This window comes from Phocoena sinus, chromosome 5, assembly GCF_008692025.1.
Source record: "Phocoena sinus isolate mPhoSin1 chromosome 5, mPhoSin1.pri, whole genome shotgun sequence".
NCBI lineage: Eukaryota > Metazoa > Chordata > Mammalia > Artiodactyla > Phocoenidae > Phocoena > Phocoena sinus.
In genome coordinates this window covers 11,260,651-11,332,739 of record NC_045767.1, presented here as the reverse complement: position 1 = coordinate 11,332,739, position 72,089 = coordinate 11,260,651, and positions in this window count along the sequence as shown.

Sequence of the window (72,089 nt, the reverse complement as noted above, 5' to 3'; positions counted from 1 at the left end):
ACACAGCTTCAGAAAATAAGTAAAGGGTAGAATGTGGAAGAATTACAAAGAGGAGTACAATAGGGCTTCCCTGGTGGTGCAGTGATGGAGAGTCCGCCTGCCGATGCAGGGGACACGGGTTTGTGCCCCGGTCCGGGAAGATCCCACATGCCGTGTAGCGGCTGGGCCCGTGAACCATGGCCGCTGAGCCTGCGCGTCCGGAGCCTGTGTCCCGCAACGGGAGAGGCCACAACAGTGAAAGGCCCGCGTACCGCAAAACAAAAACAAAGAGGAGTACAATAGTAGAAATATATAGTGACAAGGACAGTGAAGATTATGAAAGAAGAGTATATTACAAATAATGGAGTGAAAGTAAAAGAACAACCAAAAACTGAGAGGCAAATAGAAAGGTGATTAGTAAGTTCTAAACTATCAAAACACCTTACTCTTGACATATCTTTTTCTTAATTAAACTCTATGTTTTAGTATAATTTCACACTGCATTTTCATAAATGAATTATTTAAATAACCTCTATTCACAGCTCTTTAAATTGCTAACTCTTAAATCATTAAGACAGCATTTTGCAAATGTGTTTTGTGAAAGCTTAGGTTTCCTCAGAAATGCTTCAATGCCATAATGTTTGATGCTAATTCAATTTAATTTGAAATATTTTAAAGCATCAATAACAAACACGCATAGTTAAATACATCATGTATAAATGTGTAACCCACTGGAGTCTTCAGGTTCTGCAGCTGGATTAACTGCCTGATGTTGTTTTGTTTTTGTTACAGGCATCAGAATAAAATTTCTCCTGCCATTTCTGCTTAAATAAATTGTGTTTTAAAAGTATAGAACATAATGTTAGGAAAACATTTCTGGTTCAAACTATCCATCTGAGTGAATCAGATTATCTCATACTCCATGGATTCAAAAAAAGAACAAAAGAAAGGGAAGGCCAATTCACTGGTTACATTAGCACGGACACAACTGACTTTTAAAGTATAAAAGAATATTGATTTTTAAAATATAAAATAATGTGTCATCCATAGTAACCTAAGTTTTCAGGAAGATTTCACTTTGAAAAACAAAAAACAAACAAAACCAAACCAGCAGAGCACTTTTAAGCGCTTAAACCTTTAGCCACAGAATAGGGGTGTTGATGTTTTTCTACCTTTCTGTAAGGAAGGACATTTCAGTTTTCCTCAGATTTTCATTTTAGTATCCAGAAAATAGAAAACTTATTTAAAAATAGATATATAAATAAATAAACAAACAAAAACAGCTTATCATATTGCTTCCCCAAGGAAGCTATGAGTTAGATGGCAAATTAAGAGTGAGTGCAAGGTCCTTGCGGTTATTCCTTTCAACATGCAAAACAATTTTCCCTTTTAAAATGAGTTTAGCTAATGTTCCTTTGAGATGATTCATAGTTCACCGACAGCTGTTTACCTTCAAGCCCACCTCAGATAATTTACCCTTCTCTCTGGTCGCATTTGAATTCTACATAAATATGCTCAGTAAATTCTCCTGGTAACAAGTTAAAGGTTAGATTGTCTTTTGGCAATGGAATTCCAACCAGGTGGAAAACAGAAAAAGAAGTGGCAGAAACTTGTAAGAGCACAATTAAAGACACCAAATTTTAATTTGCCTCCAGGTGTGACTATTGTTATTGGCTAAACTCTAATTAAGTGGTGTAAATTACATGTCATTAGTTCCTAAAATTATGCAATTTTTCCTTTCTCTATTTTCTATAATTTTCTAGATCATCATTGATCTATTAAAATATGCAGTGTAATATAAAGAACTAATTACTGATGTAATTCACATATTTAATATTTTTGATATGGACACAAATCAAAAAAGTTTCAAAAATATTTTTTAAAAAACTCAGAAATTATGCCTGTTTTTAAGGTCATGCTAAAACTGTAGTGTAGAATATATTACAACAGATATTCATCTTTTTTATCCTTATAGTGGTGGATTAAATGTAATAGATCACATATTACAGTTTAGAAAATATTTTGTGTATAAAAATATTCTATTCTCTCAACACTCTATAACATAGATCATACAAACTTTATTATTCCCAATTTAGAGTAAAAGACACTCTGATGCTCAGAAGTTCTGTGACTTGGCCTTTGTTCTACTAGTAGTAAAATTAAAACCAGAAACTGTACACACGTATTTCAAAACTTTTAAACAATACTGCTTTTACAAGATATTTTATTCTGCTTTCAAATGCCCAAGGAAAGACATACATTTTTGTTTTATTTCTCCCAGGTCTAAAATACATGTTTGTTTATTTTGAATTTCTATCCAAGATATACGTTGGTGAAGATTTGTTTCTCAAAGGATCTCTTTTTTTTATAATTTGGTTTGCCAGGTTACTGTCATTTGAGGATCTTAATTTACCTCCTCTTTTTAAATCTTCGGTGAGGTCGAGTGTTGGGTGGGTTGGAGGAGGTAGTGGGGTAATTATAAAGTAAAGAAAACTCATTTTCTTTGAACTCATTAAATACTTTGTCGTAAGACCACATTGACACAGTTCTGAGTTTGTTTTGACTGCTGTATGGTTGAGATTAATAAAAGTGACTCTCAGTTATCTCTGTGTTCGGGGACCCTCACAGAAAAGGTGGCTACTAGAAGAAATCTATTATTACTGTTAGAAAATATTAATTTAATTCTAACTGGTTGGGATTAATGCCAAACATGGCTTTTAGCAGCATGGTGTACAGATTCTTAACCCTGGCATCCCCTGCTGAGACTGTACTTCAGTTTCTTGGTTAGGGTGCTGATATTCCTGTTTATCGGCTTCCAAGAGAGTCTAGGATGTTGCCAACGGTTGCTATCCAATGGTGGAATTGATGTTAGTTTTGGGGTCTGAAAAACCTAGGCTTTTTCTCATTAAAGACAGGTGGGTGGGGACATGCTATTAAACCTTCAGTTTTTTTAAAGCATTTGAATTTTTTCCCTGTAAAAGGAGGTTATTAAGCCTTAATTTGCAGTATTTCTCTGAAGATGAAGTTATCAATACTTTCCAATTCTGTGTACCATCATGAGCTGGATTTTCTTTCTTACTAATTATTATATCAATGATATACATCTAAATAAAATTTTGAAAAAAGAATCAAGGTTTCTAAGGAATGCCTTAGAATGGGGTGGAAGTGAATTATTTCACACAACCAACAGCAATATTTCTTAAAAACCTGTTTTAGATACTGCTCTTCCTAAGTCACACTTTCCACGGCAGCTTCATCATCAAACCCCTTCCCTCTTTGCTAAATGTGCTCCCAGGGCTCTTTCTCTCTCCGCCTTCCCTTATTGCTTTTCCCTCCCACCAAATTTCACACTTTATATTTTCTCTACCAAAAAAAGTTGATCTCCTTTTTTTGTTTATGTCGATCAGCTTAGCCTCTCCCAGGTTCTTTTTTTCCTCATATTAATCTATTATTCACTATAAAGGCTTATAAACAAAAGCATTTAGGAAAAAATTAAAAAGCTCTTTCACAGAATAAATTTCAAACCATAATGTTGCAACATATAATTAAGGGCACTTGTAAAGTAAACAATTTTCAGTGAACTCCTACATATGGTAGCTAGAATGTATTTATATATGAAAAAAAGATGAATAAGATACAGAAACTAAAAATTAATATTCTAAAAGAAACTTCAAAATATCTAGAAAAAATGAAGGTCCATGATGTTCTGAGGCAGTTACTAAGAGGTCCAGTTACGAGCCTTTTATTATAGTCTCTAGGCAACATATCAATCTAAATTTGTGGGGCATGGTTCTTAACACACATTGATGTTTGACTTTTTGAGCAAGTTTTTTTTTAAATTTTGAACTTTTACTTGAAAAGCAAGGTCAATTATACAAACAGTCTGGACTGTCATTACCATGTGGGCCTTATAGAACAGTGCTTCTCAAAATTTGATCTGCATATGAAACACCTGGGGATGTTGTTAATTGGAAAATTATGATTCACTCATTCTGGAGTGAGATGCAAAATTCTGCATTTCTAAGAAACCCCAGATTATGCCCATGATGCTTAACGTGCGTGTTGTGGGTCTGTGAACCACACTTTGAGTAGCAGAGACCTAGAGGCTATTGTTATACCCAAGACAAAACAAAAACAAAAAAAAACCCTGAGGCTTCAATGATTAAATAGGTGTTTCTGTTTATAATAGCTTGGGCCCAAAATGGTATTACTTAACTGTAACAGCCTAATGAAAAAAGATCAGAAGTATACTCAGTACATCTCACGGCCCAATAACATCCCTGTTAAAAGTCTATATAAACTTTCACAGGAATTTAGTTAAAAAAGGATGGAGTGTTAATATAAGGTAACATAAGGGATATGGTCATGTATTTGGCAAGTTAAAAAAAAAAAACAGCATAGAACAATCAGTATCATACACATCTTAAAGAGGTCATTTATTTTAAGTGATAAACACATCATCTATTTTGTTTAAACATTTTTATTTAAATATCAGAGGTTTTATAATAGAGTTTGTAGATACTTGAACTTTGGTTTTATAATTGGATAGAAGTTATAATAATGGGCACTTTATATCCAGTAATAGGTTTATGGATATTTAAGCACCATCATAAAAAAAATATTTTAATTCAACATTATGGATATGAGAAAAATATTCACATAAAAATCCAAAAAGAAAAAGTGAATCTGCTTTACTTGTATGCTGGGATTGAACAAATAAGTAAAGGGTAAATGATAGTAGGAACGAGGTTTCTGAGGAAGACATTATTATGTAAGGAGGAAAGCTAGAAAAAGCCCTGTTGTACTAAATTAGAATCATGTAAATCAAACAAACATCATGTTTAGCTTAAAATATATACAGATACAAATTTACTGATTGATACAGAAGTAATTAGAGATAATATATATAATAAGTTGGTATATGCATATATTTCTGAGATCTGTCTACTGGGAAATCTAGAAGCAGTAACCAAATTAGGAAAGAACACACCTATCACTCAGATCTTGTTTTCTAAATACCCTTCTCCAATAACAGGATCCAGAGTTCACTTAACCCAAAAAAGTTCCCAATGACTAGAGCTGGAACAATTTGAGTAGCAAAATAGTGTGCCACTGAGTCACAATTCAAGATAAAAAATAAATATATATAAGTTCATACTGATATAAATAAAAGTTTGAATGACAAGAAATTAGGTTATCTTTTTCATTTTCGATAATACCCATCCTAACAGGTGTGAGGTGGTACCTCACTGTAGATTTTTTGTTTTCTTTTTTTTGTTACTAGAGACATTTGATAATGATAAAAATGTTGATTATAAACATACATGCATAAAACAACAAGGCTCCAAAATACAAGAAGCAAAATCTGACGGAATTGAAGAGAGAAATAGACAAACAATAATAGTTTAAGACTCTGGTATACATCATTTAACAATGGCTAAAAAAACTAAATATAAAATAGAAGAAATAGCATTCAACAAACCAAGTAGACCTCACAGATATCTAGAGAACATTCCACCTAATAGCAGCAGAATATGTATTCTTCTTTTTTTTCTTTTTTTTTAAACATCTTTATTGGAATATAATTGATTTACTTTGTTGTGTTGGTTGCTGCTGTATAACAAAGTGAATCAGCTATACGTATACATATATCCCCATATCCCCTCCCTCTTGCGTATCCCTCCCACCCTCCCTATCCCACCCCTCTAGGTGGTCACAGAGCATGGAGCTGATCTCCCTGTGCTATGCGGCTGCTTCCCACTATTTTATATTTGGTAGTGTATATATGTCAGTGCTACTCTCTCACTGCATCCCACCTTACACATCCCCCTCCCCATGTCCTCAAGTCCATTCTCTATGTCTGCATCTTTATTCCTGTCCTGCCCCTAGGTTCTTCATGACTTTTTTTATTTTCAAGATTCCATATATATGTGTTAGCATACAGTATTTATTTTTCTCTTTCTGACTTACTTCACTCTGTATGACAGACTCTAGGTCCATCCACCTCACTACAAATAACTCAATTTCATTGCCTTTTATGGCTGAGTAATATTCCATTGTATATATGTGCCACATCTTCTTTATCCATTCATCTGTTGATGGACATTTAGGTTGCTTCCATGTCCTGGCTATTGTAAATAGAGCTACAATAAACATTGTGGTACCTGACTCTTTTTGAATTATGGTTTTCTCAGGGTATATGCCCAGTAGTGGGATTGCTGGGTTGTATGGTATTTCTATTTTTAGTTTTTTAAGGAACCTCCATACTATTCTCCATAGTGGCTGTATCAATTTACATTCCCACCAACAGTGCAAGAGGGTTCCCTTTCCTCCACACCCTCTCCAGCATTTATTGTTTGTAGATTTTTTGATGATGGCTATTGTGACTTGTGTGAGGTTATACCTCATTGTAGTTTTGATTTGCATTTCTCTAATGATTAGTGATGTAGAGCATCCTTTCATGTGTTTGTTGGCAAACTGTATATCTTCTTTGGACAAATGTCTATTTAGGTCTCCTGCCCATTTTTGGATTGGGTTGTTTGTTTTTTTGATATTGAGCTGTATGAGCTGCTTGTAAATTTTGGAGATTAATCCTTTGTCAGTAGCTTTGTTTTCAAATATTTTCTCCCATTTTGAGGGTTGGCTTTTCATCTTGTTTATGGTTTCTTTGCTGTGCAAAACCTTTTAAGTTTCTTTAGGTAGCATTTGTTTATTTTTGTTTTTACTTCCCTTTCTGTAGGAGGTGGGTCAAAAAGGATCTTGCTGTGATTTATATCATAGAGTGTTAAGCCTATGTTTTCCTCTAAGAGTTTTATAGTGTCTGGTATTGCATTTAGGTCTTTAATCCATTTTGAGTTTATTTTTGTGTATGGTGTTAGGGAGTGTTCTAAGTTCATTCTTTTACATGTAGCTGTCCAGTTTTCCCAGCACTGCTTTTTGAAGAGGCTGTCTTTTCTCCATTGTATATTCTTACCTACTTTATGAAACATAAGGTGACCATATGTGTGTGGGTTTATCTCTGGGCTTTCTATTCTGTTCCATTGATCTATATTTCTGCTTTTGTGCCAGTACCATACTGTCTTGATTACTGTAACTTTGTAGTATAGTCTGAAGTCAGGGAGCTAGATTGCTCCAGCTCCGTTTTTCTTTCTCAAGATTGCTTTGGCCATCTGGGGTCTTTTGTGTTTTCATACAAATTGTGATATTTTTTGTTCTAGTTCTGTGAAAAATGCCATTGGTAGTGTGATAGGGATTGCACTGAACTTGTAGATTGCTTTGTGTAGTATAGTCATTTTTACAATGTTGATTCTTCCAATCCAAGAACATGGTATATCTCTCCATCTGTTTGTATCATCTTTAATTTCTTTCATCAGTGTCTTATAGTTTTCTGCATACAGGTGTTTTGTCTCCTTAGGTAGGTATATTACCAGGTGATTTATTCTTTTTGTTGCAATGTGAAATGTGAGTGTTTCCTTAATTTCTCTTTCAGATTTTTCAACATTAGTGTATAGGAATGCAAGAGATTTCTGTGCATTAATTTTGTATCTTGCTACATTACTAAATTCATTGATTAGATCTAGTAATTTTCTGGTAGCATCTTTAGGATTCTCTATGTACAGTATCATGTCATCTGCAAAAAGTGACAGTGTTACTTCTTTTCTGATTTGGATTTCTTTTATTTCTTTTTCTTCTCTGATTGCCATGGCTAAAACTTCCAAAACCATGTTTGAGTAATAGGGGTGAGAGTGGGCAACCTTGTCTTGTTCCTGATCTTAGAGGAAATGGTTTCAGTTTTTCACCATTGAGAATGATGTTGGCTGTGGATTTGTCATACATGGCCTTTATTATGTTCAGGTAAGTTCCCCCTATGCCTACTTTTGGAGAGTTTTTATCATAAATGGGTGTTGAATTTTGTCAAAAGCTTTTTCTGAATCTATTGAGATTATCATATGGTTTTTATCTTTCAATTTATTAATATGGTGTATCACATTGATTGATTTGCATATACTGAAGAGTCCTTGTTTTCCAGGGATAAACCCTACTTGATCATGGTATGATCCTTTTAATGTGCTGTTGGATTCTGTTTGCCAGTATTTTGTTGAGGGTTTTTGCATCTATGTTCATCAGTGATATTGGCCTGCAGTTTTCTTTTTTTTGTGACATCTATGTCTGTTTTCATATCAGGGTGATGGTGGCCTTGTAGAATGAGTTTGGGAGGGTTCCTCCCTCTGCTATATTTTGGAAGAGTTTGAGAAGGATAGGTGTTAGCTCTTCTCTAAATGTTTGATAGAATTTGCCTGTGAAGCCATCTGCTCTTGCGCTTTTGTTTGTTGGAAGATTTTTAATCACAGTTTTAATTTCAGTGCTTGTGGTTGGTCTGTTTATATTTTCTATTTGTTTCTGGTTCAGTCTCGGAAGGCTGTGCTTTTCTAAGAATTTGTCCATTTCTTCCAGGTTGTCCATTTTATTGGCATATAGTTACTGGTAGTAATCTCTCATGATCCTTTGTATTTCTGCAATATCAGTTGTTACTTCTCCTTTTTCATTTCTAATTCTGTTGATTTGAGTCTTCTCCCTTTTTTTCTTGATGAGTCTGGCTAATGGTTTATCAATTTGTTTACCTTCTCAAAGAACCAGCTTTTAGTTTTATTGATCTTTTCTATTATTTCCTTCATTTCTTTTTCATTTATTTCTGATCTGATCTTTATGATTTCTTTCCTTCTGCTAACTTTGGGGCTTTTGTTCTTCTTTCTCTAATTGCTTTAGGTGCAAGGTTATGTTGTTTATTTGAGATATTTCTTGTTTCTTGAGGTAGGATTGTATTGCTATAAACTTCCCTCTTAGAACGGCTTTTGCTGTATCCCATAAGTTTTGGGCTGTCGTGTTTTCATTTTCATTTGTTTCTAGGTATTTTTTGATTTCCCCTTTGATTTCTTCAGTGATCTCTTGGTTATTTAGTGGCGTATTGTTTAGCCTCTGTATGTTTGTATTTTTTACATATTTTTTCCTGTAACTGATATTTAGTCTCATAGCATTGTGGTCAGAAAAGTTGCTTGATATGATTTCAGTTTTCTTAAATTTACCAAGGCTTGATTTCTGACCCAAGATATGATCTATCCTGGAGAATATTCCTTGAGCACTTGAGAAGAAAGTGTATTCTGTTATTTTTGCATGGAATGTCCTATAAATATCAAATAAATCCCTATTGTTTAATGTGTCGTTTAAAGGTTGTGTTTCCTTATTTACTCTCATTTTGGATGATCTGTCCATTGCTGAAAGTGGGGTGTTAAAGTCCCCTAATAGTATTGTGTTACTGTCGATTTCCCCTTTTATGGCTGTTAGCATTTGCCTTATGTATTGAGGTGCTCCTATGTTGGGTGCATAAATATTAACAATTGTTATACCTTCTTCTTGGAATGATCCCTTGATCATTATGTAGTGTCCTTCTTTGTCTCTTGTAATAGTCTTTATTTTAAAGTCTATTTTATCTGATATGAGAATTGCTAACCCAGCTTTCTTTTGATTTCCATTTGCATGGAATATCTTTTTCCATCCCCTCACTTTCAGTCTGTATGTGTCCCTGGGTCTGAAGTCGGTCTCTTGTAGACAGCATATATATGGGTCTTGTTTATGTATCCATTCATCCACTCTATATCTTTTGGTTGGAGCATTTAATTCATTTACATTTAAGGTACTTATCAATATGTATGTTCCTATTACCATTTTCTTAATTGTTTGGGGTTTGTTTTTGTGCGTCTTTTTATTCTCTTGTGTTTCCTGCTAGAGAAGTTCCTTTAGCATTTGTTGTAAAGCTGGTTTGGTAGTGCTGAATTCTCTTAGCTTTTGCTTGTCTGTAAAGGTTTTACCTTTTCTGTTGAATCTGATTGAGATCCTTGCTAGGTAGAGTAATCTTGGTTGTAGGTTTTTTTCCCCTTCATCACTTTAAGTATGTCCTGCCACAGCCTTCTGGCTTGCAGAGTTTTTGCTGAAAGATCAGCTGTTAACCTTATGGGGATTCCATTGTATGTTATTTGTTTATTTTCCCTTGCTACTTTTAATATTTTTTCTTTGTATTTAATTTTTGATAGTTTAATTAACATGTGTCTTGGTGTGTTTCTCCTTCAATTTATCTTGTATGGGACTCTCTGTGCTTCCTGGACTTGATTGACTATTTCCTTTCTCATATTAGGGAAATTTTCTACTACAATCTCCTCAAATATTTTCTCAGTCCCTTTCTTTTTCTCTTCTTGTTTTAGGACCCCTATAATTCGAATGTTGGTGCATTCAATGTTGTCTCAGAGGTCTCTGAGGCTGCCCTCAATTTTCATTCTTTTTTCTTTATTCTGTTCTGTGGTAGTTATTTCCACTATATTCTCTTCCAGGTCACTTACCCATTCTTCTGCCTCAGTTATTCTCTTATTGGTTCCTTGTAGAGACTTTTAAATTCCATTTATTGTGTTGTTCATCATTGTTTGATTCCTCTTTAATCCTTCTAGGTCCTTGTTAAACATGTCTTGTATTTTCTCCACTCTATTTCCAAGATTTTGGATCATCTTTACTATCGTTTCTCTGAATTCTTTTGCAGGTAGACTGCCTTTTATTCTTAATTTGTTTGGTCTGGTGGGTTTTTACCTTGCTCCTTTATCTGCTGTGTATTTCTCTGTCTTCTCATTTTGCTTAACTTACTGTGTTTGGGGTCCCCTTTTCCCAGGCTGCAGGTTTGTAGTTCCCATTGTTTTTGGTGTCTGCCCCCAGTGAGTAAGGTTGGTTCAGTGGGTTGTGTAGGCTTCCTGGTGGAGGGGACTGATGCCTATGTTCTGGTGGATGAGGCTGGATCTTGTCTTTCTGGTTGGCAGGACCGTGTCCGGTGGTGTGTTTTGGGGTGTCTGTGAAATTTTTGTGATTTTAGGCTTCCTCTCTGCTAATGGATGGAGTTGTGTTCCTGTCTTGCTAGTTGTTTGACATGGGGTGTCCAGCACTGGAGCTTGCTGGTTGTTGAGTGGAGCTGGGTATTAGCGTTGAGATGGATATCTCTGGGAGAGTTCCTGCTGATTGATATTACGAGGGCCCAGGAAGTCTCTGGTGGTCCCATGTTCTGAATTTGGCTCTCCCACCTCAGAGGCTCAGGCCAGCGACCTGGCCAGAGCACCAAGACTCTGTCAGCCACACAGCTCAGAAGAAAAGGGAGGAAAGAAAAGAAAAGAACAGAAAAGAAAAGGAAAGGAAAGGAAAAAGAAAAGAAAGAAGAAAGAAGGAAAGAAAGAAGGAAGGAAGGAAAGAAAGAAAGAAAGAAAAACTAAAGTTATTAAAATGAAAAATTTTTTAAATTATTAAAATAAAAAATTAAAAAGTAATAAAAAAAGAAAAAAAAAGAAAGGAGAGCAATCAAAGCAATAAAGAAATCCACCAATGAAAACAAGCGCTAAAAGCTAAACTACGATAGGCATGTAAATCAGACACTAGTCAGTCGCATACAACAACCCCCAAGTCTACAGTTGCTCCCAAAGTCCACCAGCTCAATTTTGGGATGATTTGTTGTCTACTTAGGTATTCCACAGATACAGCGTACATCAAGTTGATTGTGGAGATTTAATCCACTGCTCCTGAGGCTGTTGGGAGAGATTTCCCTTTCTCTTCTTTGTTCACACAGCTCCTGGGGTTCAGTTTTGGATTTGGCCCCGCCTCTGCATGTAGGTATCTGAGGGTGTTTGTTCTTCACTCAGACAGGAGGGGGTTAAAGAAGCGACTGATTAGGGGGCTCTAGCTCACTCAGGCCGGCGGGAGGGAGGGGTATGGAATGCGGGGTGAGCCTGTGGTGGCAGAGGCCAGCGTGACGTTGCACCAGCCTGAGGCCCACTGTGCGTTCTCCCGGGGAAGTTGTTCCTGGATCACGGGACCCTGGCAGTGGCAGGCTGCACAGGCTCCTGGGAGGGGAGGTGTGGAGAGTGACCTGTGCTTGCACACAGGATGCTTGGTGGTTGTAGCAGCAGCGTTAGCGTTTCATGCCTGTCTTTGGTGTCCGTGCTGATAACCGTGGCTCCCGCCCATCTCTGAAGCTCGTTTAGGTGGTGGTCTGATTCCCCTCTCATCGCGCACCCCAAAATAATTGTCTCTTGCCTCTTCGGCAGGTCCAGACTTTTTCCCGGACTCCCTCCCAGCTAGCTGTGGTGCACAAGCCCCTTCAGGCTGTGTTCACACTGCCAACCCCAGTCCTCTCCCTGCATCTGATTGAAGCCCAAGCCTCAGCTCCCAGCCCTGCCCTCCCCGGCGGGTGAGCAGACAAGCCTCTCAGCCTGGTGAGTGCTGGCTGGCACCGATCCTCTGTGCGGGAATCTCTCCACTTTGCCCTCTGCACCCCTGTTGCTGTGCTCTCCTCCATGGCTCTGAAGCTTCCTCCCCACCCACCCCCAGTTTTCACCAGTGAAGGGTCTTCCTAGTGTGTGGAAACCTTTCCTCCTTCACAGCTCCCTCCCAGAGGGGCAGGTCCCATCCCTATCCTTTTGTCTCTGTTTTTTTCTTTTTCCCTTTGCCCTACCCAGGTATGTGGGGAGTTTCTTCACTTTTGGGACATCGGTGGTCTTCTGCCAGCATTCAGTAAGTGTTCTGTAGGAGTTGTTCCACATGTAGCTGTATTTTTTATGTATTTGTGGGGAGGAAGGTGATCTCCACATCTTACTCCTCTGCCATCTTGAAGGTCCCCCCTCTCACTGTAGTTTTGAGTCACATTTCACTGATAATATACCTGTTGGCCATTTGTATGTATTCTGTGAGAAATGCCTGTTCAAGTCCTGTACCCATTTTTAATTGGGTCATTTCCTTTTGAGTCATGTGAGTATTTTATATTTAGGGGGAATTAACTTCTTATCACATATATGGTTTACAAATAAATATTTTTTCTCATTCAGTAGGTTGCCTCCTATGTTGTACAGAAGCTTTTTAGTTTGATGTAGTGCCACTTGTCTATTTTTGCTTTTGTCACTTATGTTTTTGGTGTCATATTTTAAAAGTAATTTCTAAGACTAAAGTGAAGGAGCTTTACTTCTATGTATTCTTGTAGGTTTTCACAGTTCCATGTCATATAGTTGTTTTTAATCCATTTTGAGTTTATTTTGCGTATGGTATAACATACGTATCAAATTTCATTCTTTTGCATGTGGATATCTAGTTTTCCCAACCATTTGTTTAAGAGACTATCTTTTGCTCATTGTGCATTTTTGGCACCCTTGTTGAAGATCAATTGACTCTATTCTCATGTATTTATTTCTGGGCCCTCTTTTCTGTTTACTTGGTCTGTATGTATCTTTAGGCCAGTACCATCCTGTTTTAATTATTGTAGTTTTATAATATATTTTGAAATCTGGATGTGTGATGCCTGGACGTTTTGTTCTTCTTTCTTGAGATTGCATTGAATATTCTGTGCCTTTTGCGATTGCATATGAAGTTTAGGATTGTTTTCTATTTTTGGAAAAAAATGGCCCTTGGGTTTTAACGGGGATATCATTGAATTTGTAGATGGATTTGGGTATTGTGAACATTTTAACAATATTAAGTCTTCCAATCCATGAATACAGGATCTCTTTCCACTTATTTGTGTCTTCCTTTATTTCTTTCATCCATATTTTGTAGTTTCCTGTGCACAAGTGTTGGCAAGGATGTAAAGAATTGAAAGCCTTGTGCACTGTTGGTAGGAATGTAAAAAGCTCAGCAACTATGAACAAAATAGCCTAGGGTTTCCTCAAAAATATTAAAAATAGAACTACCATATGATCCAGAAATCCTACTTCTGGGTATATTTCCTAAAGAATTGAAGTTAGGGTCTGAAGAGGTATCTGCACTCCATGTTCACTGCAACATTATTCACAATAGGCAAGATATGGACATAACCATACAATGTAATATTATTTATCCTTAGAAAAGAAAATCCTGCTATTTGAGACAACATGGATGAACCTGGAGGACTAAGTGATATAAGCCAATCAGAGAACAAATACTGTACGATTTCACATATATGAGGTATCTAAAATAGTCAAACTCTTAGAAGCAGAGAATAAAATAGGAATTGCCAGGGATTGGGGAGATGGGGGTGTGAGAAATGAGAAACTGCTTTTCAATGGATATAAGGTTTCAATTATGCTAGATGAATAAATTCTAAAGACCTGCTGTACAACATGGTATCTATAGTTAATGATCTGTTACTGTGCATTGCAAAAATTGTTAAGAGGTTCTTACTTCTAAAGGAAGGAAGGGAAGAAGGAAGGAAGGGAGGAATACAAGGAAACTTTGTAAGGTGTTGGATATGCCTATTGTGGTGATGGTATCATGGGTGCTTGTTTGCATATGTCCAAACTCATCAAATTTTACACATTAAATATGTGCAGTTTTTTTGTGTATCAATTGTACATCAATAAAACTATTAAAATTAGGCTTAGAAGAAAAGTTTGCTGGAAATAATTTTTTTTTTTGAAAGAAGAGACAGATAAGAAGGTAGAGACTGGGAAAGAATTAAATAAAAAGAAAAGATATTAACTTTCAAAATCTTTTAAAAACTGAGGAATGTTTGAAGCAGCAAACTTCTTAATTTCATTTTAACATTGCTCACACTTAGACACCAATACTTTTTTTCAGTTTCATTCTGAATTTAAACTCTTCTTTACAAAATGGTTCATGGTTCACTAGCAGTGTTTCTAAAGACTCCACTGATGGTCAATTTCAAGGGTAAGACAAATGCTGCAATGCCATGGAAAATAAAAGATCAGGCAAAATTCTGTATTCTCTGGGCCAGGTTTCCAGGGTAACTTTGTTTTATTGGTCGGTTTGTTTTTTCACATCACCCTTATCATAATCTTAAGGAAGGCAGAATTTTCCAATAGCTCCATAGGTTAGGAGATAATTTGTCAGGTGGAAAAACAAATAACTGTCTCCACTTGTTAAGTCTAATGTGATTCTCGGCAGGAACATACAGGTTGGATTTCTGCCTTGAAATCAATACAACACTAGTGATAAACTGTTGTGCATCAAAGGTTTACTTTGAAAAACTGACTGAGATAAAATATATAGTAATAAATATCTTGCTACAAAGTAGTCTAAATTTATCTGTACTACTCATTTCTTTTCATCTATTTCTTGTCTGCTCTTGCAGTAGAGTATAATGAGTTCTATGTAAATGTACTCAAGTAACAGGGAATGAATATATTAAAAGATGAAACACCTAATCAAAGCCATTGTATTTTTTCTTGAGTCCTTTCCTGAGTTTCAAAGTCTTGCTTAAGATATACCAAAAATCTGGCACATGCTTTAAAGGATTCTTTTCAAATTAACATTTGATAATGTAATCCAAATATTTTAACATATTCCATTATTCTTCATTTTGTTGAATACTGAAATTGGAAATCCACAAGCAGAGGACTGCCTAGATTTAACATCAAAAGTTAAATTTCTTATTTAAATAATACAATGCTAAAGCTGTGGGTATATGTACACATTCTTGCTGCATGTATGCCAAATCAAGTCTGCAGGGTTTTATGGCTGATTTTCTACTTGTGAGGAAAGTAGCACATGTTATATACAGATATTGAACGACTTTTTGGTAATGTGCCTTATTCTCTGAAAAGCACCTCATAGAACACTGCACAAAAGTATATACAAGGAACTCTGATGATTTTACTGAATTAAAAATATATATAGCATAGTGCAATGTGACTCTTTGATAGAAAATGTTTGCCCCCAAGCATGGCATTTTAAAAATGCTATAGCTATGCATACAGCATTATAACATAGATTGATAAGGAAGAAGATAGGACTTGGTGGACAGATAGCAGTAATCATTCTCCTTCTCAATAGTTTTACAATGTTCCCGTGGTGGGTTAGTCATATCTTTTTAGAGGTGATGCAATAGCATGTTTTGGTTAAATATCAAAAGTCCAAGCATTAAAAATAAATTCTCACTTACATATTACAAAATTAATATACCAGTAGGGTTAGTTAACATCTCTATCACCAAACATAATTAGCTTTTTTGTGTGAGAACATTTAAGATCTACTCTCTTAGCAACTTTCAAGTATGTAATACATTGTTGTTAACTATAATCACCATAGAGATTATCTGTGTATTAGATCTCCAGAATTTATTCATCTTATAACTGGAAGCTTGTACCCTCTGACAACATTTCCCCATTACCCTCACTCCCCAGCCCCTGAAAACCACAAGTCTATTGTTACTAGGAGTTTCACTTTTTTTTTAGATTCCACAGATAAGTGATATTGCATAGTATTTGTTTTTCTCTGTCTGACTTAATTCACTTAACATAATGTCCACGAGTTCCATTCACATCATTGCAAATGGCAGGATTTCCTTTTTTCGTGGCTGAATAATATTCCATTGTATATATATACATACATCTATATCTATATCTCTCTCTCTCTATATATATATATGTGTATGTATACCACATCTTCTTTAAACATTTATCAATAGATGGACACTTAGGTAGTTTCCATATCTTAGCTATTGTGAATAACACTGCAATGAACATGAGAATGTAGATATCTCTTCAAGACCCTTTGTATACATGAAATTGCTAGATCATATGATGGTTCTATTCTTATTGTGGTAATTATTTTGTAATATATAAGTATATCAAATCATCATGTTGTACACTTTAAATTTATATAGTGTTATATGTCAATAATATCTCAATAAATCTGGAGGGGAAAAATAAATAAGAAGTATATGTTCTAGTATGTATAAAAACTCAAAACTCAGCAGAAATAAACAAATGGAAAAACAAATAAACAAATAATTCAATTAGAAAATAGGCAAAAGACATATGGAGGCACTTCAGCAAAGACGATTTACAGATGGCAAATAAGCACATGGAATGATGTTCTAGGTCATTAGTCACTAGGGAAGTGCAAATTAAAATCACAATTAGATATCACTATGCACCTATCGAAATGGTTAAAATAAAAAATAGTGAAAACACCAAATATCAGGAAAAATGTGGAGAAATCTTATCACTCACACATCACTGTTAGGAATGTAAAGTGGTACAGTCACACTGGAAATTGGTTCAGCAGTTTCTTAAACAATTAAACATGTAATTACCATACAATCTGGCAGTTGTACTCCTGGACATTTATCTCAGAGAAATAAAAAATTACGTTCACATAAAAGCCTATACACAAATATTTATAGCTACTTTATTTGTAACAACATGAAACTAGAAACAATCCAGATATCTTTTTTACAGGTGAAAGATTAAACAAACTATGATGCATCTATACCATGGAATACTACTTAACAATAAATAGGAACAAACTATTGATATACACAACAACCTGGATGAATCTACAGAGAATCATGCTGATGGAATAAAGCCAATCCCAAAAGATTACATATTATATGATTTCATTTATATAATATTCTTGAAATGACAAAACTGTAGAAATGCAGAACAGATTAGTGGTTGCCAGGAGTTAAGAACGGGATGGGGATGAGGTTGAAAGTGATCGTGGCTATAAAACAGCAAATGAGGAATGATGGAAATGTTCTATACCTTGACTGTATTAGTGTAAATATCCTGATTGTGATGTCTTACTATATAGTTTTTCAATAGGTTACATATTGTTACATACGCAGGGTCAATAGTATACAGGATCTCTCTGTATTACATTTTACAATCACATATGGATCTATAATTATATCAAAATAAATTTTTAAAATTAAAACAAATAAATAAATATTTAGGCAAAGCTAACTCTAAATTTAAAAATCAACATTAAATAATGCATCTCTAATAGATAACAGTAAGTCCTAATTCTTTTTATTCAATGATAGTTAAATTATATTGCTTTTTTATTTTTTTAAATCTAGACTGAAGATTTGTCTTATAAAAAAGCCCTATATGATTTTGGAATTTTTGGTGGTCCTGAAATTTGAGATGGCAAAATTAACATTCTACTTTTTTAAATTTGAAGTATAGTTGATTTACAATGTTGTGCTAGTTTCAGGTATACATCAAAGTGATTTAAATATATCTATATGTTTATAAAGATATATATACTTTATCAGATTCTTTTCCTTTATATGTTATTACAAGATACTGAATATAGTTCCCTGTGCTATACAATAGGTCCTTGTTGTTTATCTATTTTATAGATAGTAGTCTGTATCTGTTATTCCCAAACTCCTAATTTATCCCTCGCCCCCCCCCCCCTTCTCCTTTGGTAATCATAAGATTGTTTTCTATGTCTGTAAGTCTTAATATTCTACTTTTAATTGTTCCAAAATAAATTTTTTCTTGAAAGCCTCAGGGTTTATTATCCCAATATATCCAGCAATTTAATTATCATTTTGAAGTTATTTTATACAATAATGGGCATGTTATTATCCCAAAACAATTGTAATGTATGTCTTTCTTACTACATAATTATCTTTAATTAGCATAAAGAAAGTTCCCTTTCTAAATATATCTAGGTAATATAGGATCTTTAATAACTGTATTAATTGTCAAAAAAATTTTACTATATATTTAACTATATTTAAGTTGCTTTTATTTTTTAAATATTCAATCAGTGGACTTCATAATTTAAAGTAATTATTGTACTCATATTATTATTGCAATAACAACATTTACTCTTCAACTGACCGATGAATTTTCCACATAGAATTTCACCACAAATTACATATAAAATTGTCATCTATGTATGATAGTGAGTACAATTTAAATGATAGTTTTTGTTCACAGTAACTGACATTGTTAAACTAATTAGATGAGATCTAAAGTAGGTGATCTTTGACAAATTCAAGAATCAAGGTAGAAGTAAAGATAAAATCCAAATCAAGTAGAAAAAAATGTGTTGAGATAGCAAGATTAAAGCCAATACTTTCAGTTTATGTTGACATGATTTATGTACCATTAGGCCTCTGCAACCTCTGTATTTGCAAAATGATTTTATTGATCTCAGGAAAAACCAAGAGAGGTTGCACTGAGAAAATACAAACAAACAAAGCAAAACAAAAAGTTTATTTAATAAAACGTCAACTTCTACTCTAAATTTCACACATACAGATGAACTCACGTATGTTAAGACGATAATAGTATTGATGACAGCAACAATAATAATAGCTAAATACTTCAGAATCTTAACCATCAGCCCCCAAACAATTCAGAATGACATGCTTAGGGTTCTACTCCTGGCTGGAATGGAGTAGATTGTGTCAGACAAAACTGTCTGCTGAGACCACCTGTAAAAGCTGGACAAAAGAAACCAAGTAGCTCTCTAAAAGAATCAGAAAGCAACCAACAGAGCTAGGACTTGAGGGATTAAGTTTTTGAAGTAAAGGAAAACCTTTTAATATGAGTTCTACAATTCTGATTCCAGGATTATAGTAGACTGCTGTGCAGTAGTGTTTGCAAAAGAGTCACTGGCCAAATGAGACAATAATTTGTTTTCAGAGCTACTAAATAAGTAGCAAATAAAAGTTTAATATAAGGAAGAAAAAAAGAATCACACAGAACTAAGTCTAATATTGTCTGTGCAATTTTCTATGAAGAAATTTGCCGATTTCCTAAGTCCCAAATGCATGGGGTAACAGGTGGAACGTTTCAAACATAAAGCATTTCCTAGAAGACTAAAGGCTAAGCAGAGTCTGGCAGTTTGAAAGTTACAGTATAGGCAAAAATTGGACATTAACATTTAACAAGGAGAAGGGACCTAGTAAATAACCCTGCATTCAGTGGACACATATGAAAGTCAAACTGTAGAAGAAAGGGGAATAAAAGAAACAAGTATCCTCTTACAAGGACTGAAAATGTAGTCTTGAATTATTGGAATGTTTGGAGAGGTCACAAGATTTGCATACACTTTTCCTGTTTCAGAAGAAAATTAAATTTTCTCTGAGTAAAATTAATATCATTCAGAGATATTACAGTTTTTCATCTAATCGTCTGGCAATGAATCACCAAATTCCAGGCATACCAGAACATAGGACTGAATGAGAAAAAAACCCTAAGTAAACCAGACTAAAAAGTGTTCCTAAAAATGGAATTATTGAACACAGTTTCAAAGTAATTATTTCAGATAAGACCACCAATGAATGCTAAAATTAGTGGGTAAATATATCAGGAGAAAGAAGACATTTACATTCACTCAAATTATCTCCATGTAAAATAGTTACTTATTTAAAAGAGAAAAATAGGAATTTTATAGTGGAGAAACTTGAGAGACACTACTTTATACAAATATTCAAAGTCAATATAACCAGTAATAAAATTTAACAACATAATGGGACCCCTGACATTCATTGAGAAACGGTTTTCTTGGCAAGAATATGATGGAAATTTGCAAGAATACCATGGAATATTTTACAAGAATTCCACAATATTCCATCATATTCTTGCAAAAAAATCCTAACATCAATCTCCTCATGAGAAAACATCAGACAAAACCAAATTGAGGGGTAAAAAGACTAATCAGTACTCTTCAAAAGTGGCAAGGTCACAGAAGACCAGGAAAAAGTCAGTAGCCTAATTAATAGTATTATATCAATGTTACTTTCCTTCTTTCAATAACCTTTATATGGTTATGGAAGATGTTAACATTAAGGGAAGCTGAATAAAGAGTACTTTCTGTCCATTTCCTGCAACTTTCCTTAAGTCTAAAATTATTTCACATAAAAAGTTAAAAAAGTGGTGAGATCATGATAATAAAACCTTCTCATGGACATTATCATTTTATTATACAATGGTATTTTAATTAGTGTATGCAAAGTGGCTTAAGACATACATATTAAAGATGAAATAAATTCAGCATGCAACTCCTCCAATAATATGTTAGCTCCTTGAGGGCAAAGATTTTGTCAGCTCCATTCACCACTAAAACTAGCATTTGATATTGGACCCACCAAACAGCTGGCCCTAAATAAACACTTGTTGACTGATTGACTAATTGAATAAATGCAAGCATGCATTTTCAAGGCAAGAACAATATTTTGGAGAAATTTTCCCATGTATTTACACAATAATCCTGAGAGATAAGCCAGTGTAGCCTTATTTTCTCCTCCCATTGCTATCCACTCCATTACTCTCATGATTAGGCAAGGAGAATTCTCAGGGATACAGCTGTTTGTTTTCTTATATTGGGAAACAACACACTGCTGTGATGGCGTGGTGCTTTTTAAGATGCATTATAGAATTCTAGGAAAGTTAGACAAACCAAGATCACCCGTAATCTTTTAATTAGTAGCTTCCGAATTAAAGATATTTTTTAAGGGGGTAAATATATTTTGAGAATAGAGTGAAATCTACTCCTATGATGAGACAGGGAATTGAGGAAAAGCAAGAAGAAATAATGAGGTCTCTATTCAAGACTGAGGCTGTTCTTTTTGTGTTCCTAAAATCAAACAGGTGTATTGTCCATACAACGGGAGTTGAACACATCTAATGGGGGAGAGAAGGTAAGTTGCTGGAAATGGGAAATAAAAGTATGCTTGGTGAGGATGAGATAAAAATGGAAAGAACTATGGGGAAGAATAAGAAAAAGAGCATAGACAGAACTTGAGAAGTCTACCTTGAGTGGCTTCCTGAAGTGTACAGGTGGCTATCTTTCCACCAATTAGGCAATGAGACCTCTCACCCTATTACAGTTAGAAAAAAAGCACACACACTCCATTTCTAAACTCCATCTCTATCTTGGTCCATTATGTATTCACTTGAAGGAAAAGCTGATGCTCCCCCTTTATTTTAACTTGGGAATCTTTCCACATTAGCACACATAGATATGTCATGTTCTTTTCAGTAGCCACATCATTTTTATATTATAAGACTCTAACATTATTTATTTAATAAGGAAACTGAAATCTTGATTATGAAACCAAGCCTTATCCATTGCTGGAACCTAGTTTCCAATAGAGTCTGTTCTGCAACAATAGGTATTTCTATAATGAAAATTAGTTCATAAGTGATTGATAAATAGGGTAATGATATCCACGTGATACAATTATAAACTTCAGCAGAAAAAGCTGATTCATCAACCTTGCTGCCGCACTGACATCAGGGAACATTTCAGTTCAATTTTAAGACGAAAAAAAAAAAAAGAGAGAGCAAGCATGAGCACTAGAATTTCCTTTCCAGAAAATTACACCCTGAGTCTGGAGTGGGTATTTGCTCTTAGCAGTTCACCTGGAATCCCTTATAGATGACCTAAAATCTGTGGTTCAGGGCACTCGTGTCAGTGGAGATTTAACATAGCTCTAGGTTACTCTCTGGTGATTACTTTTTAAGTGCTCTGGTTTAAAAACTACATTGATTTTGCGTGGATGTCTCTGTTTTCCCATTAATTTCACTCATTGTTTTAACTCACTAATTTCAGTACCTGATTTTGAAGAACATGAGCTTTTTCAAGAATTCATCATATCACTTTCAAATAGAAACACCTTGTATGCCACATTCTATTAAATATTGCAACTGTATCAAATATCAAATAGCCACAGGATCTTTCTCAATACAAAATATTGTTTATAAAGTTGAAACTTTTAGGCCATTTGGTAATTTAATTCTAAATTATTCTGAATGAAACAATGTCTGCTCATTTAATATATGCTCACCATCCCAATAAACAAAGACTCTATCTATTAATAGAGACAAACATTCTGGTTAATGTGATTACCTCCAGGGTGTTTTTATCTCTCATATATCTCTCTTATCTCTTTGAGGGTTTCTACCTTATTTCTTAAGAATTCAATAATACTAAAAACCCTACCTTCTTGGAGAGCATTTATGCCCACCCACGCAAGAGAAAGTCTAGTATCCTTTGCCCCCCCTTCTTTTTCCATTATCAAAGTGATTTTAGAATGGAAAAATAAAACATCCACTGAACTAGTCCATAGAGCTCTCAAACTCTGCATCCAAAACTGAACTCACAGTCTTTTACTCTGAACAAGATTATTTTTCATTTATTTATTTAATCAGTGGCAATTAATTCATCCAATAAATATCTGTTTAGTTTGTACTATGTTGCCAATAATGAACTAGGTGCTCTGGAAAGACTCTGTTAAACGCTATGCTCTGTGCCTTCCTATATTTGCAGTCTGGTAGAAGATGCTGGGCATTGATCACATCAACTCATAAATAATACTTCACTATTTCTAATAGTTGTAAAGTTCTGAGGGCTGTAAGAGAGGGAACTTTCCTAGATTTGGAATTAGGGAATATTCTTATGAGGAATTTGACATTTGAACTGAAACCTGAAGGATGGGTAAATATTAACTAGATAAAGGGTGGGAGCAGAAGAGAATTAATTCCTGGCATCCTGCAAAGCAGGCTCTGAGGCAGAACTGATTACAGAATGCCAGAGAAAATGAAAGTGTCCCTGGAGTGCCAGGTGCACGGGAGAGAGTGCCACTAGGTGATCTTGGAGAGATGAGCAGGGATCAGCAGAGCCTGGTAGGCTCTAGTAATAAAGTTGAATTTGATAGCTAACATTCACTGTACACTTATTAGGGGCCAATTATTTTATAAACATTTATGTTTCTACGTTGTGCCATTGATCCATATACTACTACTCCAAGAAACATACAAATATTATCACAATTTACAGAATAAGAAACCAAATGGAGTTAGGATTGTTTAAAATGGCAGGGCCTCTAAGTAGGCCAGCTGGAATTTGAAAATACAGGAGTCCAAATTAGAGTACTTGTTCTTTTTTTTTTTTTTTTTTTGCCGTACGTGGGCCTCTCACTGCTGTGGCCTCTCCCGTTGCAGAACACAGGCTCCGGACGCGCCATGCTCAGCGGCCATGGCTCACGGACCCAGCCGCTCCGCGGCATGTGGGATCTTCCCGGACCAGGGCACGAATCCGTGTCTCCTGCATCGGCAGGCGGACTCCCAACCACTGCGCCACCAGGGAAGCCCTAGAGTACTTGTTCTTTTGATCACTATATCAACATGCCTCCATTGTGGCAATGGGAACCCAAAGAAGAATTTTAAGCAGAGAAGTTAGGGTGATCTGTATTAGCCTATGCCTTCCATCTGGTCCTCAGCACCTTCAGATTTTACAACACTGCCTCCTTCTCCTTCCATCAGAATCTTACTGATTTTAAGTACTAAATAGATCTCTAATCCAGGAAAATTTTCCCACCATCACTTTGGCTAATGCGTCTAAACTATAGCCATCAGCTTTTTGTCTCAAATGCTGCCATGGCTTTCTAATACCTTTCACCCCAACCGACGCACCTAATCTTATTGCTCTTCTCTGAACTCTTCTCCATCAGCAGCCAGAATCATCTCCTTCAGTAGCAAGTCTGATCACACTACACCATGCTTGAACACTGTCAGTTTCTTTCCGTTGTGCAGAGTAAAATCTGTATCCTACACCCTTTTATAAACTCTGTATAATTTGTCCATTGACTCTGACTCCAGTCTGATTTCCTGCCAATCTCCTTTTCACCCCTTAAGCCCCAGACATATCCACCTTTTTTCCATGTTTCAAATATCAAATGCTTTTCTGATTTATCATCATTGACTATACTCTTCCTTTACCTGAGATACTAACTGGTTTCCCCTGCTCACCTCATTTTCCTACTGATACTCACTCACCTATCAGATGTCAACATACAGTAACTTTCCCAGAGACATAATGTGTTATATTCCAGGCTATATGAAGACTCCCTATTATTTTCTCTCACAAAAATATGTTTTTTTTTAAAAAAATTGATCCTATCAAATTAGTTACTAAGTTTAAACACAATAGTTACTAAATGATCATTGTATAATTAATTATCTAATGGCTACCTGTCTTTCCACTCCTTTCTTGGCTAATCTCCATGAGATCAGATGTCACATATCAATTTTGGTCACTACTCAATCCTCATTAAAAGCACTCTCCTTGACATCAAATACATACTTAGTAAGCTAGACATAGCTTTACTTCCATCTTGTATTAGGCTATAATAAGAGAACCAGCTTTAAAATAGAATTCTGTGAATTCTATGCAACACTTGCCTCACTCTGCAAGAAAGCTTATGTGTGCTACATATAAGTGGAATCAGCTTAAATGTCAGAATAAAAACTACTAAGTTTTCAAACCTGAACTCTCTCTGCACTTACCTGGATTTGCAGTTAAATGTTGAGAGCAGGGTACAAACTATGAAAATCATATTAGAGATGGAAGGAGTGAATAGCATAAAGGTCTTTAGACTAGCAATTGCTAAAATTGCTATTAAGGATTTTTTAAAAAAAACCTTCCAAATGTAACTAAAATCATATTGTATAACAGAAGGTCAATGACCAAAAGGAAAATAAAATGTTCACATGGACAAGTTACAGATGGTCTTGCGATGTACTTATCAAGAAATATTATATTAATTAAGAGCAATAAAATCCAGTTCTCCAAAGTTAAAGGAAAAGGCTTTAAAAGTACTGCTTTCCTAGATCCGAAAATATGTATGCATAAGCAGCAGGAAGGTTTGCTCTGCAAGATATTATTCCTACACTTTTTTTATTGCCTGTTGGTAAAATGGCACCAGGTCAAAACAATGAGATACTCTAAATACATAGATTTATTGATAGAGTTATGACATGACAGAAGCTTTTCAATTAGTATTAGAGTCATTAACTAGGCAGGGAATATATGGGTAGTGGCACTTTATTCAATTATAAAGATGTATTACTGCAGATGATAAGAAGTAACAGAGACACTTGTATATAACAGTACTTAAATGAAATACCAGTAAAATGCTTTTATAGCCCCTCTCCAACAGTACAGCTGATAGGGTTTTGCTACGCCCACACCTCTAAATCTTTATGGTTGGATCTGTTCCCTGAGTGTTCTTGGCAACCTGTATAAGTTGCAAGGAATTGGGCTCTGTGGTATTAGCAAAGTCATGTAAAACTCTTCCTGCCAGCTTTGCACGGCTTGTTATTTCATATGATTCAACTATCTACTCAAATATCAGCCCATCAAAGAGAACTACTGCAACTGCTCCATCAAAAATACCTCTCCACTTCACTAATTCCATTTACTCACTCTACCACTGTTTTGCACTCTTAGGGGTAAAATTATCCAGGTTTGTAGGATTTAGCAATTCTTATACTGTCACATAGTGAGGTAAGTGTTCCACAGGATTCAATTGCTGGTAATAAATCTCAAAATCAGCAGAGTAGTTTCTCATATATAGAGAATATGATATCAGCGGTAATAATAAAGACAAGTAAAGGGATACAGTGAGAACTAAAAAGAGAATTACAGCTCAAGGTAGTTAATGGGAGGAAAGAAGCATATTTCCATAGTCATTCTGGGTCCCAAGTTGTGGACCACTGTGCCATCTTCAATATAAAGCCACTTTGGATCACCAGATCATTACTGGATTGCCAAAATCAGCCAGAAGAGGAAAAAGGACAGGCTTAGAGAGAGCACGCATTATTTTTGTTGACATTCCATTGATTAAAAATCAGTCATATTATCACAACTAACTGAAACCTGGGAAATATAGGTTTGTCTGTGTTTCCAGGGAGAAGAGGAGAGATTTTTACGGTCAACAACCAGACTTCACCCCAACAGGTTAGCTTGTCAGTGTGTTGGTGATAGCTTGTACAAATACTTCTACTAGAACAAAGATTGTGTTCTTGAGAAATTGCATGTTTTGTAAAATCGTGCACTATAGGTAATAGGATGACCATACATCTCAGTTTGTTTGGGATAACGTTAAGTACGTTGTCCCCAGAGACTATCTTGCTATTGTCCCCTTTTACCTTCAAAAGTGCCTGGGTTTAGATTATGAATTATGGGAAACCCTACTTATACAAAAGTAATTGCACTGGGATAAACCAATCAACACTTATGCCTTAAGAAACAATAATAATCCATACTAAAAATAGCAACACAGTTACAGCTCTATTAATAGTATCCAGCATTTTAATCACACTATCTATTGACGCCTTAATCCTTGGGCTTATGCTTCCTCTTTTAGATATTATTTTCATTTGCATATTTTTATATACGCCCTTCCTTTGTGGTTATTTAACATTCCAAACCTAAAATAAAAAGTTTGTTCTCAAGATATAATGATTGAAAATACTTTAGTTATACTTACTGCCATCTATACCAGGGATTTATTAGTGTAATAGATATTTATAAGGATTCTTCACTTGTAACATGAGTAAGAATTGACATGTGCAGATCAGTAAAACTGTCATAAATACACTTCCACACTTTTACAAAATACGAGAAACTAAAAATCTCATAGAAATAGGTCCGTAGGCCTTTAATCTACTGTCTGGCACTGATTAGAAGGTCCGCTAATTCTGCTGCTAGAATACTGTTGCATGTGACTCAAAGAACTCTTCAGCGTTTTATCGGAGAGCACAGAAGGACACAGCACTGGGAATTTGTTGAGCCTCCAGAATCTTTTTATGATTATTTTTGTGCCTAAATGGTAATAACATTTCCTGGTATTGCAGAATTCATTCTGAGACTTGCTCTTATTATAGTGTACCATCTGGTCGTAGGGAGACTAATAACCTTCACATACTGCTTACAACTGAAGAGTTACTACAAAAAGACATCTAATAATTGTGAATAATTAGGCTTTTGTCAGTTTCCAATAGTTTATCAGCGTTTTGTTTTGACAAGATTTAGAGTAGAAGTTTAGGATGAGTGGCTGAGTGAGGGGAAGAAAAGGTCATTTGAGATTAAAACCCAATATATTGGGTTGGCCAAATTGTTCGTTCGGGTTTTTCTGTAAGATGGCATGAAAACCCGAACGAACTTTTTGGCTAACCCAATATATATATTTTTCTCACATTGATGTTGAACTCCTCAAGGATGCTGGCAGGAGACAGAAAAGCAACCAATAAAATAAATCATACTCAGAAACCTTTAAAGTCTGATTAGATACTAGAAAGGCAAAGGCAATTGTGCAAATAAAAATGTATCAGTGGGGTTGAGCTTGTTTTTCCTTTTGTTTTGTTCTTCTCCAAGAGAGGTGCATTTAATAGTTTGGGAAAAGAAGTAGAAAATAAGAAAGATACCAATTCTATCACCTAACCCTATGAATGGTGGAGTATGAGAAAACTGAAAGAAATCATAAAATAACTTTGTTTAAGGCTGAGGGGTAAAATATGCACATTCCAAAGAGACTGTGATGTGACAGGGAAATACGATGAATATAGTGTAGCACCTAGAGGGTCACAGTACCATTGACTGTGACTCTGTAGAGAAGAGAGGAGATCTGGGTCAAAGCCAAGGAAACAATAACAAGAGGTAAAGATTCAGCACAGTCACCACAGAAAATATTATGCATACCATTGGTAGCATGTAATGTGATTATAGGTGCTATCTGAACACCATGTTCAAAATTATAACTTAATATATTTGTTTTAAATTGAAGTACAAGAGGAATATATAATTAGTTAAACATGTATGATGTTAAGGTCATTATTGCATATAACAATGAGAGTAAAACTGATTTGCTTTAACATATAAATTTAATTAGATAATATTTATTACAAATGAAAATTTTAATTTGTTTATCCTGAAGGAGATATTCCAATGACTCAGATTAGAGGAACATTGCAGTCAAGACAATAACCAAGGTATTATTTTGGTGACTGTTTGATGAGTATAGTTTGGGTGTATTTAAACTGAAGAATCTTTTTAAGGATATTAAATAATCAGTAAAAAAAAAAAAAGTGTGACTTTTGCCTTGGAGTAGTTCTACCAATAATTTTGGGGCTAAAATATTGAAGTAGATTTCCTTTCAGCAAAATCGAAATGCTAGATTTCGAGATATTTACATTATTCCTTTCATGGTGGTGGTGGGGAACAAGCTGTGGAACACTATTGCTCCTGGAAACTGATCATGATATAGTATCTTTTTAAAAGATGTATTTCTGTACTCAATTTGCTAGTATTTTAAATAGTTTAGGATTCTAGCATCTATATCTGTGAATGAGATTATCCTGTAACTTTCTTTCCTCATATCATTTGTGTTTGGGGTTGTTCCTGTTGCTAACCTGCTATCCCCTGCAGGAATTTATATATGATTGGTATTTAGATTTATTTGAAACAATCTTACTAGTATCTCAGCCTAATATTTTCTTAGTGTGAAGATTTTAATTTGCATTAACGATATTTTAATAATCATGTTCTCTATTTTAGAGTATATGTAGGTAATATATATAATGATAAATTACATATACTGTATTATATTTTTCCTCTAAAATTTCAAGTTTATTGTCATAAAGTTTTTTTTTTAATATTATTATCTTATTGCAGTTTAATCTCTGCAGCTTCCATGGGTATTTTATTCCACAATTCTAATATTGTTATTTAAGCCTTCTATCTTTTTATTCCTTATTAATCTTGACAAAGATTTGTCAACTTAATTAATTTTTGGGGAACCATTTTTTAATTTGCTTGCTCCTCTCTCTTATTTAATTATTTTGCTATGATTTTCAGCTCTTACTGTTATTATTTCCATTACTGTACTGTTTTTGGTTTTATTATGCTGTTCTTTTTTCTAACTTCCTAAATTAAATTTTGGCTCCTTTAGTTGCAGCCATTTTTGTTTTCTTTCATGCCATTTCAAATTTAAATGTACCTTTTAACTACTGTTTCAGCTGAAGTATTTGTATATGTGTGTATATATATATATATGTGTGTGTGTGTAAAACTGTATTGGTTCAAAATATTTCTATCCTATAAAATGAGATTTTTAAGTGGTTAGTTGTTTAAAAATAATTTTAAATCTATGTGTACATAATTTTCAAGTTATTTTTAAATATTTTATTCTAATTTAATTGCATGGTGATAAAAATGTGGCATGTATAACACTTAACATTTAAAAAATTTTGGGGGGACTAGATCATTATTATTTTTCATAAGTGACCCAAATGCTCATGAAAATGGAATGTATTCTCCAGTTTGGTGATGCAATGTCCCATAATTTTTATTAAATCAAACTTGTTAATTTTTTATCAGCTGAGGTGAGCTTAGATGGTGTATGGAACCTGGAGAGTCTGTCATATGCCCATGATTGAGCCCATTGATACAGAGCTCTGGTTGAAAATCTGGGGCCGTTGTCAGATGCAATGCCCTCAGGAAACCTACACAGGAAATAGATATGGTCTTGCAGGGCCTGAATAATATGTCCTGAATAAATGGAACATATTCAGATCACTAAGCCAAACCCAAAGGGTCAACTGCAGTCAAAATCTGGTGGAACTTTCTGGATGAAATGAGAGGCCCAATATAATCTATTTGCCAAGAACCCCCTGGCCTGTTAGGCAGTAGTTTTCATCTTGAGCAGGATCTAGCTGGTGGGAAAGCTTTGTCATCATGTTTTGGTTTCCTCAGAATGAGTGGTAGGCTTGCCTGGAACCTCAGTTTAGAATGCTGCCTGAATTTCCATGGGCCATCTTGTCATGGATCCGGAAGGCAATTTTTTACAATTCTCTCCATTGCGAAGCTTGTTTTTTTCTTTTTTTTTTTTTTGTGCTGTACATGGGCCTCCCACTGTTGTGGCCTCTCCCATTGCGGAGCACAGGCTCTGGACGCGCAGGCTCAGCGGCCATGGCTCACGCGCCTAGCCGCTCTGCGGCATGTGGGATCTTCCCGGACCGGGGCACGAACTCGTGTCCCCTGCATGGCAGGTGGACTCACAACCACTGCACCACCAGGGAAGCCCGGAAGCTTGTTTTATATACTGTCTAAGGCTTACCAAAGGCCCGAACAAATGCCCAGATAATTTGCCAAAGCCCAGGAATGAAAGAAAATATAGCATGGCTCATTTCCTGGGGTGGCCTGGATAGCCATCCATATCACATGATGTTTTGACCACTGTTTTTGGGACACAAGGATACTAGATGTTGGTAATCAGGTCTTTTATTTGCACAGTTTATATTGTTATGTCTTCTAGTTCACTAATTATATCTTCTGTAATCTATAATCTATTTTCAACCTTATATAGTATATTTTTCACCTCTGAAATTATGACTTTTAACCTCCGTGCTTCCAATTTGAGTGTTTATATTTTTCATGTCTCCGTTTAACATGTTCAATCTTACCTCTAGTTTTCTGAACATATGGAATATGTTTATAATAACTTTTAATTTTATACTTGATAATTCTAACATCTGTGCCAGTTCTTTGATAGTTCTTTTTAAAATTGAGATATAATTGATATACAACTTTATATTAATTTCAGGTCAGATAGTTTTGATTGATTTTTCTCATCATGGGTTATATTTTCCTACTTCTTTATATGCCTGATAATTTTCAACTGGATGCTATACATTGTGATTTTTACCTTTTAGACTGTTGAATATTTTTGTGTTCCTATGAATATCCTTTAACTTTGTTCTAGGATGCAGAGAAAATACTGGGACATACATTTTATGCTTTAAGAACTTGCTTTTAAGATCTGTGAGATGTGACTAGAGCAGCATTTAATCTAAGACTAATTATCACCCACTATTGAAGCAAGATCCTCTGAGTACTACAACCAATCCCTCTGAATCATGGGGTTTTCCATTTTGTCTGATGGAAACTGCATTCTCATGGCCTGTGTGATCTGCAGGTATTGTCTACACTAATTGTTTTTGCTGCTCTTCCCCTGATTTCTGGTAATTTCTTCATATACATCATCAATAACTCCTGAATAAAAAGCTCTGTTTACATCTTTTTAAGCCAAATGCATCATAGAGCTAACTGCAAAACCAAAATTTATAAAACTTCTAGAAGAAAACATAGGGAAAAAAATCTTGAAGTTATTTGTTTAAGCAAATACTTCTTATTTTAACATACACCACCAAAATGATGATCCATAAGAAAAATTTTGATAAACTAGACTTCATAAAAATGAAAACTTTTGCTCTTTAGATACCTATTAATAGAATGAAAAGACAAGGTACAGATTGGGAGAAAGTATTTACAAATCATGTAAGTAACAAAGGCTTTGTAAAAAGATTTATAAAGAAATTGCAAAAGTCATTAATAGAAACCCAAACCATTTAAAAATAAATTGGCAAAGGCAAACAATTTGGACAGATATTTTACTAATTTAGTAAAGTGTATATATATATATAAAATCATCTAATATCTGTATATCTATGTGTATAAACAAGACCATAAAAATATATTCAAAATCATTTAAATTAATGCAAATTAGGAGTACAATAAGATATCACTATATAACTGTTAAAATAGCTCAAAATTAAAAATAAAAAATCTGATCATACCAAGTGTTGGCAAGGATGTGAGAAACCTGAACTCACACACTGCTTGTGGGGATGTAAAATGGTGCAATGCTTTAGAAATCACTTTGACAGATTATTAAAAAAATTATATATACATCTAGCATATAGTCCAGCCATTCCTTTCCTAGGTATTTATACAAGAGAAATGAAAGCATATGTCCGTGCAAAGACTTGTATATAAATATTTGCAACTGACTTCTTGTTATAGTCAAAATATGGACATAAATCAAATGTCCATAAAGAGGTGAATGGATGAACAAATTGTGGCATACCCATACTTTGGAATACTGCTCAGCAATGTAAATGAAAGTACTATTGATGCATGTAATGACATAGATAAATCTCAAAATGGTATTGTTGAGTGAACGAAGCCATATAAAAAGGAGTTTGTGTTATAAGATGTTATGAATGTAAAATTCTAACAACACAAACTAATCTATAATGACAGAAATCTCAGCATGGTCTGGTAATTAGGACATGGACATCAGGAGGGGGGCATATTATTATGTCTACCACAATTTTTTATCAATCATGTGAAAGCATAATTTTTAGAATTTAGGTTTTATCAAAATGGATTCCTTTGAGAAGGGAATAATTTCAGAAATAGTAGCACTGACATATAATATTAACAAATAAAAGGAAAATGACTACTGCTTATTTATTCTTGGCCATATTTTTCCTAAGTTTTTATTTTATGACTTATGACAGCATTTGAATTTTCTATGCCTTTCAATTTTTACTTTATTTGTAGTGGGGTGAGTAGAAGCTGCAGTATTGAAAAAAGTTCAAAATAGTAAATAATGACAGTTATATATTCCAAAGAACGTGGAATTATTTCAATTCTTAAACAATACTTTCTTGTAACATGTTTTACAGACTTTAGTGGCAAGTTAATATAAGAATTTATTATTATGATATTGTGTGCTTTTAATACTTGACTGCTGAACTGTGTAAATTATATTTCTGTTTACTCCAATAACCTGCTGTGAATCAAATTTATCTCCTTCTGAGTTTCTTTAGAAGAATGAGAAGGAAGGAAACATCAAAATATATAACCATATTAAATAAATTAGTTGTATTTAGCAGGTTTAAACACTTTATGTTCTGTACATAGTGAAATATAAAACTATATTATACTCAAGACCTTTATACATTTTATATGAACAAATCACTACAAATTCAACTTAATTGCATTTTTTTAAAGCACATTAAATGTATAGTTTAACTTTTTATTAGTTTACTTTTGAAATAATTAAGTGAAAAATTTTCGGATTTTTTAAAATCCTTAGGAATTGGTTGACATGATTTGTACTTTATTTTTCTACTCCCCATAAAGCTTTCCCCGTCACCCTAAAACAAAGCATCGGACTTTATCTCACTAGAGAATTATAATCAAGTATATGCAACAGAGTAGTCATGTCCACCTTAAAATGTGTTCGTATTTTTGCATGTGTCATAAGCCACATTTAATTTAAAAAGTAAATGAAGAATTGGAAGTTATTTAAAAACGAGACCAATCACATGAAATTGATTGGGGTTTTCATTATAAGTGGTGGCAATTAGACCTGGGAAGGATAAAGAAGGGAGTCTCTCTGTTGGAGTCATTGAGGAGGTTAGCATTCCAAATTACAAAACATTTGTCAAACTAGGGAGCTAAACGTTTTTTCAAAAAAGTGCCTCCTGAGGACTTAAAAGCCAGAAAATTAGGCTGATACTTAGAAATGAATAGTCTGAGGCTTGAAGGCCCCATCCATACCTACTGATCAGGCGTGACAGGAGTGGATCGGACAATAAAGTTGCATTTACATGGAAACTCAGCAGCTGGTTTCTAAATACAACATTGTTTAAAAATCCAAAATTATTCCAGGGGATGACTTCTAGAAGGTTTACTTGTATTCTTTTATCTTAAACTCAAGGAGAGAGTATAAACATTATCTGAAATTAATAACTGTTTATAACACCCTTTAGTGTTTAGTTAACCATAGTAGAGGTAGTCCCAGCCCTTGTGTTAGGCTTGGGTTTAAAGCTAAATCCCCCTTTTCTCTTAGGGACCAATCCCTTAATCTCCACTACCTTGTTCACTTTAGCTCTGCTCAGTATTTTGTTTTTCTATCATATTTCTAGTCCACGAATATGATTATCTTGTATTTGAGCTTAATCCTGTTTTTTTTTTCTTTCTTATTTCTATCATATCATGTATCTGTTTAAGGCAGAGTAATTCAGAGTTTATACTGTCTTGATTCAGAAGTTGCAAATCATTTCAACATGCTTTAAAGAAATTTTTCACTGCTCAAGGACACATGTGGGATGTATTTGGAGAGTGGGGCAGGTTTAGAAGAAGAAGAAACACTGCTTAATGTTCAGCTTTTGAGATTAGGTCTTAAAATACATACAACACAACAAGTTGTACATCAAAAAGGAAGATACAAATACATTTTATTGAGCACATTTTACATTACTTATAAACTTCCACTGAAAAAATTTCCTATACGATAGACAAGATAAAATTTGAAAATATTTTAAATGTATAAATATTTTAAATGATTAATATCTAGAATATATAAAGGACGTTTGAATAAATGAAATAAAGTAAAAGAACCAGTGGAAAGTAATGCTTAGAAAGTATGACTGTAAACTTTAAGAAGAGTAAACCCAATAGCAAATAAAGTATATGAAAAGATGTTCAACCTTGTAATAAGGAAATTCATGTTAAAAGAAGATAACATTGCAGAACTGTCAGATGTCATATATTTTGATGCTGATGTAATTTTGCATGTTGGCCAGCATATGGAGAAAAAAGGATCAGATGCAATTTTAGTGAGAAGTAAATTTGTCAAACACTTAACTATTATGTTGTACACCTGAAACTAATATGTTATATGTCAGTAATAACTCAATTAAGAAAAGCATTTGTCAAATACTTTACAAACAAAATTTGCAATGTGACTTTTGAAAAATCATTTAGAAATGATCTATAACCCTAAATTCTATTCCTAAGTATACACCTCAGAGAAATTCCTGTGTATGATAAAGCTTATATAAAAATATACACTGGAATATTGTATGTCTTAATGAAAATGTTTAAACAATCTAAAATTGTAATGATAGAATAAATAAGTTGTTTTATTTAAAAGAAGAGATTTATTCAGCAGTGAAAACTAGAACTATATAAATGGATACAGATAAATCTCAAAAAATGGTCAAAATAAGTAAGTTCCAGAATAATACATATATGTTGATACCATTTACAAAAAATTAAAACCTGTGCATGGATGCATATACAGTGAAAGTACAAAAAAATGTAAAGGAATGATATACCTTGATTTAATGATAATGGTTACCTCTGGAATGGAATGGACCAGGGAGCTGATCACAGTGGGTCTCAAATACATTAGTGGTATTTTATTTCTCAAAAAAAGCGGAATAAAATATGGCATAATTTTAAGATTTTAAAAGTTTGATGGTAGGTACAAGGGTATTGAATATATTAACTTCTACTTTTATTAATGTACTTGAAATGTTCTCCATTATTTATGAAACACACATTGAAATATATATTCATATATATATTTTAAAATAACTCTGTCTAGAGAATCTTGAGGAATCCTTTACTTCTCATTCTGGAAGAGTGTGAGACTATCCGTCACAACGGATAACAGTTCATATACATCAGGGGTCCCCTGACTCTGGGCCATGGACCGGTACCAGTCTATGGCCTGTTAAGGAACTGGGCCACACAGCAGGAGGTGAGTGGCGGGAGGGCGAGCGAAGCTTCATCTGTATTTACAGCCACTCCCCATCGCTTGCATTATCGCCTGAGCTCTGCCTCCTGTCAGCATTATGGTGAGTTGTACAATTATCTCATTATATGTTACAATGTAATAATAAAAATAAAGTGTACAATAAATGTAATGCACTTGAATCATCCCCAAACCTTCCCCCCAGCCAGGTCCGTGGAAAAACTGTCTTCCAGGAAACTGGTCCCTGGTGCCAAAAAGGTTGGGGACCACTGATATACATTATAATAGAAACGGAAAAGTTTGGAATCAGACTGATCTATTTTCAAATACTACTTTTGTGTTTCATTCATTCATGACATTTATGACATGGAAAGATATTCGTACGTCCATTCACAACTAAAGCACTTTAAAAAAAAATTCCTTTGGTATAGTCCCTTTACGCTAATAGATGAGAGATGAGAATATCACAATATCGTAAAGAAAGACCAGAGTTTTCAGGATTAAGTTGTACCTACACAAGATCTTTGCTATTACGACGGTAGATCCAAGTTTTGGATTGGTCATTAACAAATGCATTAATTTAAAAATATTGGTTAAATGCCCACGATGCTCTGGCTAAATATTTGGTAAAATTATTATCTGCAATACTTTGAATAGCATATACATGCTAACTGAGCTTAGTTCTGGGGCACTATTGGAGAGAGCTCAGAATTTTGGTGTATATGGTTTCCTCCTGCTCCTTTAACAAAACCTAAATGAGCTCCCTTTTTACAAACTGAAATAGATTTGAGTTTACTTCTGTGAAGGGAACATTTTTCTTCCTTTATCCTGTAATCTAAGTTACAAGCAAATATGTTAATTTGAGACTGTATAAGATTGAAAAGTCAGCTAGGTTTGCATCCCAAACTGAAGTAGTTCTAAGATGTGGCTGTAAAAATTAGGTCGTACCCAAGATGAGCCAGTGGATGCAAAATTTACTCAAGAAATTCTGAGTAAGTGTTTTATGCTAGACAATGTGAAATACCTGAGATCAAGATCAGATTAAGGATCTTCCAGTCATTATTAAGACTCTTTTTTTTTTTAAATATACTCAACATAGTCCCCATTAAGCTAACAGAAGACGGATGAGAAGATTACAGAATGCCATAAATGCAGTATAAGAGTTTTGGGAATTAAAATATATGTCTATACAGATCTTTCATTATGTAAGAGGTGGATATAAGTTCTGTAGGGAGTAAGAATTATAAATTTTAGGAGGACAGTTTTTTACAAAATGATCAGTACAAAATTAGGTTCAGATCCTTGGATGGAGTCCATGCAAGTGTGGGATCTTGAAACTTAAGCTTTATTAGCTTCATGGTAAATCTTACTCTTGAAACTGTAAATTCGACATGGAGTTTGTTACAAGTACACAGTGATTGCGTCACAAAGAAACTTCAAACATGGGCTACTAACAGCCTCTGATCACCTGAAAATAAAGCAGTAATCTATGCAACTCCAAGAAAATCATATAAACCATATTCTTCTAAGGTCTCTTGGCAGTAGTTTCAGAGGATAATGGAGAAGGAGAGGAGTGTGTTAAAATCTCCCACTATGACTTTGGACTTGCTTACTGTTTTCTTTTATTCCGTTTAACTTTTTAAATTTATATGTTGTGAGACTATCATATTAGATGCACATGAATTCAAATTATTTTTTTCAAGTGAATTGGACTTTGGCATCATTATGTTATTTTCATCCATTATCTCTTTTAAGTATGGCTTTGTCTCATTCTCTGTCTCCTATCATTCTGAGATTCTAATTACACCGCTTGTTAGAACATTTCATTGGATGTCCATGTCTCTTTCTCTTTCTCCATTTTCCTTTTGTTTGAATAATTTTACTCTAAGTATATTCTTTTTTCTCTACGGGACTAATTCTGCAGAGTTGAATCTGTTTGTAAATCACTTTAACTGAGTTCTGAATTTTCCTATATACAATATCCAATATACAAAGCAGCCCTTTGGTACTGAACCAAAAGTATTTTATCCTGTGATTCTGTTTCCTTAAGGTTGGTAATTCGTACCAATTTTCCTGCTGACAATAACTGAAAAAGCTGAAAAAGAACTGGAACGCATCAGAAAGCCTCAGAGGGAATGAATAGTAATGGACCAGGACTGTGAGTTTAGAAAAAAAAATGCAAAACAAAAAACAGAGTGTGTGTGTGGGGGGGGGGGGTGAATTTGGGCCATTTTCCCCTAGGATTCAATTTTCCCCTAGGATTCAAATTGAGAAGCTGAGTAGCATTTCAACAAATTATATACAATTTAAAATTTTTATTTATTAAGACTATTTTTAGAGCATTTTAAGGTCCGCATCAAAATTGAGCAGAAACTACAAAGATTTCCTGTGAACCCCCTACATCCACACATGCATAACCTCCTCCATTATCAATGTCCCCAACCAGAGTAGTACATGTGTTACAATTGATAAACGTATATTAACATATCATAATTTCTCAAAGTCTACAGTTTATATTGCGGTTCATTCTTGGTGTTACACATTCTGTGTGTTTGGACAAATGTATAATGATATGTATCCATCATTATGGTATCATACAGAGTATTTTCACCACCCTAAAAACCTTCTGAGCTCCACCAATTCAACCTGTCCTCCTTCAACTCTTTTGCAACCACTGATCTTTTTTACTGTCTCCAAAATTTTGCCTTTTCCAGAATGTCATATATTTGGAATTATACAATATGTAGCCTTTTGGACTGTTTTTTTCCACTTAGTAAAATGCATTTAAGATTCCTCCATCTCTTTTCATAGATTGATACCTCATTTATTTTTAGCAATGAATAATACTTCATTGCCTGGATGTGCCACCGTTTATCCATTTAGCTACTGAAGGACATCTTGGTTGCTTCTAAGTTTTGGAGTATGAATAAAGCTGCTATAAACATTCATGTGCTAGTTTTTTTGTGTAGACATAAGTTTTCAACTCTTTTGGGTAAATACCAAGGAGCACAATTACTGAATTACATTGTAAGACTATGTTCAGTTTTGTAAGAAACTGCTAAACTGTCTGCCAAAGAAGCGTACCATCTTGCGTTCCTACCAGCAATGCACAGGCAACTCTGCTTAAAGCTCTATGGTGACCTAAATGGGAAGGAAATCCAAAAAAGAGGGCATATATGTATATGTATGACTGATTAATTTTGCTGTACAGTAGAAACTAACACAACATTGTAAAGACTTTATACTCCAATAAAAATAAAAATAAAAAAAGAAAGAGTTCCTGTTGCTCCACATCCCCTCCAGTACTTGCTATTGTCAGTGTTCTGGATTTTGGCCATTCTAATAGGTGTGTAGTGGTATTTCATTGTTGTTTTAATTTTCATCTGTCTAATGACATATAATGTGGAATGTCTTTTTATTTGCTTATTTTCCATCTGTATATCTTTTTTGGTGAGGTGTCTGTTAAGATCTTTGGCTCATTTTCAATCGGGTTGTTTATTTTCCTATTGTTGAGTTTTAAGTGCTTTCATAAATTGTGCATAATAGTTCTTTACCAAATGTGTCTTTTGCAAATATTTTCTTCCATTCTGTGTATTCTTATTCTCTTGATATTAACTTTTGCAGAGAAGAAACTTTTTTTCCCCATCTTTATTGGAGTATAATTGCTTTACAATGGTGTGTTGGTTTCTGCTTTATAACAAAGTGAATCAGCTATACACATATATATATCCCCATATCTCCTCCCTCTTGTGTCCCCCTCCCACCTTCTCTATCCCACCCCTTTACGTGGGCACAAAGCACCGAGCTGATCTCCCTGTGCTATGTGGCTGCTTCCCACTAGCTATGTATTTTACATTTGGTAGTGTATATATTTCCATGCCACTCTCTCACTTCGTCCCAGCTTACCCTTCCCCCTCCCCTGTCCTTAAGTCCATTCTCTACGTCTGCGTCTTTATTCCTGTCCTGACCCTAGGTTCTTCAGAATCATTCTTTTTTTTTTTTTTTTTTAGATTCCATATATATGTGTTAGCATACGGCATTTGTTTTTCTCTTTCTGACTTACTTCACTCTGTATGACAGTCTCTAGGTCCATCCATTTCACTACAAACAACTCAATTTCATTTCTTTTTATGGCTGAGTAATATTCCATTGTATATATGTGCCACATCTTCTTTATCCATTCATCTGTCAATGGACACTTAGGTTGCTTCCATGTCCTGGCTATTGTAAATAGAGCTGCAATGAACATTGTGGTACATGACTCTTTATGGATTATGGTTTTCTCAGGATATATGCCCAGTAGAGGGATTGCTGGGTCGTACAGTAGCTCTATTTTTAGTTTTTTAAGGAAACTCCATACTATTCTCCATAGTGGCTGTATCAATTTACATTCCCACCAATAGTGCAAGAGGGTTCCCTTTCCTCCACACCCTCTCCAGCATTTATTGTTTCTAGATTTTTTGATGATGGCCATTCTGACTGGTGTGAGATGATATCTCATTGTAGTTTTGATTTGCATTTCTCTAATGATTAATGATCTTGAGCATTCTTTCATGTGTTTGTTGGCAGTCTGTATATCTTCTTTGGAGAAATGTCAGTTTAGGTCTTCGGCCTATTTTTGGATTGGGTTGTATGTTTTTTTGATATTGAGCTGTATGAGCTGCTTGTAAATTCTGGAGATTAATCCTTTGTCAGTTGCTTCATTTGCAAATACTTTCTCCCATTCTGAGGGTTGTCTTTTTGTCTTGTTTATGGTTTCCTTTGCTGTGCAAAAGCTTTGCAGTTTCATTAGGTCCCATTTGTTTATTTTTGTTTTTATTTCCATTTCTCTAGGAGGTAGGTCAAAAAGGATCTTGCTGTGATTTATGTCATAGAGTGTTCTGCCTATGTTTTCCTCTAAGAGTTTTACAGTGTCTAGCCTTACATTTAGGTCTTTAATCCATTCTGAGTTTATTTTTGTTTATGGTGTTAGGGAGTGTTCTAATTTCATTCTTTTACATGTAGCTGCCCAGTTTTCCCAGCACCACTTATTGAAAAGGCTGTCTTTTCTCCATTGTATACTCTTGCCTCCTTTATCAAACATAAAGTGACCATATGTGTGTGGGTTTAAGAGAAGAAACTTTTAATTTTAATAGATTCCAGCTCATCAATTATTTCTTTCATGAATCATGCCTTTGGCGCTGTGTCTAAAAAGCCATCACTATACCCAAGGTCATCTAGATTTTCGCCTAGGTTATGTTCTAGGAGTTTTATAGTTTTGCATTTTTCATTTAAATCTGTGATCCATTTTGAGTTAATTTTTGTGAAAGGTGGAAAATCTGTGTCTAGATTTATTTTCTTTGCATGTGGATGTCCAGTTGTTTATGCAACTTTTTAAAAATTTTTTATTTTATGTTTAGGTCGTTAAGAAAAAAGGAAAATAATTTTCAGGTCTAAACACTGTAACAAACTAAATCATGTTACTGTGACATTCATTATCATCTACAAGAAACTCTATGAATATTTGAATGGGAAAATAATATTTAATATTTAGCTTTCAGAGTACAGAAACATCTCAGAAAAACTGTGATACCAGAGTATGTAGATTTGAGATAATATTTATGTAATTAATAACTCTGACAGTGATGAGAAATACTGCTTTTTGGATATGTTATATACTAACTTCTAAGTCATGAATTCCACATTGTTATAATATAATTTCAGTTCAGTGGTATGGCAATTCTACAAATACATGTAAACTCTATTACAACCTATTGAAGAGCTTTTCTTGGCTTTTGTATTGTTTCTACTGTTTTTCTGAAGATCAGTTGACTTTATTTATGTGAGTCTATTTCTAGGCTCTCTATTCTGTTCCCTTATTCTGTTTGTCTACTCTTTCACCAGTACCACACTACCTTGGCTACTACAGCTTTATAGTAAGTCTTGAAGTCGAGTACTGGAAGTTATCCAACTTTGTCCTTATCTTTCAGTATTGTGGTGGCTATTTTGGGTCTTTGTCTCTTGCTATAAACTTTAGAATAAGTTTGTTGATACCCACAAAATAACTTGCTGTGATTTTGACTGGCATTTCATGATACTTATAAATCAAGTTGGAAAGAACTGATATCTTGACAATATTGAGTCTTCCTATCTGTAAACATGGAATTACTCTCCATTTATTTAGTTCTTTGATTTTGCTCATTTGTAGTTTCCCTCCTATGGATCTTGTACATGTATCTTTAGGTTTATACCTAAGTATTTTATTTTTGGGGTGCTAATATAAGTTGTGTTTTTAATTTCAAATTACATTTGTTCTTTGCTGGTATATAGGAAAACAACTGACTTTTGTATAATAACCTTGTATCTTGCAACCTTGCTATAGTTGCTTATTAGTTACAAGAGATTTTTTGTTGATTCTTTTGGATTTTCTGCACAGATGATCATGTCATCTGTGGACAAAGAGTTTTATTTCCTCCTCCTCAGTCTGTATACCTTATCATATCTCTGATAAGGGGTTAATATACAAAATACATAAAGAACTCATACAACTCAATTACAGCAACAACAAAACAATTCAGCTTAAAAATTGACATCTATTTTTCCAAAGAAGACATCCAAATGGCCAACAGGTACATGAAAAGATGCTCAACAGTATTAATAATCATCAGGGAAAAGTGAATAAAAACCATGATGAGATATCACCTCACACCTGCCTATCGAGAAGACAAGAGTTAACAAGTGTTAGTGAGGATGTGGAGAAAAGGGGGGACCCCTGTACACTGTTTGCAGGAATATAAACTGGTGCAGTCACTATGGAAAACACTATGAAAGTTCTTCAAAAATTAAAAAATAGAACTACAATATGATCCAACAACCTCATTTCTCATAATATATACAAATGAACTGAAATCTGTGTATGGAAAAGATAGCTGCATTCCAACTTAACTGCAGCATTATTCACAATAGCCAAGACATAGACTATGGAACTAAATGATCACTGACAGATGAATGAATAAAGAAAATGTGGGGGCTTCCCTGGTGGCGCAGTGGTTAGGAATCTGCCTGCCATTGCAGGGGACACGGGTTCGAGCCCTGGTCCAGGAAGATCCCACATGCCGCGGAGCAACTTAGCCCGTGCACACAGCTACTGAGCCTGCGCTCTAGAACCTGTGAGCCACAACTACTGAAGCCCGTGCACCTAGAGCCCATGCTCTGCAACGAGAAGCCACTGCAATAAGAAGCCCACACGCAGCAATGAAGACCCAACTCAGCCAAAAATAAATAAATAAAATAAATTTATATTTAAAAAAAAAAAAAAAGAAAATGTGGTATTTACATACAATGTAGTATTATTCAGCCTTTAAAAAGAAGGGAATCCTGTTATTTGTGACAACATGGATTAACTAGTCTGGAGGACAGTATGCTAAATAAAACAAGCCAGACAGAGAAGGACAAATACTACATGATACCACTTATATGATAAGTCTACATTAGCCAAACTTATAGAAACAGAGAGTAGAATGGTGGTTCTGAGGGGTTGGTGGGGGGAGAAAGCAGGTAGGTATTATAGTCAAAGGCTACAAATTTCAGTTACATAAGATGAATAAGCTCTGGAAATCTACTGTACATCATAGAGCTTACAGTTAACAATACTGTATTGTACACTAAATTTTTTCTAAGAGGGTAAATCTGATGACAAAGTGCTCTTATTACAAAAAATAATGGTAGTGATAAAGAGGGGGCGCAGAAACTTTTGGAGGTGATAGATATGTTTATGGCATAGGTTGTGGTGACAGTTTCATTGGTGTACACTTATTCCCGAGCTCATTATGTTGTTTGTATTAAGCGTATACAGCTTTCTGTATCTCAATGATATCTCAGTAAAGTTTTTTCTTTTAAGAATAAATTTGCAGGTGGAAAATTTATAACCCTTCCCTAATACATAAAAACAGGAAACAAAAACAGTCATATTGAGAGATACATATATCATTGAAGAGAATATAAACTCATAATTATGTCTTCTTTAATATTAAATCTTAACTCCTGAATTGACTTTCTTGTATTTGTCCTTGAAATAACCAGACCACTGGCTAGCTAATATATTTTCTACAAACACACGGACAAAGAAGTAGTGCAGATATCTCAATTGGGTAATTTTTTATTCAGGATATCTCAGATATGATAGTAGTACTGCAGATGATTTGTTACACTAAATGATTCTGCTTTTGCTATTTGGTCTGTGTGATGCAGCATTAAATTTAGGCAATAGTGGCTAAAAAGTAACTTTATTATACTAGAAATGGTGTTTATTAAACTGTTGCTCTTTATTACAATAATGCTGCTTTTTGATTACAAACTATTAAGTTCTGATTTACCTTTTACCCTTTAAGCAGTAACACTTACTTTAAACAACATTTTTGCCCCCAGGGACTACATCAGTTTTTATTCTAATAATAGTGTTTATCATCTTTTACTTGAGTGAAACATTATTTCTAAATGTATTTGGAAGAACGCAACTCATATTACACACTTAATGCCAGACAATATGTCTATATAGGTGAGCTGCTTAAAATGCATCCCCTTGCTTAACTCAACCATATAAAGTCTATGATAAGTTCTAGTCATGGTAGTAATATTTCAGGGAAAAATAAAACCTATTCAGCCTGTACTTGACTTTAGGGATTGTACACAAGCATTCCTGTTCTATTTCTTTTTTTTTTTAAATAACATTTCCACTTTATTCTTATTCTGTGTGCTCCATCTCTCTAAAGAGATGTAGCTCTGAAAGTCTCTGTATCATCTCTCCCAGTATTTGGGGTCAGAATTGGTTTTAAAAAAAGAAAAGAAAAGAAAACTATAGTACATCAAATTATTAAACAGGATATAGAGAAGCCATTGCTATCGGTACTGGAAACTGCCCAAATTTTATACAATCAAACAAAACAAAACCCAGCAGCTTCCTTCACTGCCACAAAGTTAAAGGGAAAGTGATATTGTTGTGACATAAGACATTAAGATGATACAGCGCATTGGTTTGACCCAGCCATGGAGCCTCTGAATTATTGAACCCTCAGTCCCCTGTCAAAATGTAAAAGGCATCACATTAACCTTATACAAAGGTTAGATTGGAGATTCTTGTGAATTACAGTGTTATGACTTGTGAGATCTTAACTACAAACTTTTCCATTTATTACCCTGCCCTTATCAAGGTTCTTAGATCTCTGTACAAATATAGTAGTGCTCAGCAGGGCTAGCATGACTCAGAAGGAAATCTATTTACCAAGAAAGTGCAGTGGCTAAGTTCTCGGAATTCAAAACATGTGTCTTTCTAACTGGGGGTGGGGGATGGAGGGGTGGGAGGTTAATTCCTCCATCATTACTGCTTTGGTTAAAAGAGAAAACAAAATAGATTTGTCTTAAGCAGAAAGGAACATGTTGGTATTCCAGGAGGTGTGGAACTACAGCAGGAAAAAAAAGAAAGAAACGAACCAAATCGGGTTAGTCGTGTTCTACCTCTGAATACATGGTAATACTGTATTTTCCTACCCCTCTGAAGTTAGGTGTAGGCATGTGGTATTTTTGGATAATGAGGAACTTGCAGAATTGGTGATTGTTAGTTCAGAGCGAAACTTTAAAAGCCATTGCACTATTTGCTGTTATGCCTTCTCCCTGCCAAGGTGGTAATATTAGGATGCAGGGGGACAGAGCCTCTACCACCCTAGATCTCTGAAGGACAACCACAAGCATTCTTCCCAAATCCATACTGGCCACATCACGTGGATAAGAAATAAACTTTTATTCATTTTATGACACAGTGATTTTGGAGTTGTTTATAACTGCAGCAAAATCTAGTCTATCTTTAGTTATATAGTACCAAAAGCTCCCACCCTTCCACTCCTAAAAGCATATAATATTGATGATATAGGTATAAATGTAGACGTAGATGCAGTTATAGATTGGGAACTTCTCAACAGCTTTGTTTCATCTGACCACAATTTTTAAGTGCTTAGTTTATTTTGGGGGCTTAATTTACTCAAAATATGTGAGTATGTTACAGAGAACTGAAATAATTTTCTATAACTTTCTCTCATTAGTTCCAAGCCATCCTAAACACAATGATGAGTACTTCAAATAAGGAAAATTTAAATAAATTCTGCCAAAACTTTATACTTAATGGAGGCAGAACAAAAACACTAGTAGCCCAAACACATAAATAATAGATAAATTGGGAGGAAGAGAAGCCCGGATGAGCTCAAGAGCAAGAAGAATGACACAGGTGTCTGAAACAAGGCGGTAACCTGAATCTAGAATAAGGAATAGTTGGAAATGTTCAGATTGCAAGCCTGTGAATGGCTGGGGAGCAGGAAGTTATTCTCTATATAAAGTAAAGAAAACTGTCAGGGTAAAGCCCTATCACTGATAAATTAAGACTAGAAAACTTCTACTCACTAGCCTTGAGATGAATTTTAGAAATAGGTTGCCCATTTTAGGATATAGGTTGAGTAACACACAAGATTTATGAAGCCCATTCTGAAGAAGTGAGGTAACAAAATTTGCAGTGTGCGTGTATACTGAAACTCCAGTCAATAAATAGACACAAAAGATGGTCTTGAATCAGCAAATAATACAGAGCACAAACTGAAATAAATGCAAAATTACTCCATAGCGTTTCATCCACAAATCTCTGTGAAGGACTCCTACAAGTCAGGCTGATGGTCTCTTAAACACACACATTCACACACAGACCTTAGAAAATCCTCTAATATGTGGTTTAGCCAGTAGATGAAATAAAAAAAGAGAGTTGTACCAAAGTAAATTCAAATAATAGAAAAACCTAGAGAGGGGATCATAAAACTAAACTTTTTTTCTTAAGGAACGAATAGAATGCATAAAATAAGAATACATCTTTAATAGTGATGAAAAGTAGAAAAGGAATACTTAGAAATCGTCCAGATAGATAATCTAGAAAATTTTTAAAAATCATCAAAATAAAATAAGCACTCAATAAATAGGCAAAAATTGACTAATATGCCTAATAAAAGAAGCGGGGGATTAAAAGTAAGCTGTAAATCTGAGGTCTCTGTCTCTTGGCCAAAACTTATGTTTGACTTTTCATACCCAACCAGAGGCAATATCAAAAGCCATACCTGTCAGGCCTCACAGGAGACAGCTGCTCTCCCCACACCAGACTTGGGGCACAGCCAGTGCATTACTGTCTCTGAGGGGAGTTGCAGTCAAGGACTAAGGTCATGCTCTTACATACATCTGCATTCCTAGCTAGACACCTTCGTTCCTAGGTCTCTTTACCTGAGGTCTTCTGTGAGGTGTTGTTCCAGGGATTCGGCCAAGGCTTTCTTGTGGGTGGAGGGTTGGGGGATGAGGGGAAACCTTGAAGACATTTTTCTCCAATCTGACTTAGGGCTCAGTCCTTTCCACTCGTAGCCCTCCCCCTATTTTTCTTGGCCCCTTCCCCCTTCTTATCCCCTTGCAGGAGCTGTGTGTCAGGCCTGCCTTGGCAGTGAGATGACCCTCACATCTTTACTGATCCACCTGATCTTGGACTGGGCTGATATGCCATTCCGTGGGGAAGGTAGACACGAGGGAACTGGCATTTTCTCTGGTTTAGCTTCTTGCTTGTACTATCATAGTAAGCAAGTACAGGCTTCACTGTTACTTTCATTTGGGGCTTGTTTTAATCTATGATTCTGACACCTGGCAGCTCAGCTGTCATCTCCAGGTTGGCTGAACTCCTGACAAAGTCAATGGTGCGAGGTGCGACAGGATGATGTATTAAAATGGGAAAGACAAAAAACAAGTTAAGAATGGGAAGAATGAAATGAAAAAACTGCAAAATGTACCTAATGAGTCTCAGTAGTGGGGACTAGAGTGATAAGCAACAAGAAACACTGGCTCTTTGAAAAGGCAAATAAATATATCACTGGGAAAACTGAACAAAATTTGAAAAAGCAAAGAAGAAATAAATGATGCTAGGAATGAGAACATCAGTAGACTAGATCAGTAGAATTCAACAAAAATTAAGAAAAAACTAAGAGTAATTGAAACTAAAAATAATTTATGTCAGTAATTTTGACAATATAAATAAAAGGGATAGAGAAGATTTAAACTATTCAGAATATTCCAGGTGACAGAAACAGATGAACGCCATACGCAGAATTTTAAGATGACCCCACATCCCTTGTGTAGAAGCCCTAGATAAGCCTTATAATTTGACCTAATCAGGCGAGTCCTTTTAAAAATTGTCTAATGGGATAGAAGCAGAAGTCACAGGATTTGAAGCTGCAGCAGCTATCACCTGTTGACCTTGAAGACACAAACTACCGTGTTGTAGAGAGGAAGGCAGGACAGGGATCTGTGGGCAGCTTCTAGCAGCTGAAAATAGTCCCTGATTGACAGCCATCCAAAATATTACGACTCAGTTCTATAACCCCAAGATACTAAATTCTGCCAAGAGCTCTAATAAGCTTGGGAGAGGAACTCAAACCTCTGGTGAGATTGCAGATTTGGCCAACAGCAGAATTCTAGGCAGGTGAGTGACCAAACTAACTCAAACCTGGACTCCTGAATCACAGAAACCATGACATAATAAATGGGAATTATTTTCCAACAATAACTTTGTGGTAATTTATTACAAATCAACAGAAATCCAATAAACTAAAGGTACCAATTTATTCTGCAAGGTCAGTAAAACCTCATTGCTGAAAAACAGGTATATATTCAAATAGAAGGAAAGAAAGATCAATTATACTTATAACAATGATTCAGAATAAAATCTTAGGAAAGCAGCAATATATTTGGACTTCTCTCATGAAATAAATTTTTGATAGTATAAAAAATGAGTTGTATATACATGAAATGTACATTACTAAAACTTAAAAAATATTTGCCTTATATGTAATATTTGACCATTTTTATTTTATGGTAAATAAGTTCTCAAAGTATAAATTATATTGATTTAGAAGAAAGATAATTTTACCGATTATTTTTAATGTTAATGACATTTAAAATTTTTGAGTCAAAACTTCCAATAATATTTTATAAAACTTCCTTGAGGGCTTCCCTGGTGGCGCAGTGGTTGAGAGTCCACCTGCCGATGCAGGGGACGCGGGTTCGTGCCCCGGTCCGGGAAGATCCCACATGCTGCGGAGCGGCTGGGCCCGTGGGCCATGGCCACTGAGCCTGCGCGTCCGGAGCCTGTGCTCCGCAACGGGAGAGGCCACAACAGTGAGAGGCCCGCGTACCGCAAAACAAAAACAAAACAAAAACTTCCTTGATAGACACTTCCATCACAGCTATGATTTTAATAGTGATAAGCTAAAAGTATTTAAATACGTAATATGTTTTTGGTATTGATTTTTGGCAAATAAAGATAAAATATCTAAGATAATAATTGATAAGTTAAATAATGGCTAAGGCATATAAAGAATTTACTGTACGCCAGTCATTGTCCTACACTTCTTTAAACAACATATTTTATCTTCACAACTACTTCAAATCATAGGAAGTGTTATTATCTTCACAAAGAGATTAGTATCTTGCCCAATATTACAGAGTTGCTAAGAGGCAGAGCTGGCTCTGAACTGAGGCACTCAGATTCTAAATCCACATCATTAACAATCATACTACTGCTAAATATGAAAAATAAAAGGACCAAGATGAAGGTAAAATCGAATCTATACCTATATCTATGTAGTGGTGGGGATACCAGTCACTATGATAAAATTAATACATTTTGCAGTGTTGAAATTTATTTTTTTAAATCTGTATGGCAACAGTATACAAAAAGAATTAACAAATTCAAAATATAGATTACAGGCTTGGAGAATATATTACCAAAATGTAATATAAAAATATGCACAGAGATCCTAATAATTCATAAGAGCAAGACAAGTAAATCAGGAAAAATACATCAGGGTGCAGAAATATAATTAAGCACTTCACAGAAAAGGAAGTTTAGTGAAGTAGTAAATGTATAAAATTATTCTTAACCTTGCTGGAAGTCAATAAAACCTTATAATCATCATATTGTCAATAAAACAAAATTTTATGATATTCAGCATTGTTGAAGGCATAAACAATTATATTTTGTTTACATGACAGTGAATTAAATCAGTCTTTTTTCAAGCAGAATTTGGCATTTTTAAAGAACAATTAAAAATTTGAGCATCTTTTTACTTACTTAAAAATGGATGCCCATGGAAACAAATGTGTTATCTTTAAGGCTAGTATGTTATTATCCTAAAATTACAAACTTGAAAAAAACTTTTAGAAGATTACTGAATAAAATACAGAATAATATGCAGTTATCTGAATTAAATAATAAATGCTGCAGAGGGTGTGGAGAAAATGGAACCCTCCTACACTGTTGATGGGAATGTAAACTGGTGCGGTCACTATGGAAAACCACATGGAGGTTCCTTAAAAAACTTAAAATAGAGTTACCTTATGTTTCAGCAATTCCACTCCTGGGCATATATCTGGAGAAAACTCTCATTTGAAAAGATGCATGCACCCCAGGATTCTTAGCAACACTATGTACAACAGTCAAGAAATGGAAGAAACCTAAATGTGCATCAATGGATCAATGGATAAAGAAGATGTGGAGTGTGTGTATATATATATACACACACACACACACACTGGAATACTACTCAGCCATTAAAAAAAATGAAATAATGCCATTTGCAGCAAGATGGATGGACCTAGAGATTATTATACTAAGTGAAGTAAGTCAGAGAAAGATAAATACCATATGATATCACTTTTATATAGAACCTAAAATATGATACAAATGAACTTAACAGAGACAGATTCACAGACATAGAATACAAACTTATAATTACCAAAGGGGAAAGGCTAGAGGGAGGGATAAATTAGAAGTTTGGGATCAGCACATACAAACTACTATATAGAAAATGTATAAAAACAAGGTCTTATCTTCAATATCTCATAATAAACTATAATGGAAAAGAATATAAAAATAATCTATATCTATATCTATGGCTATAGCTATAGCCATGCTATATATTTGAATCACTTTGCTGTACACCAGAAACTAACACAACATCGTAAATCAACTATACTTCAATTTAAAAAAAGATAAAAAGCTATATTACAATTACAGCATAAGTTGTATGGTTAGTTCTTAGATTTCTAAAACAAACATATAAAAGTATGTCAACTATATTTCTACCTTCATATATTTAAATTTTGGAGATCAAACAAATATTAATTTGCAATCATATTATACGTCAAATTTGGAAGCTAGTTATTTTACATTTTAGGACCAACATAAAACACAATATGGTAAATTACTATAAATTCTTTTTTAAATATCAGGATACTAATACTCATAGATACAGAGAACAGATTGTTGGTTGCCAGAGACAGGGGTGGGTGGTAGTAGTAATGGGTGAAGGTAGTCAAAAGGTACAAACTTCTAATTAAAAGATAAATAAGTCCTGAGGATCTAATGTACAGCATGGTGACTACAGTTAATAATACTATATTATATATCTGAAAGCTGCTAAGAGAATACATCTTAAAAGTTATCACATGAAATATGTAACTATGTACAGTGATGGGTGTTAACTAAACTTACTGTGGTAATCATTTTACAGTATATACATATATTAAATCATTATGGTGTACAACACCTAAAACAAATACAGTATTATAGGGCTTCCCTGGTGGTGCAGTGGTTGAGAGTCCGCCTGCCGATGCAGGGGAAACGGGTTCGTGCCCCGGTCCGGGAAAATCCCAATCCCACATGCCGCGGAGCGGCTGGGCCCGTGAGCCATGGCCACTGAGCCTGCGTGTCCGGAGCCTGTGCTCCGCAACGGAAGGGGCCACAACAGTGACAGGCCCGCGTACCGCAAAAAAAAAAAAATAATAATATACAGTATTGTATATCAATTATATCTCAATTTTTAAAAAATGTCAGGAGAGAAGGTAATAAAAGACTAGAAAGGGAGGAGAAGAAAGGGGGAAGGGAGTGGAGAAAAGAAAAGGAGGAAGGTAAAATAGACAAAAAGGATAAAGAAAGCAATTAAGGGAGAATTGAAGAGTGAATTAAGGAAGAAACGCAGAAAAGTGAGTAAACATTAGAAGAACTTTAATTGTCAGATTGCTAGAAAGAAAACATTAAAAAATTGAGTTTTTATTAGTCTCATTAAAATTAATAATAGAATAATTATATATGAAAATGGCTGTATACACTGATAATAAATCAGAGAAAGCTTAGTGCACAGCATGATTGTTTTTCTTTCCTTTTATTGGGATGTAGCTCTTATAGTTTCATCCATTCAAAATAAGTATAAAAAAGTTTACACAGATGTTATCCTTTCCCTCAGCAAAATTTCAGAACTTACACGTATTTAATTATCCAGTTAGGCATGAAGTGAATATAAGATTTTGGTTACAGTAAAATAGATCCTTCCAAAGTTATAGGTATGTGGAACAATAACAGAGTATGGTCTCTTTCTCCGTGCATATTCACAATTTTGCTTTGTAGACTTTAAGGTATTCTATACAGAGTATAAAGAGATTAACAATTCACTGGGCATAAAATTAATTACTCAGATTATTATGTCTGACAGAAAATCAGCTTGCATAATAGAGATGGACAAAAGTCACTTAAAATTGTTAGCCTATGGTGTCTAGACAAAATTTCTGTTCACCATTAAAGCAAATTAACAACAAAAAAAGGGAGAGTTGGGTGGAGGCTGAAATAAGGACTTGATTGAGATCCGCAGAGCTCCAGTTGTTTTGGGTCAATCTCTTTCCTCAATCCATACCCACGCCACTCACCCATCAGATCACTGTCTCCTTCACTACTCAAAACTTTGAAAGAGGGCTTCCCTGGTGGCGCAGTGGTTGAGAGTCCGCCTGCCGATGCAGGGGACACGGGTTCGTGCCCCGGTCTGGGAGGATCCCACATGCCGCGGAGCGGCTGGGCCCGTGAGCCATGGCCGCTGAGCCTGCGCGTCCGGAGCCTGTCCTCCGCAACGGGAGAGGCCACAACAGTGAGAGGCCCGCGTAACGCATAAAAAAAAAAAAAAAAAAAAAAAAAAAAAAAACTTTGAAAGAAACCAATTCCCAGCATAGATTGTCAGAATTAAAGTTTCCCTGAACCAATTGGTCACTTGGGCACCACCAGTAGGTAAAGCTCTCCAGGTTGTACATCACCACCAGGATTCCCCTCCATTAGTCTGGTCTTACTCAATAACCACCAACCAGACAAATGTTTCTGTTGTATCATCTGGAATCTTCAGTCTGACCTAAGCAAGTTTCTACGGTTTTCAATTTTTTTTTCCAGAATATTTTTGTTTCAGTTGCATCTGATTGCTTTTATCTGTAAAGAGTATATTCCTGTCAAGTGGCTTAACAAACATGAATATATTTTTTATGGACATAAACTGAAGCCCAGATATAGACAGTTACTAGTTTGGGTTCAATTTCTGTACTTCTGCCCTGCCGTTCTCAGCATACTGGTTTCCTGTCCTCATGTTTTGCCTTGCCTCTTAGTTGGAGGATGACTGACATAGGTCAAAGCATCTGGCTCTATTTGAAGGTACTAATAAAGAAAAAGAGAGTACAAACACCTGTGTGTGCCTGTTTGAACAGGAAAAGGAGAGCTCTCCAATAATTCACCCTTATGTCTTACTCTTCAAAGTGAGGTTACATGGCCTCCAATAGGTGTTAAGGGATGCTGTTTCAATTAAGGAAAAAGGGCAAATTCCCTGAAGACATCACTTATCTTTCTCAAGTAATAGGTCTATTTCTCTCTCTCTCTCTCACATACTCTACAGAAGTTCTGGAGGTGAGGAAATTGTCCTTTTGCTTTTCCTTGGTGTTTTCAGTTTATTTCTACTGGCTCCTTTGTCAAGAAACTCCAGCTCCTCTGAAGCATGTGGCATCAGACCATACTATCCCAAACATGCATTTTTGCATCAATATACGAACTTCCTGGCCATTCTCATTCTTTTGAAGAATTCATCCAGCTCATTCTGTTCCTCCTCACAATGACTTCAGTAATCTTATTAAGTGACATCCATTCGAACAGCACATGGAGAAAGAGAAAGGCAACCTGTGTCATCCAGGAGTTAGCCTGCTATTGTCAGCTATGCCTTGGTGTTGCCAGAAGCTAGCCTGTCCCTCACCTCTTGGTCTTTGTGTTCTCTTATTGAACATAAATATCAAATCAGACAAGACAATATCTGTGATCACGAAAATAATCAAGTCCACCTCATAATCATGTCTGATCACAATACAAAACACGAATATTTTCCAAACCACAAAAGTGACCAAATGTCCCCCTATCTTCACTAGTATTAATGACTGCTGCTTTTTTATCACTTGCTATTTCAGCCTTGGTCTACTAAGAAGGACTGAGATATTCAATCTTGGAATTATCCCTGATACATGATAGCATCCAATCCACAGCAAAGCTCTACTACCCAAAACCCTTCCCAAAGTCACCTAACCAAAACCCAGACATTTCATAAGACTTTTCTAACATCCTCTAACTGAAATGCCCTGTGTTTTCCCATGGTATGTGTTCGTCTAACTTAGTCAACTACAAGTGTGTTCCTGGTAGTTTTGGGCTGGAAAGCACTGGCATCTTAGATTTGATGAAATATCGTATACATTGTTATTTTGAATATATGAAATATTTTGTAATAGAACGAGTAGTGGGGAGAGTCAGAAGTAAGATAGTGAGACAGCAAGTAAAAACAATGATTCCAAGGGTATTTACTCTAAAGAAGCAGTGAATGTTGGAGAAATAAATAATGGCATGTGGGATCAGGAAAATGTTTTGTTGTTGTTCTCCTTTAAGAATGAGAGATATTACAACATTTTTTTAACCTAATGGGAATGAGTTAATAAAGAGAGGATAATTAATGATACCAGACAGAGGAAGTGATTGTAGGAAGAAAGTCTTTGTGTAAGGAAGAAAGAATGGGGATCCAGAATACAGTTTTAAAGGGCTGGTTTCAGAAATAAATAACAGTTACTTTGTGGCATCAGGAGGGTAGTCAGAAAGTATTGGTCAAGATACAGTCATATTGCTAAATTTGAGGACTAGAAAATTAAACTTTTCTAAGTGCTTAAATTTGTCTCAGTAAAAGAGGAAGGGAATTTTCTGTTGAGAATAGGAAGGTAGAAGAAGATTGGATGTTTCAAAAGAGACAAGGGCATGCAAAAAGGTTTTTTGGAGAATAAGAAAGTATGAATAGCTTAAACTTTGTAGATACATATTCAAGTGAGATCAGTTATTCTTTGCATGTATGGATTGGTTATCCTTTATATACGTGCACATTCAGTGGCTCAGGGGAAGGTGAAGAACAGAGAGCTTAGGTTTGACCGGTATTAACGTTTTACCAAATGTGTTTAACAGAGAAACTGGGACAAGGACAGTGCATAAACGGCCAAAGGCAGTGAATACAAAGTGGACAAGCAGGAACTCTATCTGGTAAACGACAGTGCAAAACTGGGTTAAGAGATAGGAAAAAGTGGTAAAGTCAATTAATTAGAGATTCTGAGGAAGTCAAAACATTGTTGGGAGTGTAAGTACTGGAAAGAGATAAAGCGGAAAGTAATTGGAAAGATAAGCGATAATTACAGTGTGATGCTTGAAATTGAGATTTTTATGGTTTTACAGCTATTAATAATCACAAAGCCTAGAATATAACAATAGGAGTTTATAACTGAGGGACTTGGACGAATGAGCTTCTGCTCGTAAAGAAGTCAAGCAAATCGTAGTGGTGGTTGCCAGTGCTCTCCAGCCAAATATAATCCTTGTACATATATAATAAAAAGAAAGATTCCATTTCTGATGTTTGACTGCCCACAGATTTCAAGGCCCTACTCCTCCTCTTTCTCTATGCCTCACAGCTTGACAACCTGATACAGAAGCTGGAAGGGACTAGCTGAACTGAGACAAATAGACCGCCAGATAGTTCTCTAGCAAAGATGGGGTTTTTCAGGATCAGCAGAGAACTGTAATTCAGAGTCTGCAACCATGGTGAGCCGTATGCAAGTCCCCCCAGGGCCAGGGAAGAGCACTTTCACAGAGAGGAGAAGTCAGTTGGGAGGCTATAGGAAAAAAAGAGCCCATGACATTTTATTGGCTGAGTCCTTGCCAGGAAAGAAGAGGCCTCTTCTTCCTGTTGGGCTCTGTGATGGTGGCAGGGCATGACACGTCCCCTTCTGGTCTCCAGACTCTGTTTTTTCTTTTTTTTGTGGTACGCAGGCCTCTCACTGCTGTGGCCTCTCCCATTGCGGAGCACAGACTCCGGACGCCCAGGCTCAGCGGCCATGGCTCACGGGCCCAGCCACTCCGTGGCATGTGGGATCTTCCCGGACCGGGGCACGAACCCGAGTCCCCTGCATCGGCAGGCGGACTCTCAACCACTGTGCCACCAGGGAAGCCCCAGAATCTGTTTAATTGAGATTTCTGTTTATTTATTTTTTACACACTCTTGGCCCCCTTCAAACCACAGGAACTCTGGCTGTAGGGAACTGTTCCACCATGGCATTCTGGCAGCCCCGCACATACCCACAGGCCATGTCGGCAAAGGCTTGAACAGCCCCTAGTCTGAGTCCTGCTAGGGGACTGTGTGGTCCTCCCAGGATGGGAGGAGTTGCTCTGAGGCCATCTCCCACCTGCCTCTCTCTATTCCTTGGGAGGCTGTTTTGAGATGAATTCTCTGGACTTATCAGTTTCTGAAAGCTTTTGCCTGTCTTCCCCAGCTCACAATAAAGGGGCAAACTATAAAACACTTAGCAGTAGTCTAGAATTGGCTCTCAGCAATGAGGTATCCCACTACTCACATTGCAGGCATCTGATCACTCTCTCTCTCTTCCCCCCCCCTCAGGAAATTATATACACATATATAAAAATATATATATAAGAAATTATATATGTGTGTATATACACACATCCCACTTATTTTTCCTGCCAAATATATCAATAGGTAAATGGTCTTATAATTCTTAGTATAGTATAATTCTTAGTATAGAAGTCCCCCCTTATCTGCAGTTTTGCTTTCCATGGCATTAGTTACACACAATCAATTGCAGTCTGAAAATATTAAGTGGAAAATTCCAGAAGTAAGCATTTCAAAAGTTTTACACTGAATGCTGTTTGGAGAAGCATAATGAAACCTCGCTGCATCCCATTCTGTCCAGCCCATGATATGAATCAGCCCTTTGTCTAGTATATCCTCCCGCCATCTAGGAGCCATCTAGGTCATCAGATTGACTGCAGTGGTCCATAGTGCTTGTGTTCAAATAACCCTTATTTTACTCAATAATGGTCCCAAAGCACAAAAGTAGTCATGTTGGCAATTTGGATAATCTCTAACTGTGCTTAATTTATAATTAGACTTAATCATAGATAAACTTTATAATATCTATGCATGCATAGAAAAAACAGAGTATATACAGTGGTTTCAGGCATCCACTGAGGCCTTGCGTGTACCCCCACAGACATGGGGGGATTACTATTCGTTATCAGAAACGTGCTGTATAATATACGTTAAAATGACTCTCATCTTCATGAGTCAGACATGGATGGGTAAATCCATTTACCTGCTGCACATTTAAGCCTCTCTAGAAATAGTGAAGGCAGACAGGATTCTTATATGACTCTTACTTTTTAAAAATTATCCATCAAATTAGTGTTTTATAATCATTTTGATGTCTCTCGATGTGTACTGCATTCATGCTGAAAGAAATCTTTGTATTTCACTTGAGATTGTGATACTTGTTTGTAGTTAAGGTTTACCATTAATCTTGGGGGTGTTATTTTTTTGTTGTGGAAGGCAAACACAATTTATCTCTTCGTTGGTGTAGTATGGCTGGGGACTGATCTATTTCTAGTCACAGTGTCCCTGGGGTTGGTGATAATTCCATCTATACCATTACAAAGACTTAAAATCTTTACATTCAAAGTTCTCGAATTATGTAACAGATGTCTTTACCTCATTACATGGGTACTGGGGGATTGTTTCATCTGGTGTACTTTGATACCATGTGTACCTTAACAAGCAATCTGGCATAAGCCTTCTGTTTATAGCACAAAGCATAGCATTGTTCTATATCATGGGTACTGTTAATTATACTGCTGCGCTAGGCATCATTAAACCTCAAAATGCTCAAAGGCATGTCAGGAGGATTTGTTTTTACTTAAGCTAAACTGCTTTTAAGACTCATATTTAAATAAACAATATATGAGACAACTGTGTACAGTACAATTTATCATTTCTTTCCCAGCTTTGGTTGACACTAAATTGTTGGCAAGTGTAATTGTTGACCAAATTTAACCCTTTCTTTCTAACCCTTTCCCCATAGTTTAAAAGGAATAGTCATTTTCTCTACCTCCTTGGGTTGTTCTAAGGGCTAAAAGGAAGCAACATATCATGTTAAGTGTTTAGCAAAAGCTTGGCACATAAGTAAGCACTCAATTGCTGGTCATCATTATTCTAATTCAACCTGTAGTAGTTGAATAACTACAACAGAATGTGTAATCTGATCAAGCCCCTAATATTGTAACGTCAATAAAAGAATTTCTTGGTTACTGAATGTGGTAATTGTTTCAACAAAATCTGATAAGTACATTCAGATGTATCTTTCTATTGGTATATAACTAAAAGTGCATTTTACCTTTTTAGAAAATACCTATCTATAACTGTAATAAATTTATATTTGAGAATGCAATCAAATTTAAATTGGATGAATTTGAAAGAATAACGAATTTTTGAATATTGATTAAAAATTCTATCTGATTTTTTAGGTGCTACTGATTGTAATCAATATGATTTCCAAATGAGAGTTTGAAAATAAAATAAAAATTTTCATATTAATAGAAATAGAATTGGTAGGGGTTTAGAGAGATTCCTAGAGATAGACTCACTGAGTTTGAAACCAAATTCTATCGCTTACTAATTAGATGATCATTGACAAGTTGTAAGCTCATGGTGCCTTATTTTGTCATGTAGAAATGGGGATAAAAAAATAGTACTTCTGGGCTTCCCTGGTGGCGCAGTGGTTGAGAGTCCGCCTGCTGATGCAGGGGACACGAGTTCATGCCCCGGTCCGGGAAGATCCCACATGCCATGGAGCAGCTGGGCCCGTGAGCCATGGCCGCTGAGCCTGCGCATCCGGAGCCTGTGCTCCGCAACGGGAGAGGCCACAACAGTGAGAGGCCTGCGTACCACAAAAAAGAAATAGTACTTCCACTGAAGGTTATTGTGAGGAGAAAATAAGTTGATATATGTAAGAGACTCAATCAACATTCTTTAGCATTTAATAAGAATCATGGTTTTGGTTGTCTATTGTAATATGACAAAGCGGCACAAAATTTAATATCTTAAGTCAATAACAGTTTATTATTTTTCATGATCTGTGATCTGGTTCTTTGCTTTCTCTTCTAGTTTCTTCTCATGCAGCTGATTGGGTGGGTCAGAAGATCTGAGATGGCCTCATTCATAAGTCTGGCAGTTGGAGCTAGCTATACACTAAGACACATCAGACCTCCAGGTAGCCTGCCTTTTATCCTTCTTAAGAACTCTGTCTATACTAATTCAATCCAGTGTTTTCCAATAATGTTAGATGGCAAAACATTGTTTTTTGAAGTTTTTGCATAATGCCCATTAACACCTCACAAAACTATACAGCACATTTTTAAAACATGTTTGGAAACAATGATTTAGTCCAATGTATTTTTTTGTTTGTTTTGCACAAATAAGAGAAAAAATACTGCAAAACCAAAGAAGTAAATAGACCATGCCAAATCTCATAGACATTGTTTGAGTCTGGCTTAGAAACTGTACTTCTAACATGCAATCAGATACCCCTTGCCCAGTCTGTATGTCATTAATGGCAGGTGAGTAATATGGGAGTATAATGCCCTAGTTTTAGAAAGAATATTGGTGCACAAATGCTATCTTAGACTAATAATAGAAAGAATGATTTAATCATTACAAAACATATATTGTGCACATGCTATGCAACTAGTACCTCACTAGAAGTAGCAGATTCACAAAGAAGGGATTCAAAGTCAAATAGACACAGGGACGACTACAGAATTATGATACTTTAGTTGAATCTTATGTGACAGATAAGGCATTCAGGACATAGGAAGCATTTTGTGCAAATAAGTAGGGCCTTAATATTGTGAAGAGATTTTCCCAAAATATGTGGCATCTGAGATTTATTTAATAACAGTTCAGAATACATGGACCATAAATTTATAGTAAATTTTAAAAGCCATACAACCTTCAAAAAGAGTAAAACAAAATAATGTTATGACATAATAATAGCTTTATATTAAAAGAAATGGATGATATTATAAGCACTTTTGCATCAAAGTCTGGACCATGACTTGAATCAAGTTCCACTTTAGTTGAATTTTTTAATTTTATTTTTGCTTACACAAAATTAGAAAATTCTAACAATTATAGGATTAATAGAGCAACCAAGTGTTTACTGTCTGTGTCATAGAGTTTTGTAAATTTAGTTTGTATAAATTTCAGAAATTAGCCTTCTAACTGGAAAAGCAAAACGAAGCAACAAAACAGCAAAGTACTTTCAGCCTTCCATAAGAAAATGTCATATACCACATTCAAAAGGTGCATGTTCTATTTCTTATAGAATCTCAAGATCCCTAGATTTAATTTATCCAATGCCACTATCCTAGCCTGGGGTCCCCAAATTCCTAATCTTTACATTCCTCTATTCCAACAGCTGCTACTCAATGTCTCACTCTCAAACTGCAGTGTATTTTATACTCTATAGCATATGGGGTCGTACAGTCAATATTTAAATAATTTATCTACAGAGAGGAAGTCATAAGGTGAATTGAATAAGAGTTTTGCTATTATAAACACAATGGAAAAGGGGAGAGGGGTAGAAAATATCCTTAGGTGTAACAGTGACTCGATCTAGAAGGTAAAAGGAAATCTTGGAAAACTTATAAATATGGAGAATCACTTTTTCAATTATATCTTGATTAACTGTATGTCAACCTGCAACTCAGTTTATCATTCATTCATCTAGTAATGCAATATTCATTCGATTAATATGTTGTATGTGCAGGCATAGTGCTAAATACAGAGGTTATTATTATCACAATAAAATAGTTATAGTATACCAAAAATTCCAAGGGAAGTTTTTAAATGAGGATATTAAATTATCAAACATTTTAGAGAAGTTATAAATAAGTTGAAAGAAGCAGCTCTTTTAAAATAAGTTCAGTATTGTTATTAAATGTAAGACATATTAGATAATACCTCCTCACACATTAGTAAACTAGTCACTTCATTAATGTTAATGACTGAGTAAAAAATTAGAATATTCATGGGGGAAAGTATATTCTTCTGATTTTCAATTTGAAAATAAAAAATTGCATTGATGCCATCAAATTGGTATTTTTCCTCTAATTTATAAATATATCATTGAGGAAAAAATTGAACTTACTTATTATATGTGTGCTAGAATCCATTTTACACTTGAGGTGAGATGACTATGAATTCTACACCTGAATACACTTGTCTTTATAGAAAAAAACACAAAGTCATTTTACTTTGATTTGTGAATTTAACATTGGCAAAGTAATATCTTCATTGTGTGAAAACAAAATTACTGATGTTCAAGGGAATAAACATAAAAATAATTATATAACATTTTCACACCTATGGTACCCAATCTTTTACAAGGAAATGATACTACTAGAAAATGTACATCATTATGTAAAAATGGATTGTAGTATATACAAGTAGTTTAGATAGAAATGATAAAGCAGCTATTGAGGCCTATATGAAAACGTGTTGATTTTTTTTTTAACATCTTTATTGGAGTATAACTGCTTTACAATGGTGTGTTAGTTTCTGCTTTATAACAAAGTGAATCAGCTATACATATACATATATCCCCATATCTCCTCCCTCTTGCGTCTCCCTCCCACCCTCCCTATCCACCCCTCTAGGTGGTCATAAAGCACTGAGCTGATGGCCCTGTGCTATGCAGCTGCTTCCCACTAGCTATTGATTTTACATTTGGTAGTGTATATATGTCCATGCCACTCTCTCACTTCGTCCCAGCTAACCCTTCCACCTCCCTATGTCCTCAAGTCCATTCTCTATGTCTGTGTCTTTATTCCTGTCCTGGCCCTAGGTTCTTCAGAACCATTGTTTTTGTTTTTAGATTCCATATATATGTTTTAGCATACGGTATTTGTTTTTCACTTTCTGACTTACTTCACTCTGTATGACAGACTCTAGGTCCATCCACCTCACTGCAAGTAACTCGATTTCATTTCTTTTTATGGCTGAGTAATATTCCATTGTATATATGTGCCACATCTTCTTTATCCATTTCTCTGTCGATGGACACTTAGGTTGCTTCCATGTCCTGGCTATTGTAAACAGAGCTGCAATGAACATTGTGGTACATGACACCTTTTGAATTATGGTTTTCTCAGGGTATATGCCCAGTAGTGGGATTGCTGGGTCATATGGTAGTTCTATGTTTAGTTTTTTAAGGAACCTCCATACTTTTCTCCATAGTGGCTGTATCAATTTACATTCCCACCAACAGTGCAAGAGGGTTCCCTTTTCTCCACACCCTCTCCAGCATTTATTGTTTGTAGATTTTTTGATGATGGCTATTGTGACTTGTGTGAGGTTATACCTCATTGTAGTTTTGATTTGAATTTCTCTAATGATTAGTGATGTTGAGCATTCTTTCAAGTGTTTGTTGGCAATCTGTATATCTTCTTTGGAGAAATGTCAATTTAGGTCTTCTGCCCATTTTTGGATTGGGTTGTTTGTTTTTTTGATATTGAGCTGTATGAGCTGCTTGTAAATTTTGGAGATTAATCCTTTATCAGTTGCTTCATTTGCAAATATTTTCTCCCATTCTGAGGGTTGTCTTTTCATCTTGTTTATGGTTTCCTTTGCTGTGCAGAAGATTTTAAGTTTCATTAGGTCCCATTTGTTTATTTTTGTTTTTATTTCCATTTCTCTAGGAGGTGGGTCAAAAAGGATCTTGCTGTGATTTATGTCATAGAGTGTTCTGCCTATGTTTTCCTCTAAGAGTTTGATAGTGTCTGGCCTTACATTTAGGTCTTTAATCCATTTTGAGTTTATTTTTGTGTATGGTGTTAAGGAGTGTTCTAATTTCATTCTTTTACATGGATCTGTCCAGTTTTCCCAGCACCACTTGTTGAAGAGGCTGTCTTTTCTCCATTGTATATTCTTGCCTCTTTTATCAAAGATAAGGTGACCATATGTGCATGGGTTTATCTCTGGGCTTTCTATCTTGTTCCATTGATCTATATTTCTATTTGTGTGCCAGTACCATACTGTCTTGATTACTGTAGATTTGTAGTATAGTCTGAAGTCAGGGAGCTTGATTCCTGCAGCTCCGTTTTTCTTTTTAGGATTGCTTTGGCTATTCGGGGTCAAATTGAGAAATATTTTGTTCTAGTTCTGTGAAAAATGCCATTGGTAGTTTGATAGGGATTGCACTGAACTTGTAGATTGCTTTGGGTAGTACAGTCATTTTCACAATGTTGATTCTTCCAATCCAAGAACATGGTATATCTCTCCATCTGTTTGTATCATCTTTCGTTGCTTTCATCATTGTCTTATAGTTTTCTGCATAAGGTCTTTTGTTTCCTTAGGTAGGTTATTCCTAGGTATTTTACGTGTTGATTTTAAAATCTTTCTCAAGCCTCCTCACTGGAAGAAAATATCTGCTTGCTAAAGTGTTTTGTCTTAAAGGAATATAAGGTCACCAAAGAAAAACTGGAGTTTGCCCAAACCCAGGGTTGATATTTAGGGCATCTGATATCAGAACAGGAGCTACACTGAGATCCAGATTGACTACATCGTGTCTTAAGTTTCCCCAAATATCAAACCACAGCCAACTGTAAGGTTTTCTTGGGCTAGTTGGTAATCATTGAAACTGAATTCCCAATTTCTCTCTTATGGCCAAATCTCTGTATGTTTACTTACAATAACAACACTGACCCAGTGTTATGGGAAGAATAGTCTTCAGGCCTCAGAGGACCTTTGATGAACCCACTCACCTGGGACATCCCAATTATCAGATTTTCTTTTCCCCTCATGTATATGAAAAGGAAGGGAATGCCCTTAAGGTACTCATGCAGAAACATGGGGAACACCATCATCTATAGGTAGCATCGCCAGAAACTGGATCCTGTGGCACAGGGATACCCCTCTTCCTTTAGAGCTGTTATGGAGACTGCCCTTTGGTTAAGGGTACCAAAAAAATCATTGTGGGATCCCTTTTAACCATTTTTTACAACTCATGCAGTAGAAGCCCTCCTGAATTCTCATCACAGTCAACATTTCTCAGTCAACCATCTCACTTCCTATGAAGTCCTTTTGTTAACTGCTCCTCATGACTCTTTTATATGTTGTAATAATCTTAACCCTGCTACTCGTCTCCCCTCTGTCTATGACAAAGTTTCTCATGCTGCTAACACTGATGGATCACTTTCTGACTCCTAGTGATAATCTGCAGATAATTCTTTTGGGTAACACTGACTTCTCACGGTTCACTGATGGTTTCTATTCAAAAGAGACAATGATAAATATTGTGCTGGGTTTGCTATTGCAACTCCTTTTGATGTTGTTGAGGCAGCAACTTTACCCATGGCTACTTCAACCCAATAGGCTGAATATATGCTCTTACATGGGCTTTTACTGTATCCAAGGACAAAACTGCCAATATTTATACTGACATAAATATGCTTTTGGACTAGTTCATGATTTTGCAATGTTGTGGAAGCAATGAGGCATCCTTATTTCCAGCAGAAATCAAATTAAAAATGGCCCCTATGTTTAGGAATTTTTCGATGCAATACGTTTACCTGGTGCTTTAGCTATGATTAAGACTCTAGGGCATCATAAACATTTTTGTTGGTTGGATAAAAAGGGGAATCTCTGTCTGAAACCAAATAATAGCTCAGTCCTACCAGAGATTAAAATTCCCACCCCTCACCACTATGCATGCATTAAGCCATTGGTCTACTGATAAAATGACAGCATTCATGAATCAGTAGTGGTGGGGAAACATTAACAAGACCACAAAAAGTGCCTACCTCATTTTCCCACTTGCCCAAAATACAATCCAGGGAGGCCTATTTGTACTGTTTCTGGACATTTTAAATTGCATAATGGACCATTTGAGGTGTGGCAATTTGATTTCATACAACTTTCTTCATCTTATGGCTATAAATATGTTTTAGTTTTCTTCTGAATGTTTTCATGCTGGACTGAAGCCTTTCTTGCAGACAAACTACTGCCTTTACTACAGCTAAAGTCCTTTGGGAAAAGATTATCTCTACATTAAGAACTCCCATCAAACTTCACAGTGATTGAGGAACCCGTTTTACTGGGCAGGCACTTCAACAAGTCTGAATTGTTTGGCCGGTTTTACAGTTTCACTGCACTTGCCACCCTCCATCCTCTGATTTAGTGGAACACACAAGTGCATTATTAAGGCACAAGTGGCAAAATTTTGTAGAGGCCTTCCTAATACCTTCGGCAGAAGCACTGCCTTTGGTTCTTCTGAATTTCATATCCGCCCCACTTGAAACATATAAACTTTCACCCAGGATGATATTGCACTTGACTCCTGCTTCCTTTGACCCACAACAGATAGAAACAGAGATACCCCAATATTACAAAGGCCTAATTGCTTCTATTAAAAATAACCGTATTTTGGTAGAGCAATCTTTTCACAGTACATTCTTGGGACATGAAGATCTTAAACATCACACCTGGCAACCTGAAGATTTTGTCAGTTGAAAGAGTTAACTCCAACTTACTCAACTTTACTGGAAAGGTCTCTATTAGCTACTACTAACCAACCTTTGTGCACCAAACTCCACACATGACACGTGACACACATAAAGAAAGAACCAAATGCTGACTGGGCCTGCATATCATCTGCTGACCGAAAAGTAAAGATTTCCCAGAATTAAAGCCTATGACATTTGATGAGACAGCCTTTCCAAGATATCTGGACCAGGCCTGTTGGAAGTTTGTCTGCCAAATCTTTCATGCTGACATAATGCTTTACATGATCCCCAATGTCTGTGATCTTGATAATATATGAACTTTAGATAAAAAGTGTCTGAGGGTTTTCCCCCTCCCCTCCTTGTTATTCAGATGTTACCTTAATAGGTTTCCAATCTGTGCACTTTCCCTCTGATATGGGACACTACAACCAGGAAAAGTCCTTCCCGGCATTAAGGACCAGAAAGCCATTGAAATCTGAAAACCTAACTACTGATCAGTGATTCTTTCAGAGAAAGATCTTGATCAAAAGGGGAAAGTGTAAAAAATAATAAACAGAATTCTTAATTTAAATTGAGTCAGGAGGCCGGAAGGGAGAGCTTAGAGATTTTAGGCCTTATGACAACAGCAGAGACCAACAGGAAAGAAAAAGACTTCCTCTTTTTGCCTGGCAAGAACTCAGCCAATGGGAGACTATCACAGCTCAGCCAGTGAAGAGCCACTATTTATCAAACTCTCAATTCCTCTAGTGTTTTTTTTTTTTTTAAACCATAGCCCTCCCAACTTCTTTTTCCTCTCTTCCAAAGAGTTCCCCTCTCCACGCCTAGTGTGGACTTGCATGTGGCTTGCCATGGTTGAAGACTCTGAATTGTAATTCTGTAATGATCCTGAATACAACCATTTTTGTTGGAGAAATAACTAGTAGTCTATTTGCTTAAGGTCAACAGCCTAAAAATATATCTTCTAAAAATTTCCAAACATACTCTCAAGATAGTGAAATAATGAAGGAGTATGAATAATAGTTGCTTTTGGAAGTTGTTGTAATTGAAAGCTACCTAGGGACAAAAAGTCAAGGAGGTGAAAGAAATGTTTAAGGACTTCCAACTGCGGCAGCCACCTACTGTGCCAGCAAGGAAAGGAGAGCAGAATTCCTCTGGGACTTCAAGTGCCTTCTCCAACTATTTCAACAAAAAAGTTGGAATTCCTCAGGAGAGTGCAGACCATGATGACTTTGACACTAATCAACTGTTGAGAAAGATCAATGAACTATTACCAAAGCCAGCTCCCAGACAAGGTGCCCTGCCAGTTTCCAAATCTGCGGACAATGCATCTGAGAACCCCTTCTCTAAAGATTACTTCCGTTCATCACCAGCCTCTATGGCCTCTCCTCAATCCACATCTTCTGATGTATATAGAGATCCATTTGGAAATCCTTTTGCCTCACTTCTGAACTTGGTATGCTGACTATCCAGAGGAACAAAAAGGTTGGCCTTAGTAGTCGAGGACAAAGCTAATAAGCAGACAAGTCCTGACCTCTGCCCTTGTTCTAGCTTTGACATATTATCTGTTGCCTTATTTTTTGCTGCCTCTTGAAAGCACAACAAATCAGTGTTTTTAAACTCAGGTTGTCTTGGTGACACTTTGAATATAATTAGTCCCAAAGAACCTGATAGTTTTAAAAGAATCTAGAAGAACTATGCCACTTTCATCACTGCTTAGCAGCTACTACCCTAGGATTTGTTATTTTATGCAATGACAAGTGGTCATTTAGTAACAAAACCATGCACTGAAAGGCTATTCATTATTATACTGGCAGAAAAGTAAGTCAGTGTGGGTCATCAAATAGCTTGGCTATTCACATTTATCTTCATGTTCTAAGTTAAACATGATTCCATCAACAAATATATTTTTAAGTTGACATACAAACATGGCAAATTTGAGGAAAGAGCTAGAGAAAATTAGCTGGTAAGACCCTATTTCTAAGTTCATATCAGAAAGCCCATGGGTATTGACCAAGAACATCTTAAACTTCCCCTCAGCTTAACTAAATTTTAGACAGTCCTCTTCCTGACCTTTAGCACATCTCTTGCTTTTTCTAGAGCATTTCCTTCAAGAAAACTTTGATCCTTTGAGATGAAGATCTTCTTAAAATCCTTTTGCAAGTTTTTACAACCCAGGAATATCTTTCTGAAGCACACAGGAACCATCGCATTGTAATGTCATCAACAAGACAGATAATGCCCCATCTCTCAATTTCTTCAGGAGGATAGAAGCCTAACTTTGGAGGGTGCTATGCTCCAAATTTTAAACCACCTCTGGTCATGAGATACACACAAGTTAAATTTTCCTTTGGGTAAAGTCAGTTAGCAAACAAAGACGGCCTAAGATTCTCCTCTTCCAGCTTTTAAAAACTTCTATCTTTCGAGAATCTCTAAGTAAATAATTAAAACAATAAAAATCAACATATCAGATTCCAAGGAATGAAACAGATTTGTTAAGTAGCCAAAATAACTTTTATTCATAAGTCATGAATTGCCTTTCAGATGTTTTTGGTCTATCAGAAAGTCCAAAGGTATAATAAAAATATGATACTAGATCTAAGGGTGCTCCATTGATAATTTGGAATTTTATTTCTGATAGCAACAATTAAGGCGCTTCTCCCTCACAGAATGAACAAATTGGTTTTGCAATCAATTGTTTCTTTTTTCTTCCCTTCTCATCTATTACAGTTCATACACAGTCTTATATCAGCACAAATAAGTAAATATTGCAGGTATAAACTGTTGTGATACCTATACAAATAAATATTAACTTTAAACCTGGAATATAAAGAAGCCAAAATTTTTAGAAAGGCATTGGACTTTAGACTCTATTTAACTCAATACTTTTAATAATATATGTGGAAACAGTGTAAATAATGTAACAAAGGTCAAAAATCATTGATTAATGGCAAGTTTAGGATTCCAATCTAGAATCTAATTTACAGTTCAATTCTATTTTCACTTCTATATGCTTAATGTAGTACTTTATAAATTTTTAACAAGTCTTTTTGAAATGAATATATATATATATGTGTATATATATATATATATATATATATATATATTTGCGGTACATGGGCCTCTCACTGTTGTGGCCTCTTCCGTTGCAGAGCACAGGCTCCGGACGCGCAGGCTCAGCGGCATGGCTCACGGGCCCAGCCGCTCCGCGGCATGTGATATCTTCCCGGACTGGGGCACGAACCCGTGTCCCCTGCATCGGCAGGCAGACTCTCAACCACTGCGCCACCAGGGAAGCCCTGAAATGAATATATTTTATCTAGTATTATATATATGTAGACTTAAATGGAAGTAAATAAAAAACAGCAGACAACACTGCTGATGTCAGAAATTTCTTCATAAGTCAAGAATAAGACAGAGTGAATCATCATGGAAATGGTTTGGCATGCAGATGAACAATCCTATATTAGGGCTTCCCTGGTGGCATGGTGGTTAAGAATCCACCTGCCAATGCAGGAGACACGGGTTCTAGCCCCGGTCTGGGAAGATCCCACATGCCACCGAGCAACTAAGCCCATGCACTGCAACTACTGAGCCTGCACTCTAGAGCCCGTGTGCCACGATTACTGAAGCCCATACGCCTAGAGCCCATGCTCCACAACAAGAGAAGACTGTGCACCACAATGAAGAGTAGCCCCCACTCTTCGTATATAAAGGCAGTTATATAAAATATTCCACTTTTTGGATTATGAACCTAATTCCAAATATTCTGCTGTGTGGTAGATATGGAGAGAGACTGAGGATCGCATGCCCAGTGGGAGAGCTGTATGGCTAAGCTTGGCAAAGAAATTCCCTTTTGTCTAGCACTCCAAGTGCAGTCCCATTAATTAAACATACTTAGTCAAATGTGAAGTGAGGAGGATAACCATTATACCATTCCTGTTATTCCCATAATACTTTGTATAGTCGTCTTTGGGCTCTTCTCTATCTCACAAATATACTGCAGTTTCCAAAGGTCTGTGAACTATTTCACTACTTTATATTTATCAGTATATTCCCCAAATCTAGCTCAATGCTTGATATATATAATGTATGAAAAATGCTGGTTAAAAATGCAAAAACTTCTCCAGACAATTAAGTTACCTGTCCATTAGTCTACTCAGATGGAATAATGTGACAAAAGAAACAGCAAACATTCCTGGATGTCTGTGTATATGAATAATTGAATGGTGCATTAAATATGATACACATTAACATGCATCTAATTAATTAAGTTCTTATGCCTGATAAAAGAATAACGAGAAACTCTAGAAGATATTGCTTTGAGAGATTTCCCTCTAGACTCATTTACAAGGGAACAAAAGGATATAAATCTGGCAATCGGTAAAACTTGCACTTGTGAAAGAAAGATCTATAAGATGATAGAGCTCTAGAAACTTTGCTCTATTGATATTTTATAAGTTCATATCATGGGATGGTGAATCCATTTGGGAGAAAAAGCCCTCCTAGAAAATTTGAGGCTAAGCACACTGAAATATAATAATATTCAATGTGATAGATACACTGAAGCTGCATATAAACTCCTTATTGTGAAAGCTTCTCTTGACTTCAGTGTTGCATTTTTCTTTGCACATCACAAAGAGGCCTGCATATAGAAGTTCATGAGTAAATGAATATGGCAGTAGTGTCAATAAAATGCAAGAATATTTGAAGATCTCTAAAAACTAAAAGGACTACTTACCCTTAGATTATATGAGTAGCATTTGTTATCATGTATGTTTTAAAACTAAATATTTCAAAAAACAGGGAAAATCTTAAAAACATTTTTTGCTTCAGTTGAATAAAAGGAATTTCTAACTTGGTGACTATGTCTGGCAGTCAGGGTCTTGACTACATCCCCTCCATACTATAAGGAGAATAATGCATAAATGAACACATGGACCCTCTACAGAGGAAAGGTCATGATAAAATAGGATTTGTAAAAGAATCTTTGATAAAAAAATGATTAAGAAGCATAGTTTTACAGAAAAGAATCAAGAGCCTTGATTTTTGACAAGGTTAAAAAGACTCATAGATGTGCCACTTAATATTAATATTGGTGATATTTTCTTTTAAAAACTATTTGTAATGCTGTTTTTCAAATAAGAATCAGGCCTCTGTGCTTGCTACATATTCTATCTAAAAGATCAATCTTTACTAAGTTTACCATCTTACCACTTAAATATACTTATCTATTATTTCATATCTCTGCTCATATGTGTTCTCTGATCACTTTATCTAAACTACTTTAGCCATCCTTCACTATCTCTTTACTCTGCTTTTAATTCCTTTCTGCACCTTACACATACACATATCATGAGGTTAGTGATATCATGTCATGTTCACTACTGTGTCTTCAGTTATCAAAACACTTCATAAGGGCTCAACAAATAATTAGCAACTGTTTCATACTGAGTGAATGACATGGGGAAAAATTCCCTATCCAACCTAGTATTGATATTAGACCAATATAAATATTCAACTTAGTCCCACATCTTTCATGCTATAGGTTCATAATATTTAATGAATGAAACATCAATCAATACATACTTTAAACTGAATATATATATGTGTGTATATATATGTGATGAGATATTTCTATAGGAAGTTAAAATAATAAAAGAAAAATAACTTATAGTTGAATATAATGAGTAGAACTTGGGATGGACAGAGAAGAAAAAATTTAAAAATTACCAAGACTAAAATTATATTTCAAAAAAAATTCAAGGAAAAATGTAAACTATAACAGGAGTTAGTGTTTTATGGTCAATAGTAAAATAGTGCAAATATTTTAAAATAGAAGTACTAGGCTATTTTTTTCCTAATTTCATCACATATTTTAATGTTGGTTTTGGTCCCCAAAACAAAACAGAATAAATTCCCAAAGAACATTTTTGGTAGCTAAAGAGATAAGCCAATAGATAAACAGCATACTTATGTCCTTTTAGAAAATGTTATTCTTAATAATAATATAAAATATTAATAATGTAATTATTAATATATTTATTAATAATAGGCTGATTTCTTTCATTTCACTGTCAGGAACTGTGTAAATAATGTAAGAATTTAGATGGCACTCTATACTCAAGAAAAAAATTAGTGCTTGTTCAACAAAAAATAGAAATATTATAAAAATAAAAATAACTCAGACAACATAACACTGAAAAACTAAAATAATCTCACACATATATACGATATTGATAAATGCTTTGAAAACCGTAATTATTTTCTGCACTATGACTTTTC